Raw genomic sequence first — 70,906 nt, forward strand, 5'->3', positions numbered from 1 at the left:
CAAAAAAACATAGATAAAACTAATATAAACATAAATATTAAAAATTTTATACAGTGATAATAATGTATATTTTTTGTTATGAATGCCTCAACTATCTAAAAAATATAATGAATTTATTATAAATAATTATTTATATAATATTTTTATTTAATAACATTTTTTAGTTGAATGATATTTTAATCTTCATAAAAAATAATATAATTAATAATAGGAAGTTTTGAAAAATAAAATTAAAAGTTAGATAGATTAATTTTAAACTTTTAAAGATGATGGAAGATCTATACAACTGTCTCAAAATTTAAAAAAAAATTTATGCATTTTAACCTTTAAATATTAAATTATCAACCAAAACTAGATTATAGCCTCTGTGCGATGCACAGGAAACACGTTATTTTATTTGTTAGCATTTATATTTATCATGACAAAAGTATTTTATTGAAATTATATTATTTATAGAAAGATTTGGAAAACATGAAAGGAATTTGAATTTGAGAGAGGGAGAAAAATTGCATACTAAGAAGTGAGCAAAATTATTTTTCAGCATCTTTAAAATAAATAAAATTAAAAATTTTTGACAACAAAATATATGAATATAAAAAATAAAAAATACAATACTATCATTAAAAATAAATTTTACTCTGACTACTTATTTATAAATTTAAAAAAGGTTATAAATTTTTTTTTAAAATATAGCGGCCATCAATTAATTGTCATTTCAATGTCACTTACGTTTCACTTAAAAAAAAGTTACTGTTGTAACAAAGATTGTATTTTACAAAAGAAAAGATACTTTTATTTTATATATGCATGTAGATCAGTGGATGCAGTATTTATTGGTCTTGGGATGTAAATGTGATTTGTCTTCCTTGGACACGTGGGTCATTACCAGACAGGCAGGAATATAACACCTAAAGCTTTCTCTAGAGGATCTGCTTCAAACAACTTTTTGAAAATTATATAACATGATAGATGTGTTGGCTTGATGGTCGTTCTGCTAAATCAAGAATACACCATTGCTGCTGCATAATCACGCTCATGCAGTTTTGCTTCCCACACTTGTAACTTCTTTTCCATTTCAATCAACATATCACGATCATGAGGAGGATTTTAGTATATTTGTTATTAAATAATTGAGCAATTTACTCTTTAACCTATAGGTTGAATAGCACCACGATTCTAAACTCATACATTTTGTTTTCTCAACTGTTAGAGTCATAGCAATCTGACCCCTAACGTTAAATTGAAACAGAAGTCCGTTGCTAATATGGTGAGGCCCATAGGTTTAGTCAAATCATCTTCCTTCTCTCCTTTGCTTGCTTCCTGGCCCATATCTCCGCTCTCTCACCTCTGTTTCACCTTCTTCCTCTCTCATCTCTCTCCCCCTTCGATTCCTTCAGTGATTCTCAAAGCTATCACTGTAGTCTCTAACACCTTCCTCCTCGTCCTCTCCTTCATCATGGTCTTCAGTTGCCTCTTGTCCACGATATCCAATGCACCTCACTTCTACTAGATCATCTGCTTCCCGCCAAACACCCCTCCCTCTGGTGCTGTCTTCTTCTTATGGGACTACGTCTTTTTCCTCTTGAAGATTCTAGAATTCATGGACACTCTCCTGATTATCTTGTCAAGCTCTATCCAGCACCTTATGTTCCTCCACATGCACCACCACTCCACCGTGGCCATCATGTGCTACGTTTGGTTCAAGACATCTCAGTCATTGTTCCCATTGGTGCTCACGACCAACGCTCTGTTCACGTGCTAATGTTTGCCTATTACTTATCGTGTGCACTTGGGGTCCGTCCCACATGGAAGAAGCTCATGATGGTTGCCAAATCATTTAGTTATACTCTAGCTTCGTCATTTTAAGCCTTATGCCGTGGTCACCATTTTTATAGGTCAAGTTGGCCCGAGGTCGTAGATTGAGTTTCAATGTTGTTTTCTGTGCTTCACTTTTTGTTTCTCTTTGTTGATTTTCATAACAAGAATTATGGGTTGAACTCAAAGAAGATGATGATGGAGGACAACGAACCTGGGAACCATTGATTTATAGTATCTCCGAGTGATCCTGATCACATATTTAGAAAAGACTCAATCTGTTAAAAAACGGAATGTGTGTGTGTGTGTGTGTGTTATGAGATGATTAAACCTCTCTCTCTTATAATTTTTGAATGTAAAGTAAAAAAGGGGCAATGATTTGAATGCACGAGGGAGTATGAGAGATGAGATATTGGCGGAGAACGAAACAAAAAGAAGTAGAAGGTGAAGATAGTTTGACTAAACGTGTGGACCCCACCATATTGGTAACCAACGTTTGTTTAACAGTGAGGTATAATTGCTACAATTTTAGAAGTTAGGAGAATAAAATGCACAACAAATAAGTTTAATATTTCTGAAATTGTGATGTTATTCAATTTATAATTTAGAAAGTAAAATGCACTTTTACCCTTTATTATTCAACAAGTAGAATTGAGTTAATGTTTAGATTTAGAATTATCTACTAAAATGAGAAATAGTTCAGTGAAATAAATGACTTATTAAAAAACTTAAAAAATTGCATTAACTATTGTGTCCTCCCAATTTGCTGGGAGGCCGGGACAAGTTACATGATTGAAGTAATAATTATTTTTCAATATTTTCGAAATGTTAATTAAAAATACAAACAAAATTATCCCAATCATCATTAGACATTTTTTGTCTAAAGAACACGAGCACATATTCAATCAACGGACTTTAATGTCAAATTCTGCTAAATAATATTACATGATATTTCAATGACCAAACCATCATGTTGACCTACATATAATAAGATTGAAGAATCTTCTGATGTTTTTTTTTTTTTAAATGGAAAAGCCAGAGTCTTAATGAAGGCCAACAATATCTAAAGAAAATAAGTGTCTACACTCACGAAGAGGCTCTGCCAAAACTATATAGCCCTTGTGTCAATGTTTTGAACGAAGTGAGCAATGGAATTTGATACATATATTAGCTTCTCTGCATGCATGTTTATAAGAAGCCTCTCAATTGTGCGTCAAAAGATTTCTGATGTCTTAAACGATGTTATAACTTGCATGATTAATGCCATGAACAGCCAGATTCATTAGATAGTTTTAACAGAATAGGATAACACAATTTTTTATCCTATAATTTTAACGTGCTTTAATATCAATTCTTGTAGTTTTTTTTTTTTGGTTATTTAAGGTTTCTTTAGTTTATCCTATTTGCAACATTAGCCTATTTACTTTTGAATATATCCAAAAAGACGATGAGGTGTTGCTAACAATGTTAAATATTTTAATAAGTCACTAACACTTGAAAGGATGATGTCCTACAATGTATTCCAGAATTCAAGTAAGTGGGGTCAATTGGAGTCAAATTTAGATACTTGTTTTCCCCTTCTATATCAATGACATTAGTGATAGGTCAAAATTCTTTAAAATTATTACTACTAGCTCATCATCCTTTCGAGCATATTCAATAGTAGAGAGGTTAATATAAAATGCAAGATAAATTAGAGAGGCTTGGAATTGTGAAAAAATTACATGTTAAACTATAAGGATTAAAAGTTGTATTTTTTCTAATAGAATCAATGCTTAGCTTAGGGTCTGTTTGGTTTATATTCTCATTTTTTATTTTTAAAATTTGTATTATAATAAAGTTTTTAAAAATAAAATAAAATAAAATAAAAATTTGTTTGATTATATCAATTAAAAAAATTTTAAAATAAAAAATAGATTGATAGTAATGATTATAGACAGTTAATGACAGTAATTAATAATAAAAATTGATCAAGATAACTATAATTTTTAATAATCAAGTTTATTGTATTTCAAAAACAACAAAAATAAAACAAAAACAATTTAAAGTCATTTTTATATTTTTATTTTTTAAAAAAATGAAAATAGATTTTGAAAATAAATAAATAAAAAACATTTATTCAAATAAAATTTTAAATTTTTTTATTTTTAAAAATAAAAAAAACGAACAGGCTCTTAATTTACCTAAAGTCATGCGGCCATAAATTACTAATTATTCCAACCCCTTAACCACCATATTTCCCACTCTTTTCAAAGCATCATTATCATCATGTTTATTTAAATTTCTTCACTGGTTTCCCAAGCACAGGGAAATTATATTTTTTATTTTCGACAATTTTAGGTTCTGGTGAGAGTTTCGATCAGGCAAAAAAAAAAGAGTGATTTGATATCCTTCTGTATTAAATATCCTCCTATATGTCTCATTAATATAGTTTTGTGGACATCACGTAAGTTCCGTTGTCGTCCAGCGGTTAGGATGTCTGGCTTTCACCCAGGAGACCCGGGTTCGATTCCCGGCAACGGAATTTTCATCTCCCGGCTCAGCTTTTGCCAAACATCTTTACTCAACCGTCTCAAATTCCTTTTCTGCGTCAGAACTCTTTTCTCACCAGCTCGTGCTTCAGAAGGTGCGATCCATGTAACATGTTCTTAAAATCTTAGGTACAATTAATTTAAATTTAAATTAGTAATAATCATGAACAAACTACTTCAACATATTAAACATGTATTGGCTATCAATTTGAGCATACTAAACGTATTTTTATAATAAAAGTGTTTTCAACGAGTTTATATGCCTTTTGTAACAGATTATGGTTTTTTTAATTATAACGTGCTAGTTATCACTAATCATAACCGATATATAATGCTTGTTAAGATTTTTAAAATATTAGTGTGTGTCATTTTCATATGAAACAGTCAACCTCAATAGAATTGGATAAGGTTTGACATTTCATTAAGTTTGAAATGTCAAAATGGGACGCCTCTGAAGGAATTGGTATTGGATGTGACATACAAATTAAAGAGAAAATGACAAATAAAAATTTTATAAAATATTAATGTTAAATTAAAATTTTTTTAACATTGATATTCTTAAATCTCAGTATTTTTTTATCATACTTTAATATTAAAGTTCTTAATTTAATGTTAACGTTCTATAAGATCATTACTTGTCATTCTCCTAAAATTAAATTTCTTCTTATGTATTCTTTTTCATGGTATTTTCATCCAATTTCCATTGCCTACCTAATTTTCCTTCATTTTACTTGTTGGCATTTCTCACCTTCTCAGTTTTTTGGGCCAATGCATTGGCATAATTATCATACTCCATAAAAAATTGATCAAAAGATGCTTAAAATTTCACAAGACGTATACCCATATTATCACATCAGATTATAAGATTCATTAATTATGCTTCTTCTACAAAGTATATATTTTAATTAGAACATTTTATATTTATTACTGATATAAGATGAATAATAAGGGGGAAATTCCAAGCTTAATGGTGGTGGTGGTGGGCCCAGCGAACACGTAGGAGGCGGGCAGAGGAGGGGGTCTACGTTTGAAGACACATCGACAGGAGTGGGCCCGGCGGCGTCAGTCCATTGACACTTGACAGTCCCAGCTCAGCTCGGAGCCCCTGCTTTTCCCTTTTCTTTTCATTTCTGGGTATCAACCCGCCATTTCATTCCATATTCCTCCCCCTCCCATCAAATTATTCCCATTTCGCCGGCCTCCGCCACCACGCCTTGCTCTGAGAACCAAGAGCAAGTCACGACATCACCACAAGACCAGCTTCTCCACTCAATTCCATGACCTAAATCTCATACCCTGCCATTCCTTTCCCACTTCCCACCGTGGCTTAGGGCTCAAATCGAACATGTAGGTGCTCCTTACTGATTCGATATCCCACGACAAGTTGCTGATAACGAGTAAAATGTCTGTTACGGAGCTCAAGGAGCGTCACTTGGCGGCTACGGAGACGGTGAACGCTCTCAGGGAGCGGTTGAAGCAGCGGCGACTTTCTTTACTTGATACAGATGGTATAATTTTTGAATTTTGGGCTTTTGAAGTTGAAGTTTCTTGTCCACAGAGTTACTTTCAGATCCAATGACTGAACTGCTTGTTTGATGAACTTCTTAGTTGCTGGATACGCGAGGTCTCAAGGTAGAACTCCTGTTAGCTTTGGTCCTACGGATCTCGTATGCTGTAGAACTTTGCAGGGTCATATGGGAAAGGTAATTTATGCTTCTGCAGAAAGTTGGTTCTGTATCTTATTGGTGAAGATGATCCTTTAGATGTGTGAATGTCCTTGCACCGGTTGTTTTATTTTTGTGCCCCCCTCTCTCTAACACTTGACTTATTCTCAGCTTCACAATCTTGGTGACCTCCTATGCTTTTAAGAGCCAACAGATGCTTATCATTTAGTTGGACTGGTAGAGTGTGGAATTAGCTGATCAATCCTGGGCTCTTGTATCAAGGTTTTGGAAAAAGATTGCTTAACTTGATGACCTCCTACATAACTTAGCTTCCTCCTTATTTACTTGAGCAATGCTGTCTATGTTTTTTTCATTAACGTTTTGTTGGGTCAATAGCCGGGGGCAGTCATGGGCAAGCAGTTGGCACTTTGATATCTAGCATGATGTCAATGATATTGGTCCATCTGTAATCTTAATTTTTAGTATGCTGATGGTAGACATAGCTTTTCTATTTTTCGTGAGATATGCCAATGCACGGCAACTATTTTCTTGATTTTCCAACATTGGCTGCACTTATTGTAGTTCAAACCACCAACCTTGGATATTTCAAATTTCAGATTAATTTCTCGACCATTAAAATTTTGCAGGTATATTCATTGGATTGGGCATCTGAAAAGAATAGAATTGTAAGTGCATCCCAAGATGGACGACTTATAGTATGGAATGCTCTTACTAGCCAGAAAACTCATGCCATAAAGCTACCTTGTGCATGGGTCATGACCTGTGCTTTCTCGCCAACTGGTCAGTCTGTTGCATGCGGTGGTCTTGATAGTGTTTGCTCTATTTTCAATCTGAATTCACCCACTGACAGGGATGGTAATCTGCCCATTTCACGGATGCTTAGTGGACATAAGGGTTATGTCTCCTCTTGTCAGTTTGTTCCCGATGATGATACTCACCTAATTACCAGTTCTGGGGATCAGACATGTGTTTTGTGGGATATTACAACGGGCCTTAGAACATCTGTTTTTGGAGGTGAATTTCAGTCCGGACATACTGCAGATGTATTAAGGTATTGTGTTGATTGCTGGATTAATTTTCCTTTCATTCCCTGGGAAACACTAAGAAAAAGAAGCAAAGGCTGTGATATCTCATTACCGCATCTTCAGCATGCTTGTTTAATGTTGAATCTTTATCATCTTCCTATCATATTATGTATATCCTATACCCCATCCTGAGTAAAAACTTAGTGACAAATAGAACATAATCCATTTGATAATGTGTAGTTTAAATTGTCTGAACTGTAATGTTTCTGGATCCCCTTGTCTAAATTCGTTTCAGTTAAATTTTACTTGTTTATTTTTGAATCCTTTCTTAGAAATATGTTATTGCTTTACTCTCTTTCAGCATTTCTATCAATGGATCCAACTCAAAATCGTTTGTATCTGGTTCTTGTGATGGTACTGCCCGATTGTGGGATACGCGCATGGCAAGCCGAGCTGTGCAGACATTTCATGGGCATGAGGGAGATGTTAATGCTGTCAAATTCTTTCCTGATGGAAACAGATTTGGAACTGGTTCTGATGATGGAACTTGCCGATTATTTGACACTAGGACTGGACACCAACTACAGGCATACTATCAGCAGCATAGTGACAATGACATCTCACATGTGACCTCCATTGCATTCTCTATATCAGGAAGACTTCTTTTTGCTGGATACACAAATGGTCATTGCTACGTTTGGGACACTTTATTGGCTAAGGTAATTAGGGATTTAGGGCTTGTTTGTTTAAACTTGAAGAAAAAAAAGTGAGTTTTAAATTAATTAAAAGACTGATGATTGTTTAGCTCAACTTGTAAAATCCTTTAGACAATAAAGGACGTTAAAAATAAAAATGAAAATACTTTTTAAGAAAGTGATTATTTTAAAAAGCAAATATAAGTAGCTTATCAAAATAAACTGAAAGCATTTTTTTTTTTTTTGGAGAGAATTACAATCAGGTTCCACAGAGGAAAATTAATTACTGCAAGATCAATTGACAACTGAAACCAAGTCGCATTAACAACTAGTTGTGTTGTCAATGTAATTTAGTTCAGTTGTCAATGGACTTTGCATTAATTGATCTCTTTATGTGCGACTTCAATGTCATTCTCCCTTTTTTTTGGGAGAATTACAACCAAGTTCCATACAAGGAACTTATTTACTATAAGGTCCATTGACAAGTATTGTCAATGTAGTTTAGTTCAGTTGTCAATGGTCCTTACAGTAATTAATTTTCTTGTGTAGGACTTCAATGTAATTCTCCTTTTTTTTTCCCTTGAAAGTGATTATTTTAAAAATCTTAAACAAGCAAATTCTTCACGTTTGGCTTAATCGAAATCACTTTTTTATCCTATTAGGTATGGTTGGCTATATGAACTATACGACATATCCATGTGAGATTCAACAAAGTTCTATATTGACTATTGAGAGTCTAACACAACCCTTCTTTTTTATTGGGCTTAGGACCAGCTATGAACAAATGGGCTCTTAATGTACATTAAATAGTCAACTTTGTTTTAAATTAACATTTGACGGTGCAATCACTCTTTTATTTTTCTTCTTGTCACTTGTCCAAATAAAGATAGAAAGCAAACTATGTTTGTACCATGTGGAACTCTTTAACATTGAAGCAAGTTATACAAAGACCATTTTTAATTTATGATGAAAAATTCTCTCTCGACCCTTCATCATATGATCTGAGATTTTGTTACTAGCTTGCTTCACTAGCAAAATCTTATTCCTTCACCAGATATGAACTGCTGTATACCTTTCCTACTTGGCAAAATTGCAATATGCTCATGAGCCATCTATGTGTATATATTAGCTCATATCACTTTTTGATATTTCTATGAGCAATAGGTACTTTATTGTATACATTAGTAGCAAGTATCATATTATTTCCTCGTGTCATGTTTCTTTCTCTTTCTCTTTCTCTTTTTTCCTTCTGGTGACTCAAGTAATCTTCAATGCTCATCATTATAACTGTAGCATATTGGATCTTCTGGCTTTGAAAGGTTTGAGTCCTTTGTCTCTTACCTGTGTCTCGACAGAACCTTGGATTGGGTGCAAGTAAGAAGAGTTTGTATGAACTATTCAAGGTGGCTGGTTGATGATTTTTTCTTTTGGTTAAAGGCAAGGCAATGGAAGCTTAAAACGAGCAGGAATTACAGCATTAATTTAAGCTTCAACCCTGGCAAACTGAGCATGGTTTTTTTAATTAAAAGCAATAAGAATAGAATATGGTACCCTCTTGGGACATCTCGTGGCTTGATTTCATAGACACCACAAGTTGTTTCTTCCTTTCTCCTCTCTTCAATTTATGCTTGCTCATGTATCTGTAAACTAATTAAAACGTGCTTCCTTGTTTTATGGCAGGTGGTATTGGATTTAGGATCTCTTCAGAACTCTCATGAGAGCAGGATCAGCTGTTTAGGTTTGTCAGCTGATGGAAGTGCCTTGTGTACAGGAAGCTGGGACTCAAACTTAAAGGTGAGCATGCATTTTGGCATACTTTATGCACTATATGATATGCGACAACATGGGGGGCTCCAACTCTTTAATTGTAAAAGAAAAGGAAATAAAACATAACGCTATAAGTCTATGGTGACTTGATATTTACAACACACACTTAACAAGTGTATTGTATCAATTGTATCCATGAATGTTAATGTAGATGCTAGGCTAATTGTTATCTCAGGTGAATGTATTTTTTTCTTTGGGCCGTATAGTTGCTTAGAAAAGCTCAGGTGGTTAATCTGGTACTAAATTTGCTATTCTCTAATAGATAAGTGCTACTCTATTAGAGTGGTTGATGGAGTCATTCTTCTTTTATAACTTGTGTGCGAATTACTTCACATCCCTTGTTTGACCTATACATTGCTCTTTCAAACAAATCAATACTAAGCATTATTTTAAGCGCTCTCTTGCAGATTTGGGCGTTTGGAGGGCTTAGAAAGGTGGTTTGAACCATGGAAGAGCTAAGATTTGTGCCTTTGCATGGCATCTGAGGTTCAATATAATCGTTTGGCGATGCTTTTGATGGTTAATATGCAGACGGATTGCATGGAAGGGGGCAAAAGTTATATGCCCTACTATTTAAACTAGTGCTGCAGTTTGTTTATCCTCATGTCCGGTTGTCCAAGTGTGTGATCTAGGATTTCCATTGTATTAGCCACTTTGGTACCTACACGTTAAACGTAAAATGAAGGACCATATATTTTCTTGTCTCTCGGTATAGTGCCAAACAACATTGCTGTTTAGTATTGATTTGTATCAGTTTGAGGGTGTTAATTACTTAAAATATCCACCTGGCCTGTCCGGTGGTGCTATGGACTATGAGGCACCGAGTGGGAGGCAACTTGCTTAATAAAAGTAAGCTGAACGCTGCAACTGAAAATTGAGAACCTATGCCTCTATTAGCTTTATATAATTGACTTTTGCCATGGCATTTGACTTCTGAGATAAATGATCTCTGTTTGGAGTCAATATATCTTACGTTAGTGGCTGGCCTAAACTTATGCCTGCTTTCATTATTTTCTACTGCTTCTTATGATTATTCTGTGGATGCTTTTTAAGGAGCTTGGGTAGTTTTTTAGCCTTTAGGGCTATGAACTTTGCTATGGAGAGCCTGACCATGATGCGCAGAAGCGGACATCGGGTAGCAAAAATGAGAAACACATCTAATGAAGCAGCTACCATTATAAGATCTTTTTGTACGCAAGCTACTCTAAAATGCCTGAAATGATACCTAGAAGCCCAAATGCCGCAGGGACAAGAAGAGCAGGCCGAGTGTACTATATTCCAACTCTTTTAAGTCTTTACAGTTAAGCCCATCTAGGGCTGTCTTAGCTCTTAATTCCAATGTCAAACAGTAACAAAGAATCTCTACTCTAACTCTTAATTCCAATATCAAACAGTAACAAAGAATCTTTAGTCTCCAACAAAAGTAAAGCCGAAGTCAACGTTGTTTGACGTTGAGGAATTTACTAGCCGCTTGCCACAATTTCGTGAATGGCATCACTGACTGTTTCATCCTCGGATCTAACAGCCAGTTTCATCGCTACATCCTTTGGTCCATCGAGTCCGAAAGACACCTTCACAAGCACCCTCACATTTCCCATGTATACACCTGACAAGACGCATGTGTGTGACCTTGCATTGGGTGCTACAGCCTCTGTGCCCTGCACAAGCAAACGCATACCCATTTAGATGCCATCTCCCTTCCCAGACGTTTATATAAATGATAATCATACACTAAAGATAATCCACTTTATTTATGTGCCTTCTGTGACCGCGTGCGCAACATTTTACACAATTGGGCACCAGGCAAAATATGCACACTGCAATTACACGCCAAGTAAATCAACCCCAAAAGTTGTATATGATGCCCAAGTTTTCAACGTACGATCTCTACCATATCAATTCTCGGAATAAGTATCTAATTAAAGGACGCACATAATACCGGTATTTTGGCTGTATCTTACAAAAACCTTAAAAGCTCCAAGAGAATCATTGACCTTACCTCACAGGGCTGCATGCCAAGGAGATTGATGACAGTATTTACAGCCTCGGCCAAGCTCTCTCTTGGGCCAAGACCATATTCATCCACTCGTTCACAATTAGGGCCCATGCTTTCCCATGCATTTCTGAAATTAGACACCCCCACTTTCAACATGTAATCTGCTGCGACAACCTCCAGATCCTCCAGTTGGTATTCATCTTCAACACCATCATCTTCTGCCTCGCCGGTGGTTGGGTCAACCTAATGAACATCCGAAGCAGTGATGAGATTGCCACAAAATTGTTATAGGTTTTCTTTTTTATAAATCTCCTCCCAGAGATAAAATGAAACAGGCTTCATGTTTAACTTATTGAATATGTATAACTATTTTATGATGCTGATGTTTTATAGCACTAGATATAATAGATAGACAGAGAAGCAGCTGCTTTCTAACACAAAACTGAGCCACCCACATGTCACCACATCAAACATAATTGAAATTTTTGATCAACAAATATACAGTTCATGACAAAGACCGACCACAGCTTCATGATAAAGCAAAATACCTCTTTAACGAAAAATTTCAGAACATTGGAAAATTTTCCAACTGTCGGCAACCCATCAGGCTTCTCAAATGCCACAAAAGTCTGTCCTGGTGAATCATAAGGAAGTGATCTGAGAGGCTTGGAGAGCACTTCAGAAAACTCCTCTGCTTCTGAAGCATCAACAATAACAGTAACCTGGAAAAAAGCAAAAGAATTATAAAGAATACTCGGTATTCGACTGTATTATGAAGTTGTACTGTATCTAATTGTTCATTACATCTTCCAGTAATTGCTCTGGTATCGTGTTTGTGCAGTTGTACTGGAACACAACATGCCTGTCAAAAATGTGTTTAACAACATTCACTGCATATTCAGTCTCTGCTTCAGTAAGCTCCACAGGTGCTGAGGACTGTAAACATGTAATGCCATTAGACATTTCATCAAATTAAGAAAGGAAAACCCAAAAGAATCAAGTGAACGAACTTTGAAAAGCTTCCCAAAGTTTGCAAACTCAGGAACCGAGGAAAGCAGCCTTTCATATGCATCTGCGGTTGATGGAGGGCCACTTGGAGGAGCACCCAAACCCATTTGCTTTTTACCTGGAGCTTTCTTCTCTACATATGAATGAGATTTAACTTCCTTGGGCACAGAGTTAATGTCAAAAGGCTCTTCTGAAGGCTCCTGCATTCATACTAAATAGATTTAGATGATATCCATAACACATGGAGCAAGAAAAATGGCAAGCACTTACATAGTTTTTCAAACTAGTCTCCAGATTGACAAGTGGGACGTCAAATAACCCAAAAAGGAAGTCCCTAGCAGCTTTGTCAGTCTCAACAACCAAACCATCACCTCCAAGTGTTTTCAGATAGAGTGTTGCCCTATCACGAACCTGCAAAATAAACAGTTATACAGTATAAATCTCAGGGCCAATGCTTTCATATATATTCCTGAAATTAGGCACCCCCACTTTCAACAAGTAATCTGCCGCAACAACCTCCAGATCCTCTAGTTGATATATGAAAGTGAATGTTGGGCTTTATAGGGATAGCAGGAGCATAAAGTCAGAGTAGCAGAGATGAGAATGTTGATATAGATATATGGCATGTACGAAAAAATAAAATCCGAATGAGCATATGTAAGAAAAAATGGACGTAACATTTATTGAAGGAAAAATGATAAAAAATTGTTCAAGAAACATGTACAGAGAAGGATTGAGAGGCATTGGTGAGGAGAGCAGAACGAATAATCTTGAGCCTCGTAAAAAAGGGTAGAGAAAGACCAAAAAAAATACTTATGAAAATTGTTGAACGAGATCTCTTAGTTTACAACATTTTTAAAAGCTTGATTGATGATAAAGCACAATGGCATCATGCAATCCATGTAGCCGACTCCACTTAGTGGGATAAAGTTTGTTGTTGTTGTATACAATATAAATTTCAAGGACTGTTATTATTTATTATTATTTTCCATACCTCTAAAATGGTAGAAGGGGGAAAGGAGTCCGGAGTTCATGCATACTTTTCAAAATGTGCAGAGATAGGAATTAGGTAATATGGGATGCCTAAATTTCAAGTAATATAGACTAAAGAAAGTAATTATTTGTCATTGACAACAAACTTTCAAGGGTGAGTTTGCCCACACCTCCTTGGATCCTACCATGCCACAAACATTTTTTTCATTAGAAACTCATTCATAATATATGATGATCTCAACAATTCAATTTTTCTTTTACAAGCATTAGTACAAGCTACGATAAAATAGTCATAGCTTCATGCATTGAAAAACAATAATATAGATGCCTCGTAAGATTTGATAAAAAACAAACCTCATCATCACTGTCAAAAAGGCATCGCCTTAGCAAAATAAATATGCGAGGCTGAAAGAGTAGAGCATGACATTTCAAATTCAGTTAGTATCTTCCACAATGAAATCAGGTTTTTAAAGAAAGTCATTACAAAGTAATAATTAATATACAGAGGACAGTAATACCTTTAATGCATCAACTGAAGCAGCAAACCTTGCCAAAGTGCTCACAGCACTGGCCCTAACGGTTGCATTCTCAAGATGCACTCTATTATATATGTATCGTATAAATTTACTCGGGTCAGATGTTTTGGGCCCTTCAATTCCCAGGAAGTGCAGTATCTAGTGTATAAGGGAAACAAAATAATTAAACACAGTAGAATGGATAAACTATCAAGTGTAAATTGTAAAAGATGAAGGATGAACAAAAATAATACCTGGGCGGACAAATAGGTGAACTCACAATCTTCAATGAACTCACAAAGATGAAGCAACCCACTCTCTTTGGCTTCCGGGATATCTCTAATGAGAATTACAATTGAATCAACAATGGCCTTCTTGTACTCGAAACCCCCTTCTTCCCTGAGAATGTTGCTCAGGAAGTTCATCCTGAAATCAATAACAGAACACCAACCAGTAAATTAGACCACTTTAACAAGAAATGTCCAAAGAAAGGTGGAACAACAGGGAGAAAGAAATTTATTGTATGATATGCCTACTCACAAAGACCGATATTTCAAGGGAAACTTTAAACACAGTGATCTTATTGCTTCAACCACAACAATTTTGAACTCATCAGCAATATCTGACATGAAACTTGTAATTTGCTTCATAAGACGATCCACACTAGACTCATTTCCTGTCTTCAGAAGTGTAGTTATTGCAAGCGTGGCAACACTTCTGTTCTGGTCAGAAATTAAACTTTCCATGTCAATATTGCAGTTAGTGACTGCCGCTGCATGAGTCATAGCCACCTGCAAAGTTTGATAGAAGTACAAAGAATGGTCAATATCTATCCAAGGCAAAGTTTGAGAGATTACCATGATTAAATTCTTTTTAAGAGTTTTGGTTTAAAATAAACTGAGTGCTTTTTTGGTATTTGGGGTTTTCCAAATGACTAAAAAATGTTTCTTCATTGCTACTCTGACTGAACTTTCCAAAGCCCAGATAATTCTGTTTTAAAATTCATGGTTTGTACAAAAGCTACTTCCTCTTTTCCTCCTTCATATTTCATATTACAGCTAAAATCTTGTTTTCCTCCCTTTTGATTCTTACATTGCAGCTAGTTGCCTTGCTATTTCCTTTTTCTCCTCCACCCATTTTTTATATATGTCTATCACAGCTGCTGCTTCTTATCATGCTTTATTTTTCCAGTTTCTCAATGTTCATGACATTGCACCACATTACTAACAGGATTACTTGTTTTCACACTTTTATTGAGCATATATTGTTTATATGAGCTATTTTCTTGACTATATGAGTAGTTAATTTACGTAATTAATTTATGCACAAAAGTTTGTACATTAGTCCCCTTTGTTCTTATATATAAAATTGCATATTCCCTTGGTTGAGCACCAGTTTAGTGCTTCATCCCTCAACGGCACCCTCCCCATTTGGCTACGCTGAAAAACACTCAACCCCTGAGAGGTGTTGTTCAAATATCTTCAAAAATCAAAGGGAGTACCAAATAACTTCTATTGAAATTTAAGTAAAAAAGGTTGACCTTGTTCAAGGTTCGGACAGCAGCAAATCTTAAGACAGGCTTAGATGAACTTAGGAAGAGTTGGAGAACAGTAATTGCTGGAGTTAATTCTCTGCTTGTAACACCATTAAGCTCTGTAATTGCTCTGGCAGCTTCAAAAATTACCATCTCTGACTTGTTGCGAAGGCAACTCTCAAGATAATCATAGAAGGGGCGATCCCCAGCCTGTGTATTATTGCCTGACTCACGAATAACCTGCAGACATGATACTAGATAACTAATATGCAAATAAATACCATTCTGGTCCCAATATTAATACAGATCAAAAGAAAAAAGCACCTGACTTGTATAACGGATCAAAAGGCATTGGGCCAAAGGTGAACGGACAGTTCCCCTTGTCAAGCTAGTAACCAACTTGCTAATAGCTAACCGATCATTCTGCCGTATCTGCAACATTGTTGATCACCATGTATCATCAAGACTTCAGGATCTCAACGCATTATACATAACAAAATAAGGCTTCTAAACAGGCAAAAGTAATACGAATGGCAGAAATTTAAAGGACTTCAGAGAATCAACAGAATCTATATATCATTCCTCACAAGCAACTTCATATAATAAATGGAATGTGAAATTCAAAAACAAGAAAGTGCTGGATCATGGAAAATTTATAGCTATTCATAATCAATTAAACCCCTCTGGTATTTATCAGAATTTAAAAATACAAGGCTATGACTATGAAGCATATTATCATTCATCAATGCTTAAAGCTGTTCATGGGTAGGGTCAGGTATCATCATATTTAGTTTGAACTTAATATTAATAGGTCTGAACTTTGTTTGGATTCAAATAACAATATGATTTATTAAGTTTTAAAATTATGCATTATATACACATTTAATTAATCTTTTTCTTATAAAAAAATTATCCTTTAATGAAATTAAGAATTAAAATTAACATATGCAGCATAACTAGAGTTTAATCAAAATTGATACAGATGAGAAGTTACTTAGAGATATGCATCAAATTAACATCCATAGAGGCATAACTGTGAACCCAGCAGGAACCCAAACGGCAATCCAGCAGAAAGAACACTTTTGCCCAGCAGTCTTCACTTTATGGCTTCAAAGCCTGCCTTTGATGCATGAAGGAGAAATCATGGGGGCCAGCACTAGCCTACCCTAGGATCCATCCCTAACTAGGATACCCCAAAAGAAGTATCAAGCAGGATTTTTTGTTTTAAATAAAAAGGTTCGATCTCAATGCATATTGGATAAATTGAGAGTGAATCTACCTGCATACTGTTATATATTATAACATATTATTTATCATATATTCCCATGCCAGTAAGTTTACTTTATAAACTTACCATACCCTCTACCGTTACAAATGCCAGTACCTGTACCTATGCAAAATATATAAAAGGATATGGCTAAAACTACTGTATTGAATTTTATGTTTCCACAGTTCTAAAACAGGGTGCCATGATTAGATAGGCACATGAATTTATTTATTTTTTTAATTGCTCACAAATATCCTTTTTTTAGAGGCAATCCTATTTGAAGCATGATCGGGCACTAAATGTAGGTACCTCTCCTAACAAGGATTCGAATTTTAGTTCATCATGTTGTCAGGAATTAACTCCTATTGCTAGATCCAACCCCCCCCCCCGGTTGGCCGGGCATATGGATTTTTAACTGCTAGAGTTGAAGTGAGGAGAAAGATTAGCGATATGAAAAATTTTTAAGACAACACCGCAAACAAGACTAGAAACAATTTGAAAAAAAAAAATCAAATTCTGTAAGATTTAATTCAAGAACACTCTGTGTGTGTGTGTGTGTGTGTGTGACAAATTTATACCCTTAACAGACTCAGAGAGAATTAAAAAAGAGGCCAGATCACCCAGAATAACCAATATTAAAGCTGTGATCATTGGTAAGCAAACAAGACTGTCATTTAGCAAAGTAACCTTAAGTTCCTCCTCAGTTGGAAGATATAACTCAACATCAGGCTATCACTGATCACTATCAAAACATTGTTTTGTTGAATGATCTACATTGATGATGACGATGTTTAAATCTATAGCATAATTTACTGAAAACATCATAAAGCCTTGTGCAAATAAAACCATCGTGCAACATACTTGTTGTAGCAAAGCCAATGCGTGAAACTGTACAAGAGCTGCTCTTGATTGAACTGCTTCCTGAACCTCATTGCTCCACCTTTTTACAATTTCAGGATTTGTCTGAAAAAGGACAGAAGTTAAAAAAAACAAACAACAATTACAATATGCTATTATAAATAATTACATGCTACAATTACAAATACCTGGAGTAGGTGAATGCCACTAACTAGGGCTGCGCTTGCAACAACTGGATTCTTATCTACAATTGCTTGTTTCAAATACCGCTCAATCTGGGTGAGAAGTGTTCCATCAATAATACGACAAAGCACACGAATGGCATTTGCCCTATACATATCAGTCTTGCTATTCATGTCCTTCATGAGAGAACTTGTGACGATAATAACCTTTCATAAAATTAAAGCAAAGGATAACTCAGAGAACAGTTCGCAATACATGAACAATACAAGGGAGTCTAAGTGTCTAACAAGAAAGAAGAATTGCATAAGAACATGTAACCTCATCTGCAGAGGGAGAGATTTCCTTTATCATCAGATAGACCATTCTCCTTAAACCAAGATCTTTAGACTGGAAAAGCTTAGTCACAGCAAAAAAAACTTCTGTGGCTTCGACCTATGAAATTGAAGCACGAAACTACAAAACGATCAGTAACAACTAAAATATAATACTGAAAAGTCAATCTATAAACAAGTAGAGATCTTTAAAACAATTATAATGAAATGTTGAAACCAATAAGAAACTGTTCTTAACCTTTGTAAATGTCTCTCCCTGATTTAGTAGGTACAAAAGCTTCGTGATAACCTGGAAATTAAATAGCACGCATAATTTTCAGAGTTGACTGGCAAATAATTTTCAAAGCAAAGCTTGAAAACAGAAATCCGTGGTTCGAGATGTAAACCTGTGAACATCTCCTAGCATCTAGTTGTGGATCATTAAAAACCCTGGCTTCTTGGAGAACAGACCCCTTTTCAATTCCCAAAAAGGGAGAATAATCGGCTGTTAACCAACGAAAGTACAATTAGCTTACGTGGGCACCATATCATAATGGAGTGATATAATATAGCTATGTAGGACTTCCAATGCACGAGCCTAGCTTGGACCAGACCGGGAAAAAAAAAAAACTATCAACTGATCAACATAGACTAATTCAGACTAATTATATCTCACGGCTAAGAGCCTTCCAGTTTCCAAATACCATAATGAACCCAACCAGATCAAACGAGGAGAAACAAGCACGTCAGAGTTTAAAATTAATTTCAAACAAGTGTTATGATCTAAGAGATCCTACTGCATTCCAAATATAAAGTGAAAATCAAATGCAGATCTGGAACCGAAACAGAGTGATCCAGCAACAGCGGGCTTTAGAAGAGAAATACTGAGCACAAACAGAGCAGAAAGTAGATAGAATTGCGAATGGAAATATCAAATAACTGATATTTCGTCGGGGCAAAATGTGGAGTTCGGTAGTAAGAAATAGGAATCACCTTCATCGTCTCGGTCATCGTCTTTCTTCACCAGAGGCTGAGCCATGACCGGAGAAGGGGAATCTCTGAGATCTGGAAGCTATACAATCTCGATCGATCTCTATCTCTATCACTATCTCTCTATGTATGCGAGTCTGGCAGCACTCTAGTGAAGTTTGGAAATGAGAAGCTTGCGAGGCGAAATGAAGAGGAAATCGCCCCACAACGCAAGAGGGCCTCGGTGCATCGATTGAGTATCGAGCCACTGACACAGATCAAGTGCAGCGCGGGTCTGCATTTTAATTAATTGCACATTTACCAAGATTTAATTACCGCATCATACCAACCGCGATTTTTTTTAAGCCAACCATCTATTTTAGTTGGTTAATTAGTTAAATTTAATTGATCATATTTATCAATATAATATAATTATTAATGTTAATACAAATATATAATCTATAAGATATAAATCAAAATTAGGATCGATTGACTTAGCTGAAAAAATATTATTCTCATAAAATATGGAACAAATTTTTAAAAATTTAAAAATATGATTGATTTGAATTAATATCTAAGACGTTTATGATTAAAATTTTAAAAATTTAAAATAAATTAATCATTGATATAAAATAATATATAATTAATAAATATAATAAATTAATTATACTATAAAATATAATAAATGTTGAGTTATTTATTTAATTTAATTTTATAATATGAGTTATAGCTATAAAAATCTTTATAAATTATGTGGCTCGTTCTTTATATCATCATGGGGACCTGCGTAGTTTTTACAGTTTCTTTTCAAGATTTTACAGTTTTTATTTTTGATTTTAATCTGGTTGCAATTTAGCATCCTTCATCTATCAAGTTGAAAACGTAGGAGAACTTTTTCATTTTGGGCATCTCAAACTAGCTTAAAAAAAATGAGGTAAACATGGTATAGATAGCCATGGACGTTCAAATCATTTTTACGTTAAAAGCAAAATAATTCACTCTAGCTATTAAGCAAGCCTCTGCACATCTATTGAAAGAGCGTTGTACTGATGTTATAATTCTCATAACACGATTTCTAAAATATCGGTGGTTAAAAAAAAAGATTATTAAAATATCAAGTACCATAGTTGCACATACATACATATACACACATATAGAGAGAGAGAGATTGAGGGAAGCATGCAGGATGCTCCAAAAAAAAAATGATTGAATATGTCATTATCTTGTATACAGTAAGGGAATTCTGCGACTGGTATGTATGAATACTTCTATTTTTCGATGGTAAAGATAAATTCATTTTCATCATGATGTGTATGTATGATAGTGTAGGAAAGGAGTGGATGAACTTGTCATTATGATTCTACCAATGAGAAAGGTCTCTTCCGTTTCATCAAGATATGCGGTATGTAGGTCGGTAGTCAGGTCGTTCACGTAAATTTATATATTTGTCCATTTCAATCGATTCTTCAAATTCAAGGATCATGGACATGCATTTTGTAATAGGATGTCGAGCTTTTCAGTAAAAAATTGCTGTTATAACCAAGGAAAAAAAATTTCGAAACTAAAATTTAATTAGATATTATAATTAGGAAAAACAAAAGCAACATGAATCAATCAAAAGGGCATTGACAAAAGTCACCAAATTAAGCAAAATTTGAAAATCCGAAACAATCCGAATCCAAGAGTGAAGTTAGACAAATTGCAGCGACCCCTTCTACATGTTAATTAATAATGTAGATAAATGTAACACAAGTGATTCAATATTCTCCCCTTTTTTCGCAAATAAAAGAAATACTTTTTCCCCCTCCAGCTTAGTGTACGTGATACCAAAATAAGAATAACAGCTGAAATAAAAGAAGCGTAGTCTAGGTAGCTAAAGTAATGCAACAAGTTGATAAAACAAGGATTTCTAATTAATGGAGATGATTTTATTGGGTTCACAAGCTGGAGGTTTGCGGGTGAAAGTGGGTGCGACGTCGTTTGGGGGGGCACGTTCGATAGATTGTTAATTACTTGGACTTGCCGTATTCAGAAGAGTGCTCTTCACTGCTTGAGGAGGAGGGGTTGAGACCATACTCGCTTGTTTGGCCAAATTCACTGCTTGCGTAGCCGCTATCCAATGCAAGCTTTCTGAACTTCTTCATGTCCGCACTGTAAGTGCTAGCATCATATTCCATACTGCTGTTTGTGAATATTGAACTCTGCCCAGGCTTCACTCCCTCGCTCAGGTCATCCAGTGACACATCACCCTCCAGTGCGCGTACAATCTGTTTCACAATGATGTCCATCATTTATACACACTAATAGCTACTCAAATATTCACACCAAATGAAACAATCATAATATATACACACTTGGCTCATTTTTGGTCGCCTTCTCGCGGAGTGCCTGACACTGGCACCAGCACAAGCCACCATACGGGCCATCTCCTGCATGTCATAATTGTTCGCTAATCGTGGATCCACCAGACCTTCAAAGCTTCCACTTTCCATCGCCTTTATGCAAAGAGGTCTGGCCTGCATATTGATGCAATTCATTATATATATATATATATAAGTGCACGGAAAGTACAGTGGGAAATTATGTTTGGAGCCATAATTAAGGAAAAGTTAAAGGTGTGTATAAATTATCTATATACCCAGTCAACTAAACTGTCCTCTTCATACTCTCCGGTGGTGTCAACCGGAGGTCGTCCTGTTATGAGCTCCAGGAGCATAATACCGAATGAGAAGACATCAGACTTCTCAGTTAATTTGCCACTTGAAGCATACTCAGGAGCCAAATACCTGAATTGCAATTATATATATGGATCAATTAGCTAACCATATGCTTCCACACTTGAATCTTTTTCCTTCTCTGAAGGATCTGAAAAGTTTGCTTACCCGAATGTTCCCATTACACGAGTGGAAACATGGGTGTTGTTGTCTTGGGTAAACTTTGCCAATCCAAAATCTGCCACCTGAATTTTTCACCCCCAGAGAGTCGATTTATGAGAACAATTAAACATATATAACCTAATATCGTAATTTCAAGCCAACAAAATTTCTTTTCCTTAATCTTCACCTTAGCTTCGAAGTTGTTTTCAAGTAGAATGTTTGCGCCTTTTATGTCACGGTGAATGATCCGTGGGTGGCCTAACGAGAATTTTAGATATAAATTATTAATGTTTCATCCTCAACCAAAAAGATAAAAATAAAAAAATGATTTGAGTGTAATTATAAATAAGATCATCAAAGCAGATCACTCACAATCCTCGTGCAAGTAAGCAAGTCCTTTGGCCGATCCAATCGCGATTTTGAGCCTAGTCGGCCAATCCATAACAGGCCGATCCTTTCCTGCCAATTCAATTTCGAAGATCGACAAGTTTTAGGGAAGAAAATACAATAATTGATTACATCACAATTCATATTATGAATGTACTACAATTAGATGAATAAAAAATCATGCTGAATAATATTAATTAATAAATTCTTAGAATATTATATCAGTTACACAAAGCATACAGTAAATATATGTAAAATGATGACAATCAAGACAAAAGTTTAGTTGGGAGAAAACAGCTGAAGCAGGAGATACAAGAGCAAGCAGCAGTTCGACGAAGGGTTTTTGCATTTAGGCACACAAAAGTCATAAAAATATAGAATAAGATATTGAGATCCAGACTGAACTGAAATTTGATACATGTTCCATAAAGGGGAAAAAAAAACGTTTGGGGTTTTTTTAGTGAAAAAACCACGCTAAACCGTTCAAGTACAATAATTAAGCCATGTCAGCATTTATAACTACCAAGTGGATCGACAAAAATTACAGATTCTAAATTTTCTCTCAAAGCATGATGGGTAAGCCAATTATAACACATTTGTTTACTTCTTTAAATGCATAAATAAAAAATATCTTTCAGCCTCTAATAGTAAAATCTCTGACCTCATTGATAGTATATGATAGAGAATTGTTATAGATGAAATCGTATTGAATATCAGATCACTTTAAAATGATGGCGCAAGCAAATCACATAAGTTATTCTACACGCAAATTATTTTTAATATATCACTTTAAAATAATATAGATAAATATTGCAAAGCTTGAGGAAAAGATAGTAGCTGGAGCGTGGAAATTAAATTAAGAGTAGGCTTAATTACCGTGAAGATGGTATTCCATTGTTTTGTTAGGCACAAACTCATAGACCAAGAGACTGCGACCATCTTGAATGCAATATCCAACAAGAGAAACGAGATGGCGATGATGGACTCGGCTGATGATATCAACCTCGGCTTGGAATTCTTTGTCTCCTTGCCCTCCCGTGGACTTGAGGCTCTTCACGGCTATCTCCTTCCCGTTCGGCAGCACTCCTTTGTGCACATACCCGAACCCGCCTTGTCCCAGCAGGTTCCCTTGGGCGAACCCATTGGTTGCCGCCGCTAACTCCTCGTACGTGAAGGTGCTCTTGTTGAACCCTAGTGCCACCGAGGGGTGTGGCGGAGGCAGCGGAGGACCTACCGGCCCTGAATAGCTCGCGCTGCTCATCTCACCGCTGTTCATGTTTCCGGAGAATGGAGCCGGCGGTGCTCCCCAAGGAGTCTTATTCACGCCTCCTCCTCCTCCTCCTGGAGGTGCCGGAATGTTCATAACGTGTTGGTCACCAGTGTTGTAACCAGTATTGTTCCAATTGTTTCCCTTCTTTGCGTGCTTGTAATAGTCATCATCTGCATCTCCCCATTTTTGTTCACACGTGAGCCACCTGTATCTTCCCATTCTGGTCTTCTAAATACTTTTAACATTTTTCCTCTTCTTCATCTACTTGATCGTTGTCTTCTTTGTTTAAACAATAAATATGAATCTTTATTCTTTGATTTTGAAATTGACATTTTCAAAAACAAGTTGTCATGTTGTTCTACCCTGATTAAGTCCGCAAGATTGTTACTTTTTATTCATTATCATTCTAATATTACAGGATATTAGACATGCATGCTACAGTTTAAACTTTAAAGTCAAGTCATGGATCACTTGGCCTTCGTGTTAGTCTTACATATACAAACGAAGTTTGACGGAAAACTGTAGATTAAATGTATTAATCAAATACGACATGCTTGAGTTAGGAAATAAAGTTGTACCAAATTTTTTGTTGGCGTAGTAAATAATGGGACCTTCAGATCTCTTCTTCTTCCTTCTGTTGCATGCAACGAAGGCGATAATGAACACGAGCAGCAGCAAGCCTGCTCCGGCAGCCAACCCAATGATAGCTGGTACGCTCAGTTGAGATCCATCGTTGTTGCTACCTGATGACGGTGATGGATTACTCGATGGTCCATGTGAACTTTTTTCCGATGGAGACAACCGGTGCACCGGTGGCGGAGGCGAAAACTCTCCCTTGGAATTCGATGGAGGTGGAGGCGGCGGAGGGCTCCTTGTTTTGTTATCGTCTCCACCGTTGTTATCGTTGCTATTAGAAGGTGGAGGAGGGGGAGGAGATGAGTTGTTGCCATTGTCTTGGTCGGGTGGCGGTGGGGGTGATTGGTTATCGGACGGTGGTGGCGATGAGGGAGGAGGAGATTGCGGCGGGGGAGACTGTGGTGGAGGGGATGATGGAGGAGGGGACTGGGGTGGCGGCGAGGAGGTGGAATCGTCAGGTGAATTTGAATCCGGTGGGGGTGACGGAGGAGAATCCGAGGAAGATGAATCAGCCGAAGGCGGGGAATCGGAAGTTGAAGCCATTAATGAATTATGTATTGCCTTCTCCAACTAATGTGATCCTTAAAGATCTATCTGGAGAAGCCTGACCCGCTCCCTCAAATGTTAATTCTCTATTTCAAATTAATCAAGTATATGAATGGAATTGGATAAGGAAAAATCAGAAAACAGAGAATAGGCATTGGAAGTATATGACGAGCACGTGCGAAAGCGAGGAAACTATTCTTCCCTTCCGAAAGAGAAAGAGATAATAGGGAAGAAGGAAAGACGTGGGAGCATACCTGAGAGCAAAGGACAGGCAGATTCTCAAAGGAAGAAGATGAAGACGAAAATGCATGGAAATAGTGGGTAAAGAAAACTAAGACATGGTGTTTTCCAAGTCATCTCCTGCAAAGTAGGGAAGTTCGGAGACTTCTCACTGCAAATTTACTATTTTTAAGCTTCAATGTTGTGTCATTGTTGCGATGAATTGCTAATATAATTGTGGCTGTTATAACTTTGAGCTAAGAAATTGAAAACGGATAATATGACTTGTTATAAAAATATGGGTAAAACTTATATATTTAATTTTGTATATTTAATATATTTAATTATATTCAATCAAATCATAATAAATGAATATCAATGTGTTAATAAAACTAAGGCTAAAATGTATAAAATTTGTTTAAATTTTGAGGTAGTTACATGTGATTTTTTCTACTTTTAAAAGTTTAAAATTAATTCTCTTAATGTTTAATTTTATTTTTCAAAACCATTACTATTAATTATATTATTTTTTCAAAAGAGTTAAAATTTTATTTAACTAAAAATATTATTAAATAAAAATATTATATTTTAGAATTATTTATAATCAATTTCTTATTTTTTTAATAATTGAGACATTAATAGCAAAAAAAATTATTATTATTGTAAAACATTTTAAATTTTTACTTTTATATTAATCTTATCCATATTTTTTTGTTATCAATAGTGCATAGTTTTATTATTTTAAAGAATAATTTTTTATTTATATTTTCATGTTAGAGTAATGTAATACACATGATTAAAATATTTAGAAGTTTAAATATTATCAGGTTAGATTAATTTATCCTTTAATATAAAAAAAACTATGTATCATTGATAACTGAAAAAGGATAGAACTAACACAAAGGTAAAATTTTAAATTTTATATGGTGATAATAATATTTTTTTTGTTATGAATGCCTCAACTATCTACAAGATATAAGAAATTAATTAGCTATAGTTCTACAATATAATATTTTGTATGATAACTTTTTGTTAATTAAATGACATTTTCACCCTTAATAATAGGGTTTTAAAAAAAATTAAAAGTTAGAGCGACTAATTTTAAATTTTTAAATATGAGAAAGATCATATGAAATTGCTTCAGAATTTATGAAAGTTTTATACATTTTAACCTAAAATTAATAATTAGAATTTATTATAAAATAAATAATTTATAAAAAATTTACATATATTAATTTAATTTAATTGGAAATAAGCTATTAAATAAATAAGGTTAAGTATATGAGTTTTTTCGTGTTTGCATTTGCCTGCTGCATTATATTAGGAGGAGGAACTTTCAGGAATTTAACGCAAAATTGAAGTCACACGTCGACACTATATGCTTTCATGGGGCACTGGTTTAGAATGAGTCAATCCGATCCGTCCAACATACATATGGCAGCGCTTTTCAATTCATTAATAACATATCCCTTCTTTAAGAAATTATGCTTTAACGGTATTGATAACGCACGACAAAATTCCCTTGGTATTGAATTATTATATGTATAAGTTTTGCACAACAAAAATGTTCGTCAGTTCAAAGACCCATACGAAATCGATCAATTTTACTTGTTGAATTTGGCACAGATTTTGGTTCTAATTAAAGCCTTTTTAATTAATTCCATCCTGTCCTAGAGAGCCAATTCTTCAAAGCTCCTGCCCCTGAGATCCGTAATGCGATATGCAAGTTTGATGAAACTTCCCATGGCCATTGACCCTTTAGTTCAAAGAGAAGACATGAATAAAATGGAATAAAAAATGAAATGAAATGAAACGTTAAACCTAAACAAAAGGATGAAATAGAGTGGTGAATTGATTAGTACTTTTAGGTGGGAAACTCTTGCTGATTTAGATTTGAGGTGGGCGTGTTGATTCCATCAAGGAATGAGGCTTTCACAAACAATCATATTTCTAAGACTTTAAAAAATGATAAATCTTTTGGATTCAAAATATAATAATCCCTCTCTCTTGATTTATGAGACATGTTAAAGGCAATTTATTTATTAAAATATAAGATGTTTTAACAAAAATAAAATTTAATTAATTATACTTTTTGTAATATTACCGTTCTCTTCTTATTATATTTTAACTTTATATTTAATTAATATTTCACATATAAAATTATACTAAACAAAAGATAATTTTTAGAATTTCTATTTATGCTTTAAAAATAATATTATAAAATATATTAAATAAATATTATTAATATACATAATTTTGTTAAAAAATGCTTTCTTCTATCTAAAATATAAACATTTTTTTTACTAATTTTGATTTAAAATATACCTATAACTGATTTTCATTTTATTTTTTTACATTTATTAACATAAATTTTTGTATAAATTCACTTTCCATTATAAATACATCAATAATTATAATTAAAAAGAAAAAATAATATACATTTTTATGAGAATAAAAATTTTAATATAAATTTAAAAAAAATATAGTGAGATTAGATTTGAAAACAAAAACCCGTGAAAATGGAGATCACAATGATGAGCATAAAAAAAATAGAGAGAATGTACTAGAAAGCTGCGAGCTGGTGAAGAAGGAAACCGTCACAGTTCCAACTTCAAAGCGACTTTCTTTCAGATACGCTTCTGCCCTCGTGCTAATCTCCTTCCCGATCCTTTCGCCCGTACGATGCCTTCCCGAAGAAGAACCCTCCTGAAGGTCATAATTCTCGGCGACAGCGGGTTCTTCTCTCTTCTCTCCTCTATTAGACTATTCCTGCGTTTTTGGATGTTTGATTCTATGACTTTGGATCTCAACGCGCCTCTTGGCTTATAAGAATCGAAACATGTTATGGAAATCTCTGGAGTTCATTTAGTATCTGTTAGTTGAATTTATACAATCAATTCGATTATGCCATCTAGTTCTGCTGGTACCCACTGTCAATTTTCCTGTTTCGATTTCTGTAATTCTCGGCCAAATAACAATAACAAACCAGTGCAATTTACAGTTTTGGATAGTGATATATTTTGCAAATGATCTATAGTAAAGGGCGAGTTTCCTATTCGTTTGGTACAAGATCTTCATTTTTCAGAACAATTCGTTTAGGAAATGTAACTTTTGTGTGTGTTCTTCTTTTTTGTTTGTATCAAACTAAATAAAAATGATCAAATTATTTGGTTATAAGCGCTCAGGAAGTTGATTTTAAGGTTACGGAGTTATAAACGTTACGTTATAGCAGTCTTTTTGACTAAAGAATATGGTGCTTTGCAGGGTGGGGAAGACATCTTTGATGAATCAGTATCCTTTTGTGCTTGTGCCGAAGCTCTTTATACTCCCACAAATCTTAATAGCATATTAGCTACTAATTTTGATAGTATTATCTAAGTCAGTTGTCATATAACATCTCTGTCTTTCTGTAACATAAGTATTATAGATATGTGAATAAGAAGTTTAGCAATCAGTATAAAGCTACCATCGGAGCTGATTTTTTGACAAAAGAGGTGCAATTTGAAGATAGGCTTTTCACCTTACAGGTTTGTGAATGGTGCTTGCCATATGCTGTCTGCCTGTCTCTTTTTCTAATGTCCAAAGTAGCCTGTATGCAAGAGCCACAAGGCTAGAGCCCCGCCCAATGGTGTCTAATGTCAGTGAAAATGTTCGTTTGATTGTGATATTACATGGAAGTACCCTTCTTCAAATCTATTTTGCAACTTACATGCCAACAAAGCTGAGGAGTTCTTTGGACTCAACCTTCTAAATGAAGTTTGGCTTATGATGTCCCGTTTTTCAGACTCATATTGTTAACGTACATTTGGGGGAATTTGTCATATATATTTCATTTCAGCATTTCAACACAGTAATTTTAAATGTATAGTTGCGTATGTCTGGTATCAAGCTTCTTTAGTCATTATCTGTTTTACCGTTAAAATGCTATAAGTTTCTCAAAAAAAAAAAAAAAATCTCGTACATAGCTGTAGGCTGCTGAAGATGTTCTTTCCTATCAGATCTGATTTTTTCCCCCTAATTCAGTTATAGTTTTCTTTTCATTATTAGATCATGCCCATGCTGCACTCCTTCAATGAACTTGCACCTCTAAAAAATATAAATACGGATGTTATAGTATATAAAATAATGATATGGTGTTTTCATTTATCTAAATATCAAGTATCTTGAGTGATAATGGTATACTTGCTAAATTTATATATTTGAAATGTATATTTTCAGTGAGTAATGGCTAATGGCTGAATCTTTCTCTTTCATTAGTGTTACTATGGAGTTGTTGTGGTGAAATATTATGAGCTCTCTAGATTGTTCTTCTTTGTCCAGTAAGCGTGGGGTTAATGGCTTCTGCTTATTAATCATACTCTTATAATGTGATGTGTTTCATTTTGTAGATTTGTTTATGTGGATAGGCAGTTTGGGCGTATTATAGACTATTTACTATGATTCTTTTTTTTATTATAAAAGTTCTAAGCAAGGCTTGGTTCCAATAATCAAATATCAGCCTTTTATGTTATTAGATTTAATTTTGCAGATTTGGGATACAGCTGGGCAGGAAAGATTCCAAAGCCTTGGTGTTGCTTTCTATCGTGGTGCTGATTGCTGTGTTCTTGTATATGATGTTAATTCCATGAAATCATTTGACAACCTTAACAACTGGAGGGAAGAATTTTTAATTCAGGCATGACTTGTTCCCTCAATCCTCTCCATAGATACAAATTTTGAATTTTAACAACTATTAGTGTTTTTAAAGACACTAATATCTTTGATCACTTCGACAGGCAAACCCTTCCGATCCAGAGAATTTCCCTTTTGTTGTTATAGGAAACAAGATAGATGTGGATGGTGGGAACAGTAGAGTGGTATGTTTTTGCCTTGAATTTTCCTTGTCTTCTTGGCTCTCTCTCCGTCTGTCTGTCTAAAACATGCATTAGAGGCATTTGTGAACCTGAAATTTCTAACTCAGCTACTACTAAACATATGGACTCAATAATGAAGTTTTGTGTGCAGGTTTCAGAGAAGAAGGCTCGAGCTTGGTGTGCATCAAAAGGAAATATCCCATATTTTGAAACGTCAGCAAAGGAAGGTATCAATGTTGAAGAAGCATTCCAATGCATTGCAAAGGATGCCCTGAAAAGTGGGGAAGAGGAAGAAATGTAAGTTGCAAAACATGTGAATCTCTTCTTTCATGTGTATGTTGAGGCACTAGAAAACAAATTATGCTGTCCGATTTTTTTGATAGTGTTAATCTGTTGGGGACATAGCTTGTTCCTATTGGCATTATAGTTTTCTGTATTTAATAAACTGCAGCATCCAATATTAGCTGCGGGCGCTTATTATTTGCTGGCAACCAATGCTTATATTCTTTGTCTAATTTGTTGGAATCATGACCTTATATTGTTGTTGAGTGGCTAGCTTGGACTGTGCAATTGGAACAATTTTTGGACAATAATTGAGTCACAAATAAACATTTTGCCCCTCTTCTTTTTCACTGCAGCTACTAATTCATTATTTAAATTCTACAGCTACAATGGAAATTAGTGTTGGCTGTTGAGTGGTTAAGAAAGTCTGGAAAATGTTAACCTGGAAGTGCATATATGTTTCAATTTTTCTCGTTAGTGCATGTTTGCGGCATCCACTGATAGTCATCCAAACTTGTATAGATACTATACTATTTGGAAATCAAAATATTCTGTTATGATGCCGATGCATAATTTGGTTTTTGTTGTCCTGATGGAACTTCTTTGCTTATTGAAGATACCTGCCTGACACAATCGATGTTGGAAGCAGTAGTCAGCGACGATCGTCTGGATGTGAGTGCTGATTATATTGCCTTCTAGTTTCAAAAGAAAGAATATCATTTGGAATTATTTGATCATGTTTGGCTGTTGCTGTCTGTAACTTTATTGTACGTTAGTGTCTGCTTAAGAATCAACCGGTCCAATGCTTTCCATTGGGTGCTTGTTTCGTTTATGTGCTAACTAGTCGGATTTAGTTGCTTTCCTTGTACGGCATTTCTATATTCTCAAAGAGACCCAGTAAGATCGTTCCGAGTGTTGATGTTATTTGTTATTTTGCTTCAATGTTTATTTATTTTATTTTTTTTGACTTTTGACACTTGGCATATTAAAATTTTCCACGTCTAGTTTGCATTGATCACCCTTTGCATCATGAAGTTTTTAAGCCTCAATGCTGTATTTATGGTGCGAGCATGTGACTTACACTCAGTGGACAAGGTTTATTAAACGTTAAAGCTGCGATAGTTTATGATACAGCCAGGTAGGGCTCCACCCTGAAACAGATGCAATTATCGTTTTAATGGGGTTTCTGCATTAACCAAAGGGGAAGGAATATCAAAAGCATTCCTTTGCTAGATACAGTACAACACAACTAATGTGACCGATAAGGATCCTCGCGTTCGGAGCCTCTGTGGTGCATCCCCCTTGCATAGATCTGGAGTGTCTGTGTTATCGATGGCCTAAGGGTACATCTATAGCTAAGGCATGATGCCGTTAAGTCTTCACAGCTTAAGTGGGGCAGACTTAGGATACCAGTTGTTCACGCAAAAAATAAATAGATAAAACCAAGGCATGAGAGGGGTGGAGAAGAGCAAAACAGTTGCTGCATTTCCGGGCATTGAAGATCTGACCTCTTATCTGAGTCGAAGATGTAGAAAAATTGGCCATGGGAATTAGATCCGAAAAGGCCAAATTGCAACTTGCGAGCCCCTGCATGGCCGCTTCAGAGTCAGAACTCAGAAGAGATCTTGGCATCCTCGACCTCTTTATTCAGCTATGGGGTCTTCCCAACTCTCTTGCCTAGGGGATAATTTAAGAAGTGGGGGGTGGGGGGGGGGGGATCACTTCCAAGTTCTATAAATAGAAATGGAATTACGGCAGCTTTGACTGCTCCTGTTGCATTCAAAAAAACATAAAATTATTTTGAAGTTACATCTCTTTTACTGACCTCTGATTTTCAAACTACAGTTACTCGGGCTTTGCTTATTAACGTACTTGTTAATTCGCTCTGCGGTTTGCAAAAGGAATTTCCTTTTTCCCCTTATATCCTTTTCCATTTAAATTGAAAGATAAATAGGTAAACGTTTCAAATTTATTTAAATTTTCAAGCAATTGAGTAAAATCTAACATAGAAAGGAGTTCGGTCACCCTTGACTTAGTATGATTTCAGAAGATAATTTTTTTCTGCTGGGAAAATGAGGGCAAGAGACGCAAAAAACTAGAACATAAGCTTCGACAAGCAAAACAATTGTACTCTTTAACAAATAGAACAGGAATGATCCCAATGCAAGCATCTCCACCAAATCACTCGCGAGCCCTACCTAGAATTAAAACTGCACTTGCATCCTGTTAAAGTGCAAGTAATCCCTCATACTGCTTACAAGTTATACATGACCAAAAAGGCAACCGATACATTGAAACTAGGTAAACCCTTCCAAAGCTCAGCTAAATTTGTAGAAAAGCCTGTTGAATATTAGAGTTGGGACCAACCCCAAACAATGGAGAGAAGAAAACACAAAGCAAAAAGGCACAGCACGCTTATCTAGTGTGGAAAGTTCTAATATTGGAACAAGCAAGACATGTACATCCTTAAAACCATCTGAATTTCAAAATGCACCTTCCCAAGAGTTAAGCGAAGTGAGATGGGAGAAAGCAGCCCTTCCCAGCATGTCTATCCACTTGCTCGAGCTAAGCACGTCAAAACATTAATATAAGCCAATAGCCCTACAAATTCAATATGTCATCAGATCTATTTCCTAATCGCCACCTCTTGCTGCTCCTTGTAACGAGGTAAAGATGATCTTACAATCCATGACTCTGGTCATGGAACTGTCAGTAACTGGTTTTGGAGTGGGTCTCCCGACTCCTAACCAACGCTTGGCCTTTAAAGAATTGGCTGCATCGCATATGACCATGAGTGAGTAATGCAAGGACATAGTTAATAACAGAATTAGTCACCAGAACCATGCAACCATTTGATTACTTTAAGTAGCAATTAAGCTATCACACACAAACAAAAATCAGTTGACAAAACCGTACAGTCTATGGTGGAGGCTTTCACATGGGCATGGAAACATCATTTCTAAACGTCTGCGGGGCAAGTAGTAAGCAATTTCCCGTAGTGCCACACATGGTGTTCATGATTTCATGTACCATGTAAAGCTTGGCTCTTGAGGTTTCACAATTAAGTCAAAAAAAATGTGAGTGCAAAAGAAACACGAAATCAGAATGTATCAAGTGTGACAGTCCACCTAAAATAAAGTATAATATGCTCTACAGCTCTAATTAATCCAAACCATAGTTTCTTTCAAGTGTCACACAATCATGCTTAATCAGATCCAATTATCCGATAAATAGTATCAGTATGTCATGCCAAGTACAACTTTTGGACTGCATGATCAAAAGTCATGGTAACAACTTGCCATTCTCTGAATAAATAAACAGCTCAAGGACACTTGGACCAAGGCAAATTAGTATAGCCTCAAGATTGAAACTCATCAATGATGAAATGCCACTCTCAAGTAGAAATAGCCTGAATTATCAACACAAACATGTCTTCCATCCATGATGAGGGAAACATCCGAGTCTACGTTTTGCTTACTTTTCTTTGTCCTATTCATGCACTTCTTGTTTGTTCCCATTTTCAGGTTCCTTTACATCTTAGAATACCAGTATTAAACTAAACCTTTCTAGAAACATCAAAATGAGGTATTCTACTGGCAATGCTATTACAATTTCAACCAACAAAAAATCAGCAACAAATTAAATGGATACTCACATTATCAGAAAAGTAGCAGACTATCAGTAGGTAAGAATATTTGAACATTCTCAAGATGCACGTGACATTTATTTTGTCTCAACAGAAGAAAGGTTCTCCTGGCTGGATGGCAGAACTGAATTTCCCGTTGCAGGTGATGATAATGAATTTGAAAGGGTGGTTGCCACATTGCCCATGGATCTAGAAATTGGTAGCCTCTGGGGATTCATATTAATTGGTGGTCTAGGTGCTGAATTTACAAAATTCATAGGAATTCGATTGGTTGGTAAGGAAGGGGGTACACCTCTAGATGAAGGTGGTATACCGAGGCGAGATGCAATTATCATTGCTCTCTCATGGTAAAGCTTCTGACGTGAACGATCCAAGTGTTCTCTGACCCTCATCACCACGTTATCCATATCATTGAAAAAGGCTAACTTTGTCTCCAACTTATGCACCTGCAAGTTGATGAAATACTCTATGAATTTCAAAGGAATTGAAAATAAATAAATAAATCCCTGCGCTTACTTTCTCTAACAATGAGGATACCTGCTTTTCTATCAACAATGTAGCAAGTTGTCGAATTTGATCTTCTTCTTGATTTGCTAGAAGTTTTGCCTTAACCGCTGCTGCAGCAAGGGTAGAAATCGCAGCACGCTTTAATTTTTCAAATTTGTTTTCTTGTTTGGTATTTATGTTATTATCTACCATTTTCCTACCATTTTCTGTGTGGTCTTCACCTGCTGCATAAGGAAGGCATCAATCATTTTAGTGAACTTAAGATAAAAGCTATTCAAAACAAAACCTTTCAACGTGTGTGTGTGTGTGTGTGGAAGTTTGAGCATAAGCGCTCGTCAGAGAGAGAGACCTGTGCTTTTCCCATTTTCAGCACCAGACCTTGATGTGACTGGATGAGAATGTTCATTCTGATCCAAAGATGTCATATCAACATCCTTTGCTGTCCCTGTATGTTGATACAAATCTAGTGTAACCTGCGGCTCAGATTCGTTCTCTGATGGCAAGGAATTAGAAACCACATCAACATTCGTTAGTAGTTCTGTTGTTTCCATACAGTCACCAACTGGATTTCTAGATAGAGGTTTTTGAGGTTTACTTTTATCTAAGGGCAAAGAATCAGACAACGCCTCCATGCCTGTTGGTGCCTGCTCAGACTTGGGCTTTTCTCCTGCTTTACTAGACATAATGGACTGCTCAAGTTCATTCTTTTCAGAGCGAAGACAATCAGACACCACACATTCACCCTTCATTTTCTCTGCAGGCTGACAAAGCTCTTTAATAGAAGTTCCTTCAGCGTTGGATGTTGAACCATCTGAATACTGGACAGTACAATCACTGAATAACTTTGAATTGGCTGGATTTTTACAATTATCAAGCACAATTTCCTCATGATTAGCTAATACTTGTTCCTTTAAAGCAACAGGTTCCTCTGAGGCTCCACCATCAGTAGAGGTCAACTGTCTCTTGTCTTCTAAAGCATCATTTGCAATTATCCTTGGATCATTTGATACGTCTTTAGCAGTTAATAAAGACTGATCCTGTTTTTCACCTTCATCCTGGTCCACATCCATTATAGAATCCCTATGATCCATTCACACATAACATAAGCATCTCATCAACAATTCAGATTAGGCATGAAGTCGTAAGATATATATATATATATATATATGCCCCATTCAATGCAAATACCTCTCAAAACTAGAGGGTCCCTTCTTTTCATCAGGTGGATCTTCCAGAAGAAAGCAATGTCTTGCTGCAAGCTCAATGCTGGGAGAATTAGAAGATATGGATTTTAAGGAGCTATGAGCTGAAGCAACAGCCATATCAGAACCCACCAAGCGTGCAAGGAAACCTCCCTGTAAAGAAAGCAGCATGTGTTACACGACGAGAGGGATAACATTAGACTGAAAATATGAGATATATATACAAGACAGGACACCAGGAAAAGGGGAAGGGAAACATACTCTTCATACTAATTTTATCCATGTGAGATTCAACAAAGTTTTACGTTGACTATTATGAACCAAACACAAACCTCCTCCTTCATACTAATTTTATAAGCAAGAAAATTTAACACACAACAAACACCAATAATTTAGCAAAACCTACCTTCTCCAAACACATTCTATGAAATGTTTTACACACAGACAGGGAGAGAACCACATAACACCAGCCAGCAGTTGAAGTAATTTTTTAATTATTTTTGGGTGCTTATTCTAAGGAGAGAATACAAATATCATCACAGTCATAAACAATCACATATGCTTGTAATCTTTATCAAAAATGAAATTCTCTCGTTTAAGCCAGGCATTGAAAACCAGCACCACCAAGTACACAGTGCTTTCAAATTTGCAGGCTAAAACAAATTTATTTCAATCCCTTCCCTATGTTTCATTAATAAATTCAACTGAATGGACTGATTGATATCCATTACAAGTCACCAACACCTCTGCAATAAGTGCGCTAATTTTCAAGCACCTAAGCATTCAACTTACCAATGCCATGACAGGATTGCCCACCTCAGCAAATGAAGACGGGCCTTCAGGTCCAGAAGAATAACCAATAGCTTCAAATGCTTCCCCAAGAGCTTTTAGAACAAAATTGTCACCTGCTTCTTGTCCCAGTTTCACTTCAGCAGCATTTTCTAGTCTGCAAGTTCCTTCACTAATTTTCTCATTGCTGCCATTTTCTGGCATTAGAGTCTCTTGACCGGATTTTACTTTATTAGCATCTTCACCCTTTGAAGTTTGATCACACGGGGTCAGCACTTGTCCATCACTATTACTGGTCTTATGTTCAAGAGTTTCTGATGCATCTTTGACAGTAGACGAATCATTTTTAGTTGCAGCTGGATCAGCAGTTTCTTTGCAATTGGCATCAACAACATCACTGTCAACAAAAGCTTCTTCAATTGGCATTTGAACAAAGTGTAATATACACTGAGCTTTTGTTTTCGTTGCAACGTGCTCAGCAATTTCATTCCAATTTTCTTTATAAAGTTCTAATGCTTCAAGAAGCAAGAGGGTCTCCTGATCAGTCCACTTTCCACCACTAACCCCTTGAACTTCAGCTGGTTCCATAAGTATAAAATCCGTTGAAGACATACCAGAGCCAAACTTTCCATTGCTAAAGCAATCAGAACATAGATCAAAATCTGCCTGTCAGAAGCAAATTAGAAATTATCAATCACCCTATTTTTTCACCAACATATGAGAAATCTAACTGAAAGGCATAAATTCGAGTCAATCCTACAAGGTGAACAGCCTTTAGGGCACAATTATTAACAGTATTTCAAAGAATGTACCCTTTATTCCATGTTTAAATAACAGTCAAGAAGACCTTATGAAAATGGAACATCTTCGCATAGAAGATGTAAAATGTATATTGGACATTTTAGAAATAGAAAAGCATTTTGCATAAAATTGAAATCCATTGGATTTTTAACCTTTTTGATTGGATGGGAATGAATGTAGAAATACTAAATTGTTCTATAACAAACTGGGAATCTTTTTTCTTCTCTAAATTTTTATATTTTATAATGCATATACAAGAAATCCATGGATCATACCAATCAAATTCCTTTTTTTCAATTTTAATGGAAATCAAAATGTTAGTGAAAAGAAAAATATCACGGAAAAGAAAAAAAATAGATATTTTTAGACGATGGAAAAAAAAATCTTGAATTAGAGTTAGAGACTAGAAATAAAGGAAAAACAGAATATGCAGATCAACTAAATTAAGTTAATGAATTCCCTTTTACTCCAAAAAAAAAAGGAATGCACCCTCTTCCAAGTCAATAGAAATTCAAAGAGGCAAGTAGCTTTTCCAAGTTGTTGGATATGAGAGTCTTCATTATCATATTTTCTGCTTACACTCCAAGCCTTTCAATCAATCTAGAACTATGTTGTGTCACAGCACTTGATGAGTATTTGCAGAAAAATATTTTTCTAAAAATATAATTTATTGCAGAAAAGGTGGTAAATGATTCCATACATCATAATTTAGTAACTTGAAAATAAACTGAAGAGGTATAAGAGAAAAATTTGGTAACCAATACAATCCTCACAGTTGGAGGTAATTTCAACGAACTACACCAAACAAATGTAGATAATCACACGACCCTTAGAGCAGCAGACTAGAAACAGGAGCTCAAATTTAAACTATAATAAAATAAGATTAAGCCAATTAAGATATCTAGAGTCCTTAAAACATAGCTAAAATAATGCAATTCAATGACATAGGTAACAACCTGCTTCTGACAATGGTAGCGTTTGCGCGAACAATCAGCTGAACAGGAGTTGCAGTGGTACTCAACAGCTGGGCCCTCCTGTTTCACCAACTCTTCAACAAATGTTGATTCTGGAAACAAGCCAGATGGCATATCTTGAGTCATTAGGTTAGTCTTTGGAATAACATGTGGACACAATTGCACAGTTTCGAAGTGATACAATTTTTCAACCAAGGACTGCTTTTCTGTTGCCCCATCATCATCAGTGCTGACCAAAGCATTGTCCATAGATGGAAAAGGGTGGAAATTAATTAAACCCCAATGGTCCAGAAACTCCATTACCTCTTGCCTAGCATCCAAACCTCCAACATCAAGTTCAGACAAGTCTTTCAGCTCAATCTGAGCATTTGGTTTTGCATGGAACTTCTTCATAATCCAATTCCGTATCTCCATATAAATATCAGGAGTTCGATGTTCAGTTTTCCCATTAAAGAAAGAAGGCAATGCATTCTTCTCAATTGGATGGATATCCGTCCACAAAAACCAACCTGAAAGTCAATTCCAGAGGTAAAATGGTTTGTTTGAAGAAAGCTGTCGTCAGACTTAAGGTTGACACTAAGATTACTTATCCTTTTCAGTTTTTAAGAGGATGATTTTTCTTTCTTTCTTTCCTTTTTTTTTTTTGGTTTCGGTTGGGGGGGAGGGCACCATAACTTCAACTTCATGAAACAGCTGTTAGATAGTGAGTCAATGGAAAACCACCAGCCAAGCTAAAGCTTTTTAAAAAGAATAAATCTCTTTTTGAAGATTTAGGAGTGATCCAAGGATATGGTTAATAAAATCATCAATATATTGTTGTGTGATGAACATTTTAGCTACAATTAAATATTTATAGCAAAAGCAATTATTAATTCTACTATTCACATTTCTAAGGTTATGCAGAATTTTCTGATGATTTGTTGTGCTCAAACTTCCATTCTAGACCTTACAAGGTTCTGAAAAGAAACGAGAAAAACAATGTTACTGAGTTCACAAATCTCCCTTCTCTTCCTCACACTAATATTCAAAAGACAGAGGGAAAGGGTTATTTTAGAAGCTAGTCCAGTCAATAACTCAGTATAAGCATTCTGACCAACGACAATAATTTGAAATTAAAGCTCCCAAAGCAATGGGAAAAGGGATTTCATAATCATCCCATAAAGCACGGGCTAATTTAGTGTCTTGCATATTGCATAAAATCATTTAGTGAGCTCTGCCCAATCAAATTAACAAAGATCAATTTTTCCCAACATCAACCCCGCTCTTTTTCTAATAATACTGTAATGCCAGCAAGATAAAGGTGGGATGATGATAATGCTTCAACCGGTTAAACATATTTATGGTTGACTATAAAATGCGGCCTCCAGTGGTAGAATGAACCACGGTCTAATGGCAAACTGCAAGAGGCAAGCATAACTAGACTGAATAAATCCTATCGTAAGCACTAAGCAGAATGCTAAATAGAGCCTACCGTAAACCAGCACAGTCGAATTCAGCTGAAACATTCGCCTTTGGAACACCAAAGGATTCGAAGCATACATAATCAACATCGTCGAATTTCCAGTATATAATGTAGAAGAATCCGAGGAAGTCCTAAAGCTATATATAAACAAACTAGGGTTCTACAATAGACACATGGGCTCACCACAATGACTCGGAACTACATGAGCATTGGCACCACGAGATCTGACAGCTTCGAATTCAGTTTCAATCGCAGCTTCCAGAGCCTCCCACTCGCTCTCCTTCTTAATATCCTCCGCAAACGCCGCCGATTCTCTACCCAGAGCTTCAGACGTCACCGCGCGCTCTGAGTGTCTCGAATAGTCAGCAGCCAAGCCGCCGCCGCCAGCTAGCAAGGCTGAAGCGGCAGTAGTGGCGTGGTTGCTTGGGATTTGACGAGCCCTGGTCAGGGGGCCATTGTGTACGGGAGAAGGATGAGCAGGCAGAGCCTTCTCGCGAGTAACACGTTTCGAGGGCGCAGGCGTGGAATTCGAGGCGCCGAGAGTGTTACCCTTTCTTTTTAACCCTCCGGAGCGGCGGCGGGAGGAAGCCGACTCAGATGCCGGCGAATCGACGTTGGACGACGGTTGAACGGCGGCTTCGCGGTGTTTCTCCTCCATCCAGACGCTCCTCTCCTGAAGGGGGAAATTATTCAGTGTGACTGTGCTTGGTCTTCAGAGGCGTGCGTCGTCATCATATCGCGAATTGCTACTTCCAGAGCTTCTTCCCCTCTCACTGCTTTCAGGCTTTCATCTTTTTGGGCATTTGAAGGGAGGACGTACGGGAGCTTCCCTTCAATATCGATTTAATCTCGTGCGGCGCACGTCCACGGTGTAGAGCTATGCCCTTCTTCCTTATTGGTGGTGGTGGAAAGAGTCAATGGCGATGAGTCATGAGTGACATGGGTGGCAATTTTAGTGAGCTGGGGAGGAAAGGTTATTGACAAAGTTAATTAATTAATGCTTGTAATGTGCTCCAACTTTAAATTGGTCCTTTTTCCTGATGCATAGAAATGTTAAAAGTGCTTCTTACGGTTGGTGCAGCCGGGATCAAAGTAAATCCCAAAGGATTACCTACACTTTAATTGCAGGTCCTCGGATAAGCCATGTCTCGATCACACATCATTAATGACACGAAGTCTTAAGAGCCTTTAATTTTCCTGGTAACATTGGCAACCGTGGATGATTTTGCCGGTGCTAGTTTTGATGAACGTGAAATTTGGAATCCATGATTGCGTTTTGTTTCCTAAATTGTTCATCGGCTCTTCCAAATCCCACCTAGATGTTGATTTTTTTTTTTTTTTTTTACTTGGTAGAAAGGCGGGGAGAGCCCAATAAATTATATTGCTTGTCAGAAAATTGGGAGTATATTCCCATACAATAATAGAGAACCAAGTCCTTCAGAAATAAGCAACAACATTAAAGATACAAACAGTGCCTCTTTAGCAAGTCTATCAGCTACCCTATTATGTAACCTTGAGTTATAAGCTGTTTTGACCTTCCAGCTGCATCTCAGAAGCTTAGAAATTTCAATGTTCATCTCAGAAGCTAGGCGTTAAAGTTCTGGCAGTTAGCTACAGTGTCCAATTGAAGATGGTGGAAGACCACAGCATGAGTTATTTGTTTGTTTATAAAAGAGGGCTAAGCCCAATTAGAGTAGAAAATTAAACACAGAAAGGGGATTGAAATCCCAAGCTTTCTTTCAGTACTAACTACTTGGTCCCCAGAAAGCGGGGAGGAGGAGGTTGGGATCCCTTCTTTCGCCAGTAAGTCTGCCACCACAATATAATAAGTTGAAGATGGAGCACGCCTACAATGTTAACATCGACGAGCTCGGATGTTTGTGGGCTTTTGAATTTGATCTGGGCCCTGCGTTGTTTATGGATTTGAATCACTTCTTTCCACGTCAAAAGCTAGTAGTAGATTTTACCCCCAAAGAAAAAAGTCCAGCAGTAGAATCTAAACCCCTTGCTTGCTGTCTGTTTGTATTTGGGGCCTGCCCTCCTTTTCATCATTTATTCTTTATGATTTTTATTTAATTATAATTTAGTTTTTAAACTTTAACCCATTATAACTCAAATTTTAAAATTTTAACTCAATTATAATTTAATATCTAAATTTTAACTCTTACAAATCAATTCTTATATTTTTTATTATTTAAAAGTGGTCCATGTATCTTAAAAAATAAATATAAAAATTAAAATTATGTTAAAATTTATTATTGATATTTTAAATTATTAAATCCTTTTAAAATTTATAATTTCATTTTTTATAATATAAATATTAATATTTAAATGATTAAAATTACTAGGATTGAGTTGCTAGAGATAAAATTTAAAAACTAAGTTACGACTATGTTAAAATTATAAAAATTAAGTTGTAATGAATTAGCGTTCATAAAATAATTATAATTAAGTTAAAATTATAAAATTAAATGATTAATTTTTTTTATTTTTCATTGGAAAAGTGAGTTGCTTTAATCAAAACATAAGGGCCTGGTCATTCGTAGCTTCATTTTAATAATTCTTTGTTAATTTATGGTTCAATTAGCTAGCTATTATATAGTCATATAAAGTTGTCCCGAGCAAGCTACACGGTTTCATGTAAAGCAAGTGGTAACGACAACCAAGTGGATTTGGACGTTCGTTTCTTTGTTTATGGCTAAATAATAAATTGATTTTCTTGGGCCTGAAGCAACACAATAAATTGGCGATGGGGGATGAAAGTTGAGAGTTGAGTCATGACTCATAAGGCATAATGGCATCAAGCCTATCCCTAGGTAGATTCGTTCCCAAGATATACATAGATCACGACCCCTGGTAAACTTGCAAGACCGACTTTTTCCATAGGGGAAAATGCACTAGACTCACGATACTAGGATCATCATGCTGCTTTGCCGCGAGAGAGAGACACGATTATGCTTCGTGTAAGGGTTTTTTTTTTTCATATGATTTTTTTTTTAGAAAAATAACATCCAAAGATTGTTGAAAAAAATTAAAATTAATCAAGGACCAATTGACTTCAAGATTACACTATAGCTCCTTAGTCATTGATTGATATTAATTTTTAAAGTTAAAAGTTCAAACTACCCCTCTAATTAAAAAAAAAAAAACTCTCACTATCACCAGTCGCTAGACCACTATGGGTGACAAGGTCACCACAGCCTCTATTGCCAATGGGGTTGCTAGCAGTCAATTATCAAAATTTCAACAATAGCGACATTTTTATTTAAAAATAATTAATTTAGGTAGTCAATTGAAAGTTTGAACTCATGACTTTAACCACTTAAAAAGCTTGGTGGTCACTAGGTTATCAAGCCCTTTAATTATATATAATAGAAAAAAATAATAAATTAAACTTCTAACCACTCCTGTGTCATAACATAATGGTGTGTTGTTAATTTTCAAATGAAACTTGTTATTTTACAAATGTTATTTATTAATCCGACAAAGACAATTACAAATTATAAACTTTAAAACTTCATGCATTCTACTTGTTAAAAGTTTGAATGTATTATTGTTAATAACGAATAGGCTGTTGTCAAAATCTAAACGAATACTTGTTAATGAATTACTAACACGTACAACTAAATCTTTCCTATAAATTTTTATAACTTGTTAAAATCAAAATAGATTGTTGTTAATTTCAAATGAATTGTTATGAAGACCTAAATATATGCTTGTTGATAAATGATTGACACATACAATTAAATCCATGTTATCTGTTTTCCTAATTCGTTAAAACTCAAATAAACTATTGTTAATTCAGAATGAATTATTGTCAAAACTCGAATTGATACTTGTAGTTGATGATTAAAAGCATAGGTAATAAGTCTAATGTATTGTTGCTTTTCTAGTTTGTTAAAGTCTGAATGGATTGTTATTAATTTAAAATAAATTGTTGTCAAAACCTGAATAGATACTTATTAATAAAAGACTAACACATATAATTATGCTCATTTTATATACTTTTCTAGCTTGATAAAGCTCAAATAGATTCTTATTAATTTAAAATGAGTTGTTGACAAAACTCAAATGGATATAAGATACCCATCCTATGTGCTCATTATTGAAAATTGTATCCTAAGATCAATCATTGTATTATGAACATTGTTATTTAATAAATTTATTTTTTTATTATCATATTAATTGTACGTTTACTATGATAACTGTATTTTTTGATAAATTATAGTGATTGTCCTAAATGTCCCTGGTCAGTCATTTATGAGGGATTATAAATGAAACAAGACTAGCGTAACTTTGATTAATTATAGTGATATAAATCAAAATTGTAGGCACTTGAAATAGTTTAAGGTGTAGACCGACCCACTATAAAAAAACTACATGATACCAGTTATAAGATTATCTCATATGTAACCATGTCACTAAGCCCTTTAACTTAAGATCATCATGAATTCCCACATGATGATCGTTGAACTCTGGCATTGTCAAAAGTCATCTTTAACCAAGTTATCATAAAGGCTATGATTGAGTTTAATGATATTCACGCAGGTATGAGTGATCAAAGTGAAATTTGTCCCTTATATTAATTTAGAGATATTACTAGGGCCCTCAGTGAGTAAGACTAAAAAATATATGATCATACTATAATAAAAAAGGTTTTTTCATTGTTATAGTCAGTCCACTTAAAGATCGAGAAAGTAATGGTCAAATAAAGGAGAATGATAATTTCATATCTCATACTTGACCAAAATACCGCACGACAAAAGAGATATGATATGATTATATAATCAATTATATTGAATCATCGATCCTCATATGAATTGGGTAGTCACAATATTTTGCTAAAGGCTGCTTATAACTTGTGGGTTAATAGCGTTATTAGCCTATTACCAACTTCATATAGGCCTATAAAGTAACACATAAGAACAGCCTAACTTGAGTTATAATGTCCAAGTTCATTAAATCTGAAATATGTCTAGATTTAATAAATATAATTTTTTATTTAGAGTGAATGAATTATATATATACAAACATATTTGAATATTTATTCAATAAATATTTGTATTTTTTTTTTCAAAATATGCGTGCTCACACACACATATCTAATATGCATACATTATATTATATTATATTATTATGTTAGTTTTAAATTTAAATTTATAGAATAGATTAAATTTAAAAACTAACATGATATAAGAAAATATTATATCAGTTTTATAATTTTAATTTATAAGATAAATTTAAATTAGATATGATATTATAGATTAAATTTATGATATAAACTTAATTAAATTTCTATGGACTTAAGATATAGTTTTCAAAAATAATTATGATTATTTTTGAAATTCAAGGAGGGAAAATAAAACCCTAATCTATATATATTACAGAGAAGGGTGCTTGCTTATGTGAGAGAGAGTTAAAAAGAGTCCCGACGACCAAACACTTTGAGAGTTACGAAACATCTTAAAGAAAAAAAGAATGGCATTCAAAAGGACGAGCGGACGCTGGAAGTGCTAGTATGTTATTCAAGTTAGAGAGCTGTTCGTGTGGATATCGATAGATGAAGCAGATCTTTGTTGTTGGCTCCTGAGTTCTAGATTCTTGCGAAATAACAAGTGAGAATTCGAAACTCAAAATATAACTCTTTTATTTACTTTAACTTAAGCGAGTTCGTTCGATCCACATTAAGATAGAAATTTTAAAAATTTAATCTTCCGCTGCATCTCCCTATCCAACAGCTCATGTGCCCGTCATATTAGGATTTTGATAATAATTCATTCTAAATTAATATTAGTCAAAACTTGATGAGAGTTTCTTTTTTTTTTTAACCAGAGAAGCAGTTTGGACTTTAAATTTAAAAATAAAAATCAATCAATAATCAAGAGACTGTAGTATAATTTTAAATTCAATTATTCCTTAATTAATATTTATTTTTCTCAACGGTCTTTGGATTCTATTTTGGTTTCTTTTTTTTTTTTGCCAAATAAAAAATATGATTTTAAATTTTGTTTCTTTTCCAGCAAAAGTTGGACAGTTCATTTCTTTCTTTTCTTTTTTTTTTTTGACCTGGGACAGCTCATTTCTGAAAGTTGCGTTTTAGCTATTTATTCTTCTTCATCACAAGCAAGTTTTTTTATTCACAACTTAAAATATTCATAGACGTCCCTGTGTTTCATTGAAAGGGAAAAAATAAGGCATTCATAGATACAAAATATTCTAATTAAAGTAAAAAATATTTTGCCAAAAATCTAATGCTCGTTCTTTTATTTGGGAAAGGAACACATGAGAGTGGATTCTTTGAATTGAATGGTCAAAATTTGGAGACTACTTCTTCCGTTTACACTTACAAATTATTTTTAATATATTTTATCATAATTAAAGAAAATCTTAATAATTTTTAACTTCTTCTAAAAATTTAATAAATTTCAACATTATCACTCTTAAATATACATATTTTGATAATATGCTTTTTCTCACCCATATTCAATGAGTAATAGAAGAAATTTATCATAAAAAATTAATGGCAAACCTTATAAATAGAATAAAAAATTATTATCTCCCTGCTTTATAAATAAAATCGGATTGGTTAAAAATTAAAATTGATGGGATTGACTTGCTTGTGTTGGTGCCACCTGAATTGCAGTCTCCCCTTCTGTTTTTAGCTGTATCTCTTGCTGGTTGAGTAAATGAATGGAACGAAAGCCCTTGTTATTTTTTGTTCTTTGGCCCACAAAAAACGCATTAATCATGTGCTTTGAAGTTCAGGTTTGGCACTGATTGGCGGAAATGAACAAGAGAAGACCAGATTGTTGTGAATACAGCGCAGAATCAAAAACAAATAAGCAGCAGCAGAAGCAGAGGATCTACACGCTACTATGTATTAACAGCAACAATAAAGCTATCCGTTTACTAAAGGAGTTTTTCTAAATCATTAATTCATTCACGACTCTCTCCCGCAAAACAAAGCTTCAATCAAAACACTAATTGACTACCCCAATATCACGTAAAGAAGATAGCTATACTGCCTACACAATACATCACGAAGTAAGGCAGAATTGAAGGTCCAGTCCTTTTGATAGTTTATTGGACCAAGGTTTCTTCTTCTCGGAAGCGCTCTGCTCCCAGCTCCTTCACAAAAGGCTGCTTCATCCTCTTTTGTCCCTGGATGAGACATGGCTGTGATATATAATGACGTTGGGCTTTACATCGAAGTCCCTCACGAAACGATCTTCGTCAGCATCGGATTCAGATGGTTGATTCCGAAGCACGAGATCCTTGATCAGCTCAGGCATGGGCAGTCCCTTCATCCTCTTCTCCCAGAAGGTTTCTAGATCTTTCCTCGCATGGCAAACGCTAGAAACCTGCATATATATATATATATATATATATATAGTTCAGAGAATAAAGAAAGAATCGAGGCAGAGAAAATTGGGAGAGGAAGTTAAGGGAGTTCGGGAGAGAGAAGAGAGGCTTACCAGAAAAAGAAGCGAGAGTACGAAGAAGAGAGAGAAGATGGGCCTCATGATGGCGGAGGTCTGATTGGTGTATTTCCGAGGGGAGGAATGACCAAGCTGCAAATTTATAGGAAATGAAATTCCTCCCAAGTAAAATACATGATGTTAGTAATGAATTCATAATTTTTTTAAAAAATATTAGTTAAAATTTTAATTTTTTTAAAAAAATTTATATCTTTTTAACTTTACTCTTATTAAATATCATATATAAATACTTTAATAATAATAATTAAATTATAATATATTATTTTTTTTAAAAATAATAAATAAAGTAAGGGTGGAGTTATAAAAATAATTATAAAAATTATTCAGCATTTTATATTTTAAACTAAACAATATTTAAAAAAAATCTTATATTATAGCTTGGAAAGAGCAGTTGTGAAGTGATTGATAATCAATCTTAGCAATACATCTTTTAATAATAACACTTCTGTGCATTACTAAAAATAAATACTTCATTCATTTAAAAATATATAATATTTTTAACTAAATCTCACCCTTTAATAAAATAGTTATTTATCTTTAAACTAATACTACTTTTGATATTTATCTATATTTATTAGGGTATTTGACCGTAAAATAAAAATAAAGTAATTTATTTAATAGGGGTACTTTTTTAAAAAAGCAATGATTATATTTTAAAAATCTAAAAGTGCTTTGCATGTTTGAACATGTAGTTTTTTAAAAACATCTTATATTTTAAACAGAGGAAGTAGAAAGTATCAATTCCATTAATGTGTCAATTGATTCATATTAATTTGGCCTCATCAATATGATGGATGTGGAATCTCTTCACTTTTTATATTCCCTTCATTTTTCTAAGAGAAAAATTTATATACTTAAACTTATATACTTAAGTACTTGTATTCAATTAAATCAAAACTTGTTGATATTTTATAGATTATTGTTTCTATAGTAAGTTCTTGTCATTAATTAAATCAATATATTAAGATCTACATGTCATGATGATTTAATTCGATATAAGTATATTAAATATATTAAGTTAAGTACATAAGCCTTACCCTTTTTCTAATTATATAACTAGTCACTAATATATAACTAAAACATATTCTTTTAATATAATGATATCAATTATTATGAGTGGGAAGGTGGAGAGAAAATGATGATAACTAGATGGAAAGGTTCTTGGCCAAGTATGCATTGCAACACTCTAAATTTATTAGCCACGCAGGTGGACATTGGACTCAATCTCCAGTTTCCCCCCTGCATGGGAAGCAAGTTTAACTTAGAGGAGTTTACCATTTATTTTTAATAAACATTAAAAAGGATCAGTTTTTCCGGCGAATGTTAAATTGTGTCGTTCAAAATTTTGAACAATGCCTCTTATTTCAACTTATATAACTTAACTTGGTTTGTGTTAAAAAATAAAAATTCAAAAATATTTTATGGTAGAAATTTTAAATTTTTCAAATTGTCCCTTTTCACGCATAATTAATTCATTTATAAAATTTTGTAAAACAAAAAATTGTATAATTGTGATTTTTCAAATTTTTGACACACAAATTTGTTAGAAGCACAAGACAACGACAAAAAGACTAATTATCTCATATCAAGCATGGGCTTAGCTGCATAAAAAGTATTAGCTATTGTGTTTTATCATTAACTAATTCTTTTAAATATTTATCGCTTATCGAAAGGTACCAATGAATGACTTCTTCCTGGAGTTTTCGTAGTGATCTTCCTCTGTCGCCTTTTGTGGGATTAAATACTATTCATTCAACCCTTCTCACTACCGGGCACACAAATAATAAAAAAAAAAAACCCTTGTCATTGATATTTCCATCTATCTTTTTTTAACCCTCAATGACTTTTTATCATTTATTCTTATTAATAGATGCCACATTAACTCTCTCTCTCTCTCTCTCATATGATCATTACAAATCCTGTCTTTTGTTATATAATCAAGCATATTGCATCATCTCTATAACCACAATTGTCCTTTTGCGATCTCGTTGTCCCTCAAATTCAGCATGATATGGTGTGTGGGGAAAACATATGTAGGATCCATTTGGCATGTTTGTGGAAATCAAAAATTATTAAGTAAACTCGGTGCACTATGTGATTTATGATTCATCCAATTTTGTGGAACGAAAATGTGATGTTTTATTTTTACTACATACAATCTAAGAAATGAAATGCTGCTTTTGACGAGTTGTGAATAAAGTAATTTATACTATAAATTTTATATAAGGGAAAGAAATAAAAGTTATAAAATGAAAAAAAATAATATATTAAATTATAAAAATAATAAAATCTATAATAAACTATAGCATTTATAAATATAAAGTAATGCAATTTTCAAAACTCAAACAACAACGTGGGTGGTTGTTAATTAAGGAATACAATAGTGTGGAAAGAGAAGAGTGCGGTGGAGACTGGAGAGGGCGGCCAGAGAATGATAAATTTCAATAAAAAGAAAAAGAAAAAGAATGACATTTGGTTCTCACGACACCACAAGGGACAAGTCCTAGAGCTGACCTTATCAAAAAAGGACAACTCTTTGTGCATGTGTCTCCCTCCCTCCCTTTTCATACAAGTCTCGCTTTTAAACATTTTTATACATGTGTTTAATTTCATCCCTCCTCTTCTTCATTTTCTGTTGGAAGTGAACACTGTATAATTCTCAAGAGAGAGAAATAAAATTTATTTCTTAATTACTCCTTAATATTAATAATAAAATTAAAGTATATTATATGATACAGACAAAATTCTATAGTAACACTGACATTGTTTTGAATCTCGAAGAATAAATTAACAAGCATTGCGTGTATAGTTATGAAATCTAATAAGGGCTACGATGAATGCAATTATATACGTGGCTGCGAAGAAAATTGGGTGTTGACTTCACAATATCAATGAGTGTAGCTGATAAAAATAAAACCTCGATATTTATATGGTATTTTGTTATGAAACTTTTCATATCAAGGTAATTTAACTATAACATTTTTTTTAAAAAAATATTAAACCTTATTATGAGTCGTCTAGGATGTAGCAGATGGATAATGCTGACAAATTAGAATCACTTTATAAGAGACTACAGGGGATTTCGGTATCTGACGTTCTTGGAGCTGGAGTAGGAAGTAATTGTCATTTTTTAAATTTTATATTTATTTTATAATATTTATTATTTTATGGGACATTAAAAGCATCATTCACCATCACAAAGATTAATCTGACCAAGGAGGATTGAATCCAATGAAAGGAATTAATCTCTTATGATATAATGAATTAATATTAAATTTTTTATTAGAAGAAATGCCAACATTTATTGCCAATCTTATTTGAAACAAAATTTTTTTTAATAAAATAATACTTATAAATAATAAAAGAAATTAACATGTCCTAAGCATTTTTTTTTGACAGTGTTTTTCTTGGATTGAACAATGTGAATTATTTAAAGGGGGGGGGGGGGGGGATATGGCCATGTGAATTGTGAAGGTTCTAGATGAGGGCTGGCCAATTACTAAAAAGCAGAAAGCTCTTCTTTATGAGGTGGAGACTCCAGTTCTTCCATTCAGGCGTAAGCTGGGTCGTCATGCTGACACACCATCACCAACAAGAAAACTCTGGCCATTTCAGAAAGTACAGCCATGACAATTTTAATTAATATTATCTGGTCAAAACCTCGAAAATGAATTACCTTTTTCCAAAACTAATAATATATTTGGCGATAATAAAAATTAGTCTTTCTTTAGGGTGGATCGGAGAATATTTGTCTGGAACTCTATATTTAGTCGACTTAAATTATAATTTATAGGCTTAAAAGTTAATTAGGAGTAAAAAAAAATATGTTTAGGTAAAAGTAATTGACAAATGAACTTTTATTTTTTAATTATAGTTAAACTAAAAATTAAATTCTAAAGCTTTTACATTTGTTAAGTTTAAATTTTAACTCTTGGTGGCATTTCATCGGTGCAGATTTTTATTTCATTGCTCGTCAGTATATCAATATGACAGTTGACGTAAGGCTTGATATCTTTTAAAAAAACAAAAACTTATTTTCATTATCTTCTCTGCTACTGGAGACCAATTGCATTGGTACGTTACACGTACTGCAGTCGTCAACAACGAGCCCATTCTTTGTACGCAAGTTCAAATCAACCTTCCATCTTGTTGTTCTGAATATCAAAATGGTGCTATTCAAAGTTGCTAGAAGATTAATTACGGTCCGCTGATCTGAATTCGCATGGATGGATTTTGCTTATATATGTAAATATATATATATATATATATATAATGATTATTGATTGATGATTTGTGATGCGTTTATTCCCCCCCCCCCCCGTAACAACGTAAACAATATACAATCTTTATGACTGGTCAATGTAAAATTAAATTGTATATAACATTTGAAAGAGTCAACCATCAACGTGTCTGTCTATAATATATAATCTATCAACATATCTACCTTAAATAAAAAAATCAACATATCTATCTATAATCTATAAATTTTATAAAAACATGTGTTATTTGTAAGTTATAAATAACGTGTCTTGTTTTTTCTGGTCAAAGAAATAATGTGTCTCGTTTGAGATTTCATGTTAGCATGATCCCATCACCAAAAATAAAAAATTAGAAAATAATAGTATAAAAGGCGTGTACAATTTATTATTTAATCTCATTTACAAGAATCATACAATTTTTTATTTTTATTGTTAATATATTTTTTATACAAGTGCAACATGGAAAAAATACTATTTAAAAATTCAAGCATGAGATTCTAAAATACAAAAATTATCTTTTTGTCGTTTCAAGAGTTCAGACGGAATTCAGTGGGAGATGCAGCCCCTTGATCATGGCACCCTGTAATCTATGGGTGGATCTGATATTTCCTTTTTTTTTTTCTTGGTCAACGGGTGGGTCTGATATTTATGGTGCGTTTAGATATCAACTTGCAAAAATTAATTATAAAAAATTGATTAACAAAATGTAATGATATTTTGATAGCATTTTTTAAAATTTATTTTTATAATTAAAAATGTTCGAATACTTTTTTAAAATCAATCATAAAGATGGAAAAAATTGAAAATTGCTCAAATGCTGAAAATTGATTTTCAAGCGTGAAAAAAAAAATAACTTCTCCAAAATGGAATTTCAAAAGCTAAATGAAATGTCACAAAATTAAGTTTGTTTGGATAAATTTTTGTAAAACTATCACTTTGGTCCCAATATTGATTCCAAATTGGTATTAAACCAGTCCCTAACCGTGAAAATATGAAAATATTCGTCCAAGTCCAATATTATGTCGGTCCTTTATTTATTTAATTTATTTTTGCCTTGCTATTCAATTTTCTAAATTTCATCGTTTATATTTGAATTTGTATTCATCTTTCAATCTTGTTCGTTAGTTCGGAAGGATCTCTTGATCTTACTTTAAATATGTCAAAAATTATTTTAAATTTTGTACTAAAAAATTAGACACAAACCCATTCATTTAAGACATTTTTCAATTAAGTTGCAATATAATTTTTTATCTTAACAGAGCATGATAGTGTTATGATAGTCACCTCGCTTGTGAGCCTTTTTTTTTTTTGTTTGTTATTGTTGTTGTAGTGCATGCAATATAATTGATTCTCGTTATTGACATTATCTTTTAAAAAAAATTAAAATTTTATTAAACATTAAAGAATTTATATTTTCTTAATTTTTTACTGCTCTATTTTTTTTAATTATGTATATATATTCTCCTATTAGAGGCAATTTTATTTGAGTTACTATCAAAAAATTAAAAGTGAATGCTTCTCCTGACAATAATTCAAACTTATATTCATCATATTTTAAAAAATTAGTTCTTCCTACTAGACCTGATCTTGTGCATTATTATTCTAAAATTCTCTTCAATAGATATATTGAAGAAATGCTAAACATGAATCTAGTTAAAAAATGAAACTGAGATGAAATACTCCCTCCCATTTCTATTATAAAATATTTTCTAGAAGTATTTTTTTTTTATCTTCAACGTAAGGCACACTATGTGACACTAATTGCATTTTTCTGATGTTACTTGTATTTTAACTCATAATGCAACTTCAAAGAAAGTTGTGTTAGAATAGGAATAAAATTAAAAATTTATTATATTTTTAAATAAAATTAATAAATATTTACCTCTTCTTGATTTCAGCATGATAATTAAAGGTCTCTTATAACATGAATTAGAGAATATAATAATTTATAAAAATAATCAGGAAAAACATAACTAACCAAAAAGTATGAATCTGGACAGTAACACGGCCCGCAGGTTGGAGATGGGGATAAAAGAATTTGCCACAATGGCGGTTTGACTTTTTGGTTTCGTTTTTTTTTTAAAGTCGACTTCAAAAGGTACATCACCAGAAATAACGATTACGAAATGTTATTTAAAAAAAAAAAAAGTTTGTCTCTGTTGCTTATAGGTTCATGAAGAGCATGTAATGCCTATTATAGTATAGGATTTATTTATAAATATAAATATAAATATAATGGGGGGTTGGGATCTATCTGGACCTCTCAAAAGTCCACTTCTTTTCCTCGTCAAAATTATTGCCTGCTTGTCCTCCCAGCAATCCATCATTTTACTCGCTATTTAATTTAATTAATTAAATACTGTGTTTTTCTAGATCACGCATCAGGTAAGCAATTTGGCCGCAGGCTATTATTATATATAATTTATTCAACTAATCAAGTTGATTAAAATGATCTTCAATAATACATGTAGCATACAACATTCAATTGATGGCCAGAAAGAAAAAAACAATTCATTGAAATTTGATCCATTATTTATGCATTCCATTACATTCATTAAAAAAACAAATTATGCGGTCTAATCAAGTTCTTTTTTGGGTTGAAGCGGTCAATCAGGTTTAAGTTGGGCATTAAATATTTAGATACGAGTGAAATGCTAAAGAAGGGCTGCAGGTCTCTTCTTTTTTTGACAGTGTTCCTTTCTCTCTGAGGAGCTTTGTGCTTTTATGGGATTTCAATGCCCTTTTCTAGTTTATTAATATAAAAAATTGATGGTGTGTTAACCGTTAAGTACTTACTATATCTGACAGTTCATTGTGTGCATTTCATTTTCTGTTTCATATATCATTCACTTTTTAAAATAAATTTCACAATTTTATATATTATTAGTTCTATATTAAAAAGTAAATCATTAATTAGTTTTTTCCTCCCAAGATCACCCTTATTTACGATTACAGCTATATAGATTTTTTTTTAAATTATACTTTTAAACAGGAGTAAATTAAAAAAATCATTTTATTTTTCGATTATCTTATTGATTTAACTATGTGTTTTTTTATGATAGTTACAAATGTCATATGTTTAGGTTAGGTGGAAGTATATAAATCTCTTTCACCCAATTTAGATACATACTATATAAATTGTATTTGAGCAGGTTAACTTTTATTTTTATATATTATTTAATGATAATTTTACTTTTGAAATTTAAAATCTTGAAAAGAGATAAACATGATGTTCATCTTCTGACTGAAAACAAGAAGAATTGGGGGCACTAGCCATTGATTGAATTCACGCACGTACGCACTCGACTGGGTGCACACAAAAAGGCAATGCAGTTGAATTCTTGTTGTCAACAAACTTTATGTGAAAAATATATTTAGGCCAAAACACGTTGAAGAATTGAAATGTGGAGGCCAAGAATGTGAACACCAGCGTGACAAATTTTTAAAATATATGTACAGGAAAGAAGTGAGAACAAAACTTTTGAGAGAAAGTTAAAAGCTTGGTGCTTTTCACATTAAGTTTCAACCCTGTGCATGGAATATTAAGCTTCTTCTGACCTTCTTTTTTGGACGCATAAATACAAGCGCAGAGGAAATTAATAATTATAAATGACTGGTTGGGTAGGTACAAGTCCAAAATGGGGTACATAGGGCATGTGATTCTGATATGATATGTAATGGCAACATCACTTTATCAAAAAGCTTCACAAGTAATCAAGCCTGGTTTATTTTATTTGCACGTACATGGGCATTTGTGGCGCCATCTAGCTATCTGATACACGGAAAAGAGGAAAAGAAAGTTATGAATAGCATCATAATTGGGGAATAAACCGAGATTATATTCTCTATTTAGAAAACAGATCAGAGCAATAATTATGTTTAAAATGATTCTTAGGCAAAGTAATTAAATTATCATTTCCTTGCAAAATTGGTAAAAAGGGGACTTCGCTTCAGTGGAATAGAATTCTGAGAAGCATGCTCAAGACACCAGGACACGTCTTACTCAACAAAGGATTATCATAAGGCGTGATCACAATTTTAGGGGAATGAAGTGAAATGAAGTGAGACTTTAAATGATTTCTGGTGGATATTAATTACGTGACTTTAGATTATTGATTGTTTGCAGGGAAAGTTAATTAATTAAATTAACTATAAAAAATATGTTTGCTTCCACGTTTTATATCCGCGGACCCATGCGAAAGCACAGATAGAGAACCACTTCACTTTACAAGTTGTAAAATCAAGTTCATCACCAGTTGAGAAGCAAACACGTCTTGTCTCTGTATATTTTAACTTAGACATGAAAATATTTGAGAGAGAGAGAGCATTCTTTTGCCATTTGACAAATTAGTAAAAGGAAAAAAAAGAAAAGACTAAAAATATTAGTGATGCACCTTTGTAAAAAATACTAGTGTAGAATACAGGAATATGATTGGTCCAACCAAATTATTTTGAATGGAAGAATATTGCTGAGAAAAATGCTCATATCTTGTGGAACTCTTTTGGTGGATGCTTGGTTGACCTATCTGAAGAAGTGACCTTAGAGGCGAACGGTTGTCACTTGGATCGGTGAGAGCTTCATGTGAGATCTGTAATGAATCATTACCCTCCCTCTTAACAAAGTTCATACATAGTGGGCTTGTCACTGTCAAGCTCGTGTACGTGTGAGTGGGAGGGAGAGAGTGGACTTTGGAAGATAATGATGATGAGCTTGTAAGGATCTTGAGATTGAGGTGGAGTGACTGAAGCTGAAGTGCTCTTTTAAATTTTAGTTAGATATAATTAATTATAATAATTAATTAAATAATTAATTTTAATAATAATTTATTATGTTATAATATAATTTATTTGAATACTATTTTTTTAAAATTAATTTTAATAAAATTAAAGTTGTTTGGATAATTTATTCAGAATTAATTTTAATTGTATAAATAATCATAAAAAATATTGTTTTTTAAAATTAAATTATTAGTAACTTTGTAAATAATATTATTAAATTTGTTAAATTTTATTTAAGAAATAAAATATTATTTAAATTACATATCTGATTAATTATAAAAATTAGAATTATATTAATATTAACAATTTAATTTACATAAATAAATAACTCAATATATCTTAATTCAAATAAATTTAATAAAAGAAAAATATTTAATTTTTAAATACCAAACATCAATTTTACAATAACTAATGAAGATAATGATATATAAATTAATTTTTAATGACATCATAAATATGGGTTATATATGATGAAAATGTTAAGCACTGCTTTAAAATTTTGACAACATAAAAAATATAGTAATATAATAAATGATATAAAATCTCTCTCTCTATGCAACAATTTTTGTAATGACCCTAAAAATTAAATTAAATTAAATTTTTTCTACCGATTAATATTTTATTTAAATTAGTTTTATAGTGAGTGTTAAGTAAAAAGTGATGGTTGACAAGAATTTATATAAGAAACTTTTTTGAGGATCCAAAATTTAAATTTTACTAAAAAAAAAGAAGAGAGTTTGATTTTATTTTTATTAAATTTTATTTTTTTTATAATTTTTTTGGCCTTTATTTATAGTTTTTCTCAATGCTTTTGATCAGCTCTTTCCCAGAAGCCCACAAATACAGCTTTCGGGAAAAAAAAAAATCAATTTTAACACCAACAGTCGACACCAACAGTCGAGTAATGACAAAAGATGATATTTGGGTATTTTTTTTGGTTGTACTATTTTCTTAATCAAACAGGCGCGAAGAAGATAGAACAGTGATGTCCAACATTCTGTGTTTCCCATAGGACATGGGACACGCAAGAAAACAGAACATATTGTCCAAGGAATTCATTGAGTGGCACTATGAATTTAAGACTCCGTATATGGATGTGTGATCTGTGTTAAATTCTTTATATTAAGTATTTATATAATAATTTACTTCACTAAAATAATTTTAAGTTATTTAGTCACGCACATTTCAAATGTTATATTTGTTCATGATTCTCTCTACTATATTTTTTTTCTCTATATGTCTTGTCTAGACTTGTACTTTTTTAAATTTCAGCAATTTTAGGTTTACATAATCTCCAATTCATTTTTCCCTCTCTCTCACACTCTTGTTTTTCTCTCTACATTTTGTTGGCATTTTTTTTCCTTCTATTATTGCTCTTGTCTTCTTCTTCTTCTTTTTGTCCTGATTGAATTATTCTTAATATCATATTAAATCCTTTATATTAAGTTATTTAAAGACAGTTTATTTTATCAGTGTAATTTAAATCATTTGGTTAGATACATAATTTTATATATTTATAATGTATTTTTTAATTTATAGACGAAAGACTTCTTTGTCTCTAATAACGTGAATTGAGATAAATTTGCTTTTACATTAATGTATGCTTGCCAGAAATGATATGTGAATCCAATTAAGGTGGTGGTTAGTTTACAGCTAAATTTTTAATCAAATATTGAATAGGATTTGTTACATGAAGTGGGGTACAAGTGCAATCAGGATGTCTTCTTTTTTGAATTCTTTGTTCCATTCAAGTTCAAAAGCCCCATTTTCACATGCAAAAGTTTAAAGGCACAGAATATTTCCTTCCCTCCTTTTTAAAATTTCCACACCCATTTTCCTCCCTCAAAGTAAGTTCACACCAACTTTTGAGGTTAGTTTTGTCAACAATGCAATTTTTTTAAGTAACAAAGTTGGTCAGCAGCAAGGACCAATTAATCTAAAGATGATTACCACACACGTTTATGCTAATAGTAATTTTAATTAATCACAATGATCCTGACTCAGATCCTACTTCACTGTTTATCACCTAAACCAGCCTCATATGATATAATAAACAACAGTTCTCCTTTAGATCCTACGCGTATCAACAAATGAATTTATAATATTTATAAATAAAAATAGATAATATTTATTGTCATCACCAGCTTAGACGATGCGTATGTATTATATTTGTTATATCTGAATTAAAAATCATATTCATTATATTTTAATTATATTTTAATTTAAAGTATAATGATATTTATTCATTTTTTTTTTGGTGTATTTGGTACAAGAAGTTATTCCCTCTGTTTCGTGATAATTCATATTTTAGTGCATTCGAATAAAATGTTTTTATTAATTTTCCGATTAATTTTCATGAAATCAGAAGTTGATGATAAACAAATTATAAAAAGTCAATATTATGTCTCTACTCCCGTTAATACTAAAATATCAAATATTTTCAAAAAAAAAAAAAAAACTTCTGAGCGATGACTATTTTTAAAAACAGGGGAATAAAAAACAACATGAAAAATGTGATTTTGAAAAACAAACAAAGTTTGGCGTTTTTTATTTCATAAAAACACAGAGAAAGAATGTAAATGGAGTCAAAAATACATATTGGCCTAAGTGTTGAGGCCACCGTGCACCTTCGATCCATCTTTAAGAGAAAAAAAATGAGACCGCACTAACTTGAATGAAATTAATGGTACTCAATAAAGTCAACTAACGCCACTGCCCAGCATCCATCTGATTAAATTAATTAACAGTGCAACCACTTTCTTGGCTTTGAAGATGCCTTCGTTGAGTACTTATCTCTTCCCCTTCCCTTCGCTTTCTCTGCAACAACCCAAAATCTCAACTTTCAACACAAACACACCCAAATGAGACTTGGATTGGCTTGTTTGAGCTTCCTCCTCTGTGCTCTTCTCTTCTTCTTGGTATAATTAATCTAAACTCGGTCAATCAATCACTTTTGTCTATGTCTAAACTCAGAGACAGCTTTTATTTCTGATTCTACTGATAGCTTGTGTTGCAACTCTGCAGATCACATATGATGGTGGGGCTAGAAAGATTGCAATAACATTTGGGAGAGATATTGAACTGAAAGAAGTATCAATAGATTTGCAAAATCTTGCAAGAGATGGCCATGTTCAGGTGAGAAAAGAAGATGCTAAGGTCAATAACAAGCTTGCTAAAAAGATAAAGGGAAAGGATCACAATCATATGGACCCAGAACTGAATGTGTTCTTCACTCCAAAAGATCTGAAAATAGGCAAGAAAATGCCAATCTATTTTGCCCAGAGAAACGCTTCAACTTCTCCAAAAATTCTGCCCAGAGAAGAATCTGACAAGATCCCTTTTTCCTCCAAACACCTACCTTCCCTGCTCAAATTTTTCTCTTTCCCCAAACACTCCCCTCAAGCCAAGGCCATGGAATACACACTTAAGCACTGTGAATTCCAAGCCATGGAAGGCGAAACCAAGTTCTGCGCCACTTCCTTAGAATCCCTCCTTGATTCTACACGACAAATCTTCGGAAACAGCTGTCAATTCTCAATGTTATCCACAACCCACCTCGTAAATTCCTCTGTCCCCTTACAAAACTACACAATTTCACAGGTGAAAAACATGTCTGTCCCTAGGGTTATAGGGTGCCACCCTCTGCCATATCCTTACGCAGTGTTCTACTGCCATAGCCAACAGAGCGATACTCGATTGTTTGTGGTCATGCTTGAAGGTGAGGATGGAGCAAGAGTTAAAGCTCCTGCTATATGCCACATGGACACGTCCATGTGGAACAAAGATCATGTGGCTTTCAATGTTCTCAAGGTCGAACCCGGAACATCCCCTGTCTGCCATTTCTTCCCTCCTGATAACCTTGTGTGGGTACCTCTGCCTTCTGCTCTCTGATACTTGTAAATAACATTCACACATGACTGGGATTCAGTTATGATCTGCATGTTAAGTCGGTGAGGAGTCTCTCATGTGACTTGTTAATATAGTTTATGGTTCACATGGTAGGTAATGTTTCTCTAAATGTGTGTTGATGAGACTTTCGAGGCCTAGCTATCGGTTGTACGAGCTAGTGTGGCGGGAAACTGCTTGTCTATGAAAACCTTCGTGTCTAATTAACAATATGTTAAAGAATTGGCTACACTATTTTTAATACCTTGGACACTTGATAAAGGGATATTAAACTTGATAAAGGGATATTAAAACCAAACTCGAGTTTTTCTAGTCGGTGGGCCTTTCATAAGGAAAGCTTCACGGATTAATCATGGAAATTATTATATCCTGTATTGGAGGGACTTAGAAAAAATTTTGACTATATAAATAAGTGTGTTGTATACTCTATCAGATTAATCTTTTAAAAAAAAGTGATAGTTTCGTAACAAATTATTAAATTAGACATTTTTAGGTCTTTTTAAAAAACACGTTTTTAATGGAATTGATGTAGATATAAAAAATATATGTATGGTATTCATCTAAATGGAAAACAGTCCACATGCTCTCTAATTAGAACCTCTGAGGATTTAAAAGAGATAAGATAAAGATAGAAGCTTAAAGCTCAAATCCTTTCCTTGTAAAAGCAAAAAGTTAATTAAAAATTGCAATTTATTAATATTGATATTTTTTAATAAAATATCTATATATCCCAAAAATTTACAGTGGATTTCAAGTAATCCAAAGACAATGTTTTTTTTGGGTAGTACAAGACGTATTATTTAAAAGACCCAAAGTTTCTTCAATATCAATTCCTTCATTCATAAGATTCAATATCAATTACCACTTGAGAAATCCAACTCTTCGTTATTCAGAACAACAAAATTGAAGGAAGCCAATTTATTCGCTGCCTGATCTTCCGTTATTAGTCGCATAAAAATAAAGAGATTGATACAATGAGTTCATAAACATTCCAAAAATTCAACACATGAGACTCATTTTTCAAGACGGTGCAATTTTCTAATTGATTTTTTTTTCAAGATGCGTAGCAACAATTTATTGAAAAGAAAGGAGAACAGCACTTTTTTTTTTGTGGAAAAACAACATTGAATTCTATTAAAAAGAAAAGAGGAGTAGAGGACAACGATGAATTGAGTTTAAGTCGGCTCCATAGAGGATGTAAAACACACAATCGATATTTCTTGCCATGAATGAAAGTCAATGGCGGTGGATGTGATCATGTTATGTATTTTTTTGTCAGTTTATTGCCAGACAGTTATTAACAGTTGCATTCTTAAATTTTTAAATGACATTTTTTAATTTGTGGATATGTATAATGTAATATTAATACCATGTTTGACAAAGAAAGTTTTTTTTAAAAGTATTTCTGACCTTTATGATTTGTATTGGCGTGAGCTGTATTGGGTTTGGAAAAATGTTAATAAAAGTCAAAATAAGAGCAGCCAAAATGATAGGGTGGAAATGAGACAACGGAGTTTAAACATGAATATATGTTATAAAAACATCGATTGTGCTCGTTGACTTTGTCTTTCATCTTTTGTATTCAATGTCTTCTAGAGAGCCTAATCTCGATCAGCAAGTTGCTTCTGGATATTCAAATATTTAAGCGAAATCAACGTCACGTAGTTATAAGTTTTTGATATTTTCATTGATAAAATAAATAAATCGTTTGGAAGATGTCTTCATTCTTAAGTTTAGCTTTGTTTCTTATGATAGTTACAGTATATTAGAAGGTAAATAGGTGTTTATAGAATATTCTTATAAGTTATTTCAAAATATTTCACCAGAATTAATGAATTTTTTAAAAGACTCGTTAACTTTATTTAAAGTTTAAAATTAAATAAGTTTTTAATTTTGTCCTTATTAAATGAACTTGAATTCGATGATTGTACTTAGTATAAGCAATCAATGCTTGCATCATCTAAATTATTAAAATTTATATCAATGATTATGACTCCATATTTTAATTGAGATTAATGAATGAGTAAGTTTATCTGAATATTTGATATGGATTTTAGTGACTCAGATGATACAAGTACTCAATGCTTAGATTTGTGCAAGTCTCTAATTCTCTCCCGTCCATAAGAATAGCTTTATCCAAAGATTGAAGAGAGACAAAACTATTCATGTTGTTGTTCCTTTCCTTGTTGTTCTCTGAAATTTGAAAACTTGTCTCTTTTTGCTTGACAGGAATGGCCACTTCTGCTATCTGATGGTTTAAATAGATGAGATCATCTATTTTTGGTGGGACTCCATTTAGTTTTTGTAGATGAAAGAATAAGAGGTGGTGTGATTGCAATCTAGAAGGACAGAACACTAAACAATGATATGATTAAACCATACTTGAATCTCTCCATCATAGTGGATTACCTTCACAAGACTTGGTTGTAACATCCTAAAAATTTTAAGACTCAAATTTATTTAAAAAAAATAAATAAAAAAATAAAATAAAATATCTATAATTAAATTAAAATTTAGAATAATTTAATAGAGGCCCAGAGTTTGAATTTTACTAAGCAAAAGTTTGGTTTTATTTGATTTTTAACTATGGGAAAAATTACCAAAGTTGACCCGGGCTTTTGTGCAATAATAAAAAATGTTGGGCCCTTTCTTGTAATTTTCTCCAAACTTTTTGACCAGCATTTTAAAGAGCAAACAGATGCAGAAAACGCAGAAAATGAATAAGGGAAGGAAACGCACAAACGGGAGAGTGAGAGAGAGAGAGAGGAAGAAGAAAGGAGAAAGAGAGGGAGTTAGGCTCGGATCTAGGAGTCTTTGCGACCGTTGCGAGCTCGGCTACACGATAGGTAAACTCCCTACTTCAATCCTCTTCTCTTTCTCTTGATTTTCTTCAATTTTTGGAAGAGAAAATTTTTAGATTTTGATCCTAAAGGCTTTATTCTTGTAAGCTTTTGTTTCTTTGGATCCTAGGGAGCATGTTTTGAGTTTCTATATAGTGATCTAATATTTTGAGTGGATAATTGGATGAAAAGAGGTGTTTTGGGCATAAAATAAACCTTGAGAAATTGGGTTTTTGCTCCTCAATGGTTTAAGCCTATTGATTTAGTTATAATTTTGCTATTTGAGCCCAATAAGATTTAAATTAAGGTTTGGTTTTCATTATAAGGGCTAATGGTGAAAGTTGGTGGCACTAAGTAAAGGTTTTTAATTGATTAAAAAATTATATAAATTAAAAATTAGCCTAGTGATGGCTAATAAATGATTTTGGTCGTTAAGTGATATTATGTGAATGGTTGGTTTAATATATGGACCATTAGGGTGGATTATGACTCATTGACCTAAGTTGTGTGGTATAAGTTATAGTCTTCATTAATGCTATTTGTCATGATAAGTGATGTGGATCACTTATATGTTGTAGAAAATTGTTGGTGGAACTTATTGAGAAGTAAGGAACAAGCCGAGTCCTATTTTGTACAAGGGGAACCCTTTTAGTACCAAAAGGTTGAGGTAACAGGGGAAATTTACATTTTCTATTACTTTGTTTTAGCTATTTTTGAATAAATACTACTAGTTATCACGCATTACATGTTTTAAAAGATTAAATGTGCTTTATAAGGGGTTATGGGGTACTACTTTGATTATAGTATAAATATGTTTTCTAATTGTTTAATAACAATATTTTTATGGAAATGAGATTTATAAATATTATACTACTTTAGAGTGTTGAATGGTCAATACTCAGGAAAGGTAGACAAGAGTAAAAGGCATGATCTCGGTGGGAGTTCACCAATGAGAAGGTGTGGATTTTTGATATTCTATGGCACACTGTCAGTACTCAGTGTTATCTTACGTATTGTGGGCTCAGTGCACTAAAGTGGTTAGTGTATTGAGTGTTCGACACCTCTCAGTGGGGGAGGGAATCCAACATATGAAGTGTGAGGTTGAGTGCCTAGGTCAAGGTAACCCTCACATGGAAAGTAAGTTGGGCTGGCTCTGGGAGGGAGTTAGCTTCAACTGCTTAGGATTCACGTCGAAGGGGCATAGGAGGTTCGGTGGATTAGATCATGCCTTAGATTATGTTTTGTGCCTGTGGAGGTACAAGTAGGTATAAGGTTTACCTGCGAGTTAAAGAGTGCCAGGGGGCATTCTGTTGGTCATGAAAGGCCATACCGACCTAGGTCATGCATTCATGCATTTTAAATGGCTAAATTACATACTATGTTGAATTTATTATTCGTTTATTTGATTATGGCTTACTTTGTAATAATCAATGTAGATTTCGCTGTTACTGAGACTGTGGTTATCTCACCCCTTTCTTTTCAATATTCTAAGTCCAGGCGAAGGATTCAGTGGTAGACGGGGAAAGGAGCAAAGCTAAGGGTTTGCTTGTGATTTGTAAAGAACTGCAACCCCTTTCTTTTGAGCAAATATATTGTAATGTATTTAAGATTAGGGTGCCAGTAGGATATGATCATGTGTGTATGTGTGTGAATATGTGTGGATTGTGTGCTTGTGTATGAATTTTTGTCTGTTTGCAGACTTATGGCTAGGAAACTTGGTTATGGTGTGTGGTTTTGATGGATTTACTTAGTAGACCAAGTTTCTATTATAAGCAGATCTTTATTTTGATATATATGTGATTTTATAAGCAAATGCAAAGTGGTTGCATTGCAAATGATGTGCTATGGGCAAACATACACCTTGGATAGAGAGAGTGGGTGCGTGGGCCCCACAAGGAGCTCTGAGCCAAGTGAAAATGTTTAGCATATGTATTTATATAAATACATGGTATTTGGATTGATTTGTAACCACTCTTGTATGATTTGTGCATTTTGGGGGTTTAGGGTCCATTTTGGGAAATGGCACCCGGGTGGTCAAATTTTGATGTATGGGGGTTTTCCATCATTTGAATGTTCTATCAGGTGTTTTTAATCTTATTTGACGTGTCCAAAGTGTTTCCACAGGTTTGTGACCATTAGGATTGGATTTGGACAAATTTTGAAAATGGTTTTTACCAAAAAGCTGCACTTTTGCATCCGGGTGTCCAAATCTTAATCCGACCGTTGGATTTCTCTAAAATTTGGGTCACAAGTAAAACCTTTTATAAGCTTCGTGTGGGCTTTAGAATCACGTCGATCGGATATCGGACGGAGAAACGATGCACTTTGAAATTTGGTCTGGAGGTGCTGTCATGACAGCATTAAATTGCTGTCATGATAGCTACAATATTGATTTTATAACCTGCACAAAATTCAATCCGTCCGTTGGATCTTTTCAAAATTTAGTATGCTAATAGTATTCTTAAAAGTGACATGTGGGCTTTGGAATCACTCCGATTGGAGGTCAGATGATGAAATGGTGCACTCCAGAAGTTGGTCCGGAAGTGCTGTCATGACAGCTACAGCAAAAATAATCAAATTTTTAACATGTCTAATTTTAAATCCGACCGTTGGATCTTTTTGAAATTTGGTATATTTATAGTACCCTTTGAATGTGACGTGTGAGCTTTAAAATCACTTTGATCGGAGGTCGGATGGCGGAACGACGCCTCCCAGAAGTTGACTCGGGAGGGTTGTCATGACAGCAATTTAAATGCTGTCATGATAGTATCTTTTTATTTCTCTTTCGTCTAACTTGCTTCCGTGCGCTATAGTTAGAACCTATAATTTTTTTTAAGGTTTTAAATGTTTACTTTGCAATCGTATATTTGCTTAGTGATTTAAATGGTTTGTTTCCTAAGTTGGTTTTAGGATTAACTCCTTAACCACACTTAGTTTAGTTGAATTGTGTGATTTTTGGATAACACTCGGGGCAAGTGTTACATTGGTTCTCTAGTCCGTTGATCATGCAGTTGCTCGATTCTAGTGGCTTCCATTAAGGATAAGATAAATTTCCTTTTCAATAATATAGAATACGGTATTTTAAATATAACTTCTTTTATATTTTGGGAAGTTATACATAACATATCACTTTCTTCCACCATTTGTTTAGATAGAAAGGCTTGATCTTTTTTCTTTAAATTTTTTATAGGTATTGATTTAGAGAAAACATTTTACTTTATTCAGATGATTTTGGAGAAGAAAAGAGTTGAACATACAACCATAAATATGAAAGCATATTTAGGAATTTGGTTGCAATCATATTGAACGATGTTGTTCATTTTTTAAGTGCAAGTTTTTACAAGTGTTACTGTCATTCCAAACATGAATTGTTGAACGCCTTTTGTATATAGTATTGTGTGTGATTTATATGTTAACTTGTATCTCAATTTATGTATCAAATAAGATTGAGTAGAATAATGTGTGCGTACTTGAAGAATCTATGATCGCTTGAAATACCTCGATTACCTTGAGTATAAACAGATGCACAACCTACAGGACCCCCATAATTTTGTAGAGAGTTCCAAGATAATGAAAAAAGTAAAAACTGTTTGTGTGTTTGTGGTTATCGACTAATTAGCTTATATCGACCAGATCAGAAACCATTATAATAAATTAATAAATTAATTATATTCCATTATATTTGACTTAGTCAGTTAAGAGATAGAGAATAACTCACGGCTATAGGGTTGTAGGTTGTTTCTCTACCCATTGGGATTACTTGTGTAGTCCACCTATTATGGTCCACATAAGATCATAAAGATCAATCTGTTTAGGCTTATTAATTAATGTACATCTATAAATAAATACTCCAACATTATTACCACTTATATACTTTGCATGGCTTAAATAAGAAGACATAATGGTACATGATAGACAAAGATTTTTGCAGTTATAAAAACTGGCAAATTGAAATTGTTCTTCTCTTAATGCTGTCAAGTAGTTAAAGCTAATTGCTATATTCATTTTAAATGCTTTTTTTTGTTACTAATTATATTCAAATCTTTTTATTCTATTTCAATTTGAATTTGAAAAGGTAATTGAAATGGAAATCTTTCATGAAGTACCAAAGTTAAAAAAAGCTCTATTAAAAACAACAAAAAACCACATGATTAATAGATTCTGCTAAAAAATATATATATTGGGTCAACACAAAAATATCTTAATTCCTTCATAGCTTATAATTTTTTTGCCATTTTATCTTAATTGACATTTTTTTCACAAAGTTAAATTGATGACTTGTAGTGAAGTGAAGGCATGGTGGATCAGCATTTAGAACTACAAGGTAATTTGTTTGATGATTTTATACTGTAAAGTAGCTAGAATATAAACCCAATATCATTTGTTTTCTTTCCTCTACTGCAATTTTTTGTTTTATTGCCTATTTGACTAAGCTGTTAAAAGGTTTAATCTATTGGATGGTTTTTTTTTTTAAGTTTATTGTTAAAAGGTTTATTAAAATTTATTCTTTATGGACAATGGTACATGACTCAAGTTGTAGAGCATTTAAGTCTGATTTCAACTTGCATATTAGTTTTTTTAATTAACATTTATGACTCAATTAAATTGAAATTACTATTTAAATACTTGTTATTATTGGTTAAAAATAGTTTTTGGGCTTTTATTCTACCACCCAAAACGATGAAAGCTTTTCAAGGGAGTTAGCGTCTTACATGGGGACTCTGCAGACATTAGTTAGGCAACACACAACTAGGGAAAAGGAGTAGGTGCGCACGCGCACGCACACACACCTTATAGCTTTTTCCTTTATTCTACTTGGACTCATGGAATGCGAGAGTACAAAGATAATTGATGATTTATAAATTATATTTTTGTTTGATGAATATTACTCGCAAACTATTTGAAGCACGTTATACCTTTTTCTCCCTATATTTTTTGCTTATTTAGAGGTTACTAATAATTGAGATGTTAACTTAAGGATCTTATGATTGCATAAGTCATTAAAAATTCAATGACCAAGTCAGCGAATGTCATAAAATGTTTTATGGTCTTTCGCACGTGACTTGTATATATATGTATACTCTCTTTTTTTTCTTTTTGGTTTTATCTTTCCTTTGGTTCTTTCAAAATTTATATAATTTTATGTTCTTTTAGGTGCTTACTTTTAGAGTGGGTGGAAAGTACAATATTAAAGAATATACTTTATCCAACAGTATTTGTGACTATTACATTCTTGATTCAATGGAATGCATTGGGGGGGATTTAGACCTAGGTAGTTTGCTTATTTAGGCTTTTTTAAGTTCTTTCATCAATTTTGAGGTTGTAAGTATGGACCATTTTGAAGATACCTAATTAATTATTTTTCTTACGAGATAAGTGCATTGCAACCATGATTTGATGAGTGATTTATACAAGAATGGGTTTTTTTATCTTTTGGAATGGAAAAGAAAAGCCCCTAACTCGACTTGTCTTTTAGAAGGAGTTGATTAAAGAATTATTTTATATTTAAACCAATGATCAACTAAGATATAGAGGATAAAATTTTGATGGTTGTTTGTTTGGTTAATGTGTTTCAATCATTTAATTTTACTTTTTTTCTTTGCTACTTAAAATCTACTTTACCTCCCTATTGAATGCTTTATTACCGAATTGTTGCCTTTGATTATTCTCTGTTGAGAGAAAAGGGTTATAAAACCAAACAATTTATGTAAACCACATTAAGGGAAAACTTCAATCGAGTGAAATTAAAAGTAAGCAAAGTGTTAGCTAAGATTACATGTGGTGGGGTGCACAAACATATATAACTAAACATATGTTTTTTTGTTGGTTATAACTATAATCGATGCAAGATTTTGTCTCCAAACATTTGAGTTTCTTTGTTTATTTGTTTTTCTTTTCTTTTTGTGGATAATAGGTACAATAGAGATTAAAAAGTATCAATGACTTTTGAGAAACTTGCCTGTTGAACTATTTGAATAATGAACTGAAAAAATTTGTAGGAAGTATTGGCCATAATATAAAAAGGAAGATGTCGCACCCGAAAAAATGCGACGCGGACGGCGCGCGAGCGAAAGTCCCGGCCTTCACGGCGGGAACCGGATCGAACGAGGAGTCGCCACCAAGATTTTGAGGTAAATCTCAGAAAACCGCTTAAATGGAGGATAAGGATGATCTGCATAATCAGAGAATAGGTTTGGGAGTCGGTTGAGTGTGGGGAAGGTGTTAGGCACCCCACAACACCCGTTCGTTAAAACAGTTACCTGAAGTTTGTTGTGCCCTATTAATATGGTTTTATAATTATTTTAACTATCCCTTTTATATTCATGTGTTTCAAAAAATGATAAGAATTAGGTGAGAAATATTTATTTATTTACGAGGGAGGACGGACTTGACTCAGAATCTGACTCTGAGGCCTACGTACCCTGTGATGGGGATCAAAGTCCACGTAGTTCGGGCTCAAAAATTTGTTGGTGAAAATATTTTTGAAGAGAAATTAATTAGAAATAATTCACCATTTTACAAATAAAACAATTTCTGAAATTTTGATAAGTGTGTTTTAAATTGCAAAAGGTAATTTAATTTTAATTATTTTCTTCATTTTTGAATTTTTTTTTTAAAAAGGAAAGGATTTAAAATTATTTTTCTTTATGTTTTATGATTGAGCATTTTAATCACAGTACCTGCAGAACCTTATTGATTCATGCGGTAATGCAATTGCTCTAAATATCTGCGGAGATTCTGAAATCTCACACGATAAATGAGTTTGGCAATTTAATTTATTTATTTATATTTCTATGTACATTTTAAGTGTTAATAATAATTTTTTAGCATGTAGATACATGTTTTTAAAGAATTTTAATCATCATACCTGCAAAAGCCTTATTGACTTATACGGTAATATGATTATCCTAAATATCTACAGAGATTCTAAAATCTCACACGATAAAGGAATTAAATTTAAACACGTCTTTAATTTAATTAATATAATATTTAATTTATATATATATTTTAAAAACTTAATCGTTATATCTGCAGAGTCTTATTGACTCACACGATAATACGATGATCTCAGAAGCCTACGGAGATTTCAAAAATCTCACATGATTAAAAGATATAATCAGTAAATATGGTTACAAGTTAAATGCATTAATTTGATTAATTAATTTTTAAATTGTGTATTATATGATTATAAAAAAATGAGAATCACTATATCCGTGAGGACTCATTATCCCACACGATAATGTGATTAATTTAAGTCCTTATGAAGATTCTTAAAATCTCACATGGAACCTAAATGGGTTATTTAGATTATAAAAAGATAGTTAGTTTTAACGGTTGGCCATTGAAACCATTGATTATGCATATGAATTAGATCTCTATATCTACGAAATCTTATTGATTTACACGGTATGAGACCACTTTAAATGTTTACAGAAATTCTTAAAATCTCACACAACGAGTAAATGATTAGAGATGAAATTTTCTCTTATTCATTTCATTTTTAAAACTGGGCAAGAATCGAATTCTCTCCATTCTGCCTTTTATAAAATAGGCTTGTCATAATAAATGAAATTGTACATGTAATCGTGATGGAGAATGCCATATGATATGAGTGTAGCAATATTAATGACAAGTAAAGGACCTTAGCACTAATGGAGATAAGGAAATAATGCTCATACATGTTAATATACACACTTAAAGACCTTGCTTAATAATTACACTAATTCTCTATTTGAAGTGAAACTATGCCTAATAATCAAATTTAGCTTAACTATGATAGGAAGCAAAAATTATTATTTGCAATTTCTTTATTTTTCTTTTTCAAGCTCTCTTTTCTTAAAAAAAAAATATGACAATTGCAATGAAATCATTTGAGAACTAAAAAAAAATGTGTGGGACAAGTATTTAAATATGAAAAATAAATTTGAATCGAACGTGTGCCTTTCAAATTCAAAAGCAAG

At 33.5% G+C, this 70,906-nt stretch overlaps 6 protein-coding genes, 1 long non-coding RNA gene and 1 other non-coding gene across 11 annotated transcripts; 5 read left to right on the top strand and 3 right to left on the bottom strand.

Moving 5' to 3' along the window:
* The first annotated feature begins 4,267 nt into the window (after positions 1–4,267).
* TRNAE-UUC (transfer RNA glutamic acid (anticodon UUC)) lies at positions 4,268–4,339 on the top strand. Its single transcript has one exon. It is a non-coding gene; the product is annotated as a tRNA-Glu (tRNA).
* A 1,134-nt stretch (positions 4,340–5,473) lies between these two features.
* Positions 5,474–10,459, top strand: LOC129286712 (guanine nucleotide-binding protein subunit beta-2). The gene is made up of 6 exons (XM_054922715.1): positions 5,474–5,854; positions 5,955–6,049; positions 6,658–7,082; positions 7,418–7,775; positions 9,432–9,545; positions 9,986–10,459. Exons 1-6 carry the CDS (start codon positions 5,749–5,751, stop codon positions 10,019–10,021), a joined length of 1,134 nt encoding a protein of 377 aa, XP_054778690.1. The 5' UTR covers positions 5,474–5,748; the 3' UTR covers positions 10,022–10,459.
* Positions 10,460–10,825: 366 nt separating this feature from the next.
* On the bottom strand, positions 10,826–19,482 carry LOC129286710 (coatomer subunit gamma-2). Its single transcript, XM_054922712.1, has 18 exons — positions 19,237–19,482; positions 18,651–18,748; positions 18,503–18,553; positions 18,251–18,364; positions 17,938–18,138; positions 17,753–17,854; positions 15,949–16,056; positions 15,631–15,864; positions 14,631–14,881; positions 14,345–14,516; positions 14,094–14,249; positions 13,930–13,980; positions 12,853–12,993; positions 12,585–12,782; positions 12,379–12,510; positions 12,123–12,296; positions 11,578–11,817; positions 10,826–11,236 (listed from the first exon to the last, which is right to left on the bottom strand). The coding sequence occupies exons 1-18, from the start codon at positions 19,280–19,282 to the stop codon at positions 11,042–11,044; spliced, it is 2,664 nt and encodes an 887-aa protein (XP_054778687.1). The 5' UTR covers positions 19,283–19,482; the 3' UTR covers positions 10,826–11,041.
* A 1,415-nt stretch (positions 19,483–20,897) lies between these two features.
* LOC129286711 (proline-rich receptor-like protein kinase PERK7) lies at positions 20,898–25,294 on the bottom strand. 2 transcript variants are annotated; one of them, XM_054922713.1, is made up of 9 exons: positions 25,182–25,294; positions 24,324–25,013; positions 23,352–23,915; positions 22,461–22,547; positions 22,276–22,346; positions 22,095–22,171; positions 21,851–21,998; positions 21,567–21,728; positions 20,898–21,479 (listed from the first exon to the last, which is right to left on the bottom strand). In XM_054922713.1, the coding sequence occupies exons 2-9, from the start codon at positions 24,922–24,924 to the stop codon at positions 21,222–21,224; spliced, it is 1,968 nt and encodes a 655-aa protein (XP_054778688.1). In that variant the 5' UTR covers positions 24,925–25,013; positions 25,182–25,294; the 3' UTR covers positions 20,898–21,221. The 2 variants fall into 2 exon arrangements, with proteins under 2 accessions (XP_054778688.1, XP_054778689.1); XM_054922714.1 differs by having other exon boundaries at positions 24,324–24,985; positions 25,182–25,256.
* Positions 25,295–27,678: 2,384 nt separating this feature from the next.
* LOC129286868 (ras-related protein Rab7) lies at positions 27,679–31,205 on the top strand. The gene is made up of 7 exons (XM_054922948.1): positions 27,679–27,881; positions 28,411–28,437; positions 28,574–28,673; positions 29,675–29,821; positions 29,922–30,002; positions 30,151–30,296; positions 30,898–31,205. Exons 1-7 carry the CDS (start codon positions 27,829–27,831, stop codon positions 30,962–30,964), a joined length of 621 nt encoding a protein of 206 aa, XP_054778923.1. The 5' UTR covers positions 27,679–27,828; the 3' UTR covers positions 30,965–31,205.
* Positions 31,206–32,377: 1,172 nt separating this feature from the next.
* LOC129286866 (SWI/SNF complex subunit SWI3D) lies at positions 32,378–40,562 on the bottom strand. 3 transcript variants are annotated; one of them, XM_054922947.1, is made up of 9 exons: positions 39,846–40,560; positions 38,183–38,709; positions 36,429–37,091; positions 35,623–35,789; positions 35,030–35,514; positions 34,784–34,927; positions 34,465–34,658; positions 33,937–34,373; positions 32,378–33,054 (listed from the first exon to the last, which is right to left on the bottom strand). In XM_054922947.1, exons 1-8 carry the CDS (start codon positions 40,318–40,320, stop codon positions 34,005–34,007), a joined length of 3,024 nt encoding a protein of 1,007 aa, XP_054778922.1. In that variant the 5' UTR covers positions 40,321–40,560; the 3' UTR covers positions 32,378–33,054; positions 33,937–34,004. The 3 variants fall into 3 exon arrangements, with proteins under 3 accessions (XP_054778922.1, XP_054778921.1, XP_054778920.1); XM_054922946.1 differs by having other exon boundaries at positions 34,465–34,655; positions 34,784–35,514; positions 39,846–40,562; XM_054922945.1 differs by having other exon boundaries at positions 34,784–35,514; positions 39,846–40,561.
* Positions 40,563–58,925: 18,363 nt separating this feature from the next.
* On the top strand, positions 58,926–60,327 carry LOC129286603 (BURP domain-containing protein BNM2A-like). Its single transcript, XM_054922553.1, has 2 exons — positions 58,926–59,117; positions 59,224–60,327. The coding sequence occupies exons 1-2, from the start codon at positions 59,061–59,063 to the stop codon at positions 60,088–60,090; spliced, it is 924 nt and encodes a 307-aa protein (XP_054778528.1). The 5' UTR covers positions 58,926–59,060; the 3' UTR covers positions 60,091–60,327.
* A 2,502-nt stretch (positions 60,328–62,829) lies between these two features.
* Positions 62,830–69,263, top strand: LOC129287212 (uncharacterized). Its single transcript, XR_008587624.1, has 5 exons — positions 62,830–62,951; positions 63,524–63,612; positions 64,438–64,500; positions 67,230–67,269; positions 68,945–69,263. It is a non-coding gene; the product is annotated as an uncharacterized LOC129287212 (long non-coding RNA).
* The last annotated feature ends 1,643 nt before the right edge of the window (positions 69,264–70,906 follow it).

This window comes from Prosopis cineraria, unplaced genomic scaffold (assembly GCF_029017545.1).
Source record: "Prosopis cineraria cultivar Desert tree isolate PC_DT_omini unplaced genomic scaffold, ASM2901754v1 PC11, whole genome shotgun sequence".
Taxonomy (NCBI): Eukaryota; Viridiplantae; Streptophyta; class Magnoliopsida; order Fabales; family Fabaceae; genus Prosopis; species Prosopis cineraria.

Excerpts from the sequence above, each read along its gene's own strand:
- LOC129286603 (XM_054922553.1), top strand. The coding sequence starts at position 59,061 with ATGAGACTTGGATTGGCTTGTTTGAGCTTCCTCCTCTGTGCTCTTCTC. Across the intron at positions 59,118-59,223 it reads GTGCTCTTCTCTTCTTCTTG|ATCACATATGATGGTGGGGC; the intron begins GTATAATTAATC and ends GCAACTCTGCAG.
- LOC129286866 (XM_054922945.1), bottom strand. The coding sequence starts at position 40,320 with ATGGAGGAGAAACACCGCGAAGCCGCCGTTCAACCGTCGTCCAACGTC. Across the intron at positions 35,790-36,428 it reads GCAATCCTGTCATGGCATTG|GGAGGTTTCCTTGCACGCTT; the intron begins GTAAGTTGAATG and ends CTTTCTTTACAG. Across the intron at positions 35,515-35,622 it reads GGACCCTCTAGTTTTGAGAG|GGATTCTATAATGGATGTGG; the intron begins GTATTTGCATTG and ends AATGGATCATAG.
- LOC129286868 (XM_054922948.1), top strand. The coding sequence starts at position 27,829 with ATGCCTTCCCGAAGAAGAACCCTCCTGAAGGTCATAATTCTCGGCGAC. Across the intron at positions 27,882-28,410 it reads ATAATTCTCGGCGACAGCGG|GGTGGGGAAGACATCTTTGA; the intron begins GTTCTTCTCTCT and ends GGTGCTTTGCAG. Across the intron at positions 28,438-28,573 it reads AAGACATCTTTGATGAATCA|ATATGTGAATAAGAAGTTTA; the intron begins GTATCCTTTTGT and ends TAAGTATTATAG.
- LOC129286712 (XM_054922715.1), top strand. The coding sequence starts at position 5,749 with ATGTCTGTTACGGAGCTCAAGGAGCGTCACTTGGCGGCTACGGAGACG. Across the intron at positions 7,083-7,417 it reads CATACTGCAGATGTATTAAG|CATTTCTATCAATGGATCCA; the intron begins GTATTGTGTTGA and ends ACTCTCTTTCAG. Across the intron at positions 7,776-9,431 it reads GGGACACTTTATTGGCTAAG|GTGGTATTGGATTTAGGATC; the intron begins GTAATTAGGGAT and ends GTTTTATGGCAG.
- LOC129286710 (XM_054922712.1), bottom strand. The coding sequence starts at position 19,282 with ATGGCTCAGCCTCTGGTGAAGAAAGACGATGACCGAGACGATGAAG. Across the intron at positions 12,511-12,584 it reads ACTTTGGGAAGCTTTTCAAA|TCCTCAGCACCTGTGGAGCT; the intron begins GTTCGTTCACTT and ends ACATGTTTACAG. Across the intron at positions 12,297-12,378 it reads CAGAGCAATTACTGGAAGAT|GTTACTGTTATTGTTGATGC; the intron begins GTAATGAACAAT and ends GCTTTTTTCCAG.
- LOC129286711 (XM_054922713.1), bottom strand. The coding sequence starts at position 24,924 with ATGGCTTCAACTTCCGATTCCCCGCCTTCGGCTGATTCATCTTCCTCG. Across the intron at positions 22,172-22,275 it reads AAAACAACTTCGAAGCTAAG|GTGGCAGATTTTGGATTGGC; the intron begins GTGAAGATTAAG and ends TGAAAAATTCAG. Across the intron at positions 21,999-22,094 it reads CGTGTAATGGGAACATTCGG|GTATTTGGCTCCTGAGTATG; the intron begins GTAAGCAAACTT and ends ATTGCAATTCAG.